This window comes from Zea mays, chromosome 7 (genome assembly GCF_902167145.1).
Source record: "Zea mays cultivar B73 chromosome 7, Zm-B73-REFERENCE-NAM-5.0, whole genome shotgun sequence".
Classification (NCBI taxonomy): Eukaryota; Viridiplantae; Streptophyta; class Magnoliopsida; order Poales; family Poaceae; genus Zea; species Zea mays.
Genome location: NC_050102.1, coordinates 131,639,299 through 131,711,387, shown reverse-complemented (window position 1 = coordinate 131,711,387; position 72,089 = coordinate 131,639,299). Strand labels below are relative to the sequence as shown.

Here is a 72,089-nt window from a genome sequence, read left to right as displayed (position 1 = left end):
CTGACTGGCTAGGCCGCCCCACCAGCGCATGGGACGTCACTATGGACCAAACAGAATGGCCTAAAAGGCCTATTTTACCATTATTAATTTCTGAATTTCAGTCCATGACTATGTTTTATGTAAATAATTCAGTTCTAACTTGTGTTAGTGCGTCTAAATTCGACATTTAGACTGCAAATTGGTCCATGTATTATACATACTTGTCTGTTTTATTATCAATATAGCAAACTTTGATCCGTGAATTATTTTGTTTTACATTTATAATTCACATATCTATACTTGCTATTGTTTTCACATTCTTTTATGTTTGCATACAAATATAGAAATTATTAAGTTCAAACTTAATAATTCCCATGCAAAATAAAATTACATTATTTTGGATAAGAGCACAGGATGATAGAGTCCTAAGCACTGGCTGTGTTAAATTCTTTTATAAAGTTTAGTAGCCCAGAGACTGTGCTTCAGGCAGAGCATTTCGAATGTCTATCAATACGAGGTCTACATCTTTTGGGTGATTACCTATATGTGCTACCCAAAATAACAGTATATGGAGTTATTGAATATTATTTTGATAATTAGTCAAGCATGGGTAGTGGAGACCTAAGCATTGACTACGGTTTGTTCATTCATTAACTTATCAGCCCAGAGACCGTGCTTTTAGGTAGATCAACCTCATTAATTTAAGGACTATTTATAAATTGCTCACTAATATTCAAAATATTTATTCAATTGGAAGGTTTGAAACCTTCATGCAACTCATATCAAATATAATTTTAATATTTTTGCATTTGAGTTTACAACATCACCATTGCGACTCTTAATTTACACATAAATTAATGGAAGTTCATGGTCATGACTGTAGGTACATGTCAACTAAAGAGTTCGAGGAACTCGCTCTTGATGAGCATAATTACCCAGCTTGGGCTTCAGACATTGAAATAACTTTTGCTTATCGTGTGATTGTTGATGCTATTGCAGCACCAATCACTAGTACTGATCTGGTTAATGATGTTAAAAAGAACACTGCTCTTTTCCTTTTGAGGCTCTACATCCATAAAGATCTCAAGCAAGAGTACCTTATGGAAAGATGCCCTCATAACTTATGGAAAGCTTTTAAAGAGCGCTATGAACAGCAAAAGGAACTCATATGGCCTCTGGCCAATCATGAGTGGAATCACCTTCACCTACAAGATTTTAAATCTGTTGTAGAATACAATCATGATCTTCATAGTATTTGCTCTAAATTGAAGTTTTGTGAGAAAGAGCCTTAGAAGGAGACAAGATAGAGAAGACTCTATCTTCCATGGTTCTAGAGGATATGATATTGCATCAGCAATATCGCTCTAATAATTTCCAGAATTATTCTCAGCTTATGCATACATTGACTCAGGCAGAAAAACATCATGGGCTTCTTTTAAAGAATGCTCAACAGCGCCCTCTAGGGCCTGCTCCACTACTTGAGGCGCATTTCAATGTTCATAAGCCTGATAATAATATGGGATTCAAGAAAAAATCAAGAATCCCACTGGACCTCGCAAATTCAATAAGCACAAATTCCATAAGAAAGGAAAAGGAAAGGACAAAGGCAAGCCTCCACCATCTAAGGGCGATAAAGTTTGTCACAAATGTGGTAGTGAGGGCCACTTTGCTAGGGACTACACTTGCCCTAATCATCTTGTTCTTTTATATCAACAATCCTTCAAGAAGGAAAAGTCTGACAAGCCTAATTTTGAGGCTCATTTCAATTTTGTTGAAGCAACAACTGAGGTTGGAAGTTCTTCGTTGGCTTCTACTGAACCGAAGAACACTCTTGCTGAAGAGAACCTCACTGCTGTTGACAACAACCCTATCCTTCTACAAGATGATGAAACAGATGACATGATCATTGAGTATATGTCAAAGGATCCATATGGAGATTTGGCATAATCTCTCATGCTTGAAGATTTGATCTATAATCAATCTGGCTTGTGTGATTGTCCTATATTGTCATTATAATGTTGTTGTAATAAAGTAGAGATATACAAACTCATATTATGAGATGTAAGATACTCTCTAGACCAGTGTTGGGTCATGTGAGTTGTGTGAACTCATAAAATTGAGTCGCCATATCATTATTGTAAAGTTGTTTCAATAATGTGATGATTAAAATAATGTTTGTATAGTAACAAATTGCATCACAAATTCTTATTCGTAATTTTTCTTTATTTATAGATGCATCATGATGTCAACTCGACGGAAGAAGAATTATGCCTTGTGGACAGTTGTACCACAAACCCTATACTTAGGGAGATCAAATATTTTCACTCTTAAAAAGAGAGATGGAAAAGTTTTGACCATCGCTGGACGCGATGCGGTGATAGTTGGCTCTGGACGAGCAACTATTACCCTCCCCATGGGTACTGAAATTGTTATCGAGGATGCATTATTGTATCCTGATTCCACTTGTATCCTCCTAAGTTTTAGAGATATCCGGTAGAATGAGATTCATATTGAAACCCATGATGAAAATCAAGAATAGTTTCTCTTTTTGACCAAGCCAAACAAATTTGGCGAACATATATGCGAGAAAATTCCATCACTCACGTCTGGGTTGTACTATACATACATTAAGTCCATTGCACATGTTGCATATAAGGTGATTTTCCTAAATGTTTATCCATTCCAGATTTGACATGATCGACTTGGTCGTCCAAGCATAGGGATGATGAGGAAAATCATAGGCAATTCTATTGGTCATAATTTGCCCACAACAAATTTTTCCAAATCGAAAGATTTTATTTGCACTGCATGTGCAACCGGAAAAATGATTTTGAGACCATCACATCTCAAAATTAAAGTTGAACCGCTTAAATTCCTTAAAAGAATTCAAGGAGATATTTGTGAGCCAATTACACCAACTTCTGGGTCGTTTAGGTACTTCATGGTATTGATTGACACATCTAAACGATGGTCACGTGTGTGTTTAGTATCAACACGCAACCATGCATTTGCCAAGATAATGTCACAAATTATCAACTTAAAGGCAAATTTTCCTGAACATCGGATTAATACAATCCGGATGGACAATGCTGCTGAATTTACATATCAAGCATTCAATGATTATTGTATGGCGTTGGGTATTCAAGTACAACACTTGATACCATATGTCCACATCCATAATGGTTTGGTTGAGTCACTAATTAAGAGGATTAAACTCATTGCAAGGCCATTATTATTGAATTGCAAATTGCCTTCATCGTGTTGGGTCATGCAGTTCTGCACGCTGTCGACCTTATACAACTACAACCTACTGCATATCATTCTACTTCCCCAATACAAATGATACGTGGAAATCCTCCAAGTATTTCCCATTTGTGTAAATTTGGATGTTGTGTATACATCCCAATCTCACCACCTCACAGAACAGTCATGGGCCCACACAGGAAAGTGGGGACCTATGTGGGATTTAATCTTCGTCAATCATTAAGTGTAAGTGCAATCAACCCCAAGTGAGGGTTTTGGTGATTTAATGACAAAACAAATAAGGGTTATAACAGCTTTTGTTCACAGTGTATGATTAGAAAGAAACAGGAACTTAAGGAAGCATCAAGGACTTCATGCAACGAACGTATAAAATTTTATGTAAATCTTGAGTTGCATGATGTAATTCTTTCTTATTCTTTTTCGCACAGGTAATGGTGTTTGCTATAGCTCAAGTCCCCAAAATTCAAAAGCTATTTTTGAAAACCAAAAATCACTTTAACATTTTATGGTTGACTGTGGTTAGGTTTGAGAAACCTAGAGTGTTCTTGCTGAAAAGCAACTGAACTTCTTCAACTGCAGCTGAGCTTTCCAGCTGAACTTGACTTCAACTGAGTTGAGCTTCTTCAGCTGAAGCTGAGCTTTTTAGCTGAGCTGAGCTTTCTCAACTCCAGCTGAACTTCATCTTCAGCTGTGGACCTCTTTGACCATACACCAGCTGAACTTGTCTCCAGGCAGTTGAGCTGGGGTTTTCTCTCCTAAACTCTCTGGTCTAGACCAGCTGAACTGGTCCTGAGGGGCAGTTCAACTGGTCTCTGACCCCTCTGACTTCTGACCTGCAGTCTGCTAGTCAGACTGGCAATCAGGTCAGCTGAGTTGTCAGGGGGCGGTTCAACTGGTCCTGTCAAGCCTGACCAGCCTGCAGGTCAGTCTGCCAGTCAGACTGGCAGACAGTCTACTGACCTGCTAGGGGGCGGTTCAACCGCCCTAGGGGGCAGTTCAACCGGTTTTCAGCGGGGTTCCAGGTCAAACGGCTAGTTTTTGAGCCGTGGCTATAAATAGGACCCTCCACCCCCTTCTTCAATGCAGTTGTACACTTACACATTTATTGCTCACCTAACTTGAGACTGAAAGGGAAATGTGCCCTTGGGCAATTTCTAGTATGTTTTGGTGATTAAGTGCTCAACACATTTAATTAAGTTCCTTTGTGCTAAATAAAGAGAGAAGTGCAAAACAAAGAGAAGGTATGTTTCTAGACTTAGTACATTCGTTTTTGTGTACAAACATATATGGTCTAAGTGCTGGAAACAGAGAAAAGAAGAGAAGAAAAGAAATGCAAAAGAGTTGGCTGAGTACAACCAAAGTTCAGCTCGGTCTGGCACACCGGACAGTGTCCGGTGCGCCAGGCTGAAACTCCGGTGAACAGGTCGCTCTCGGGAAAGTTTGGCGGCGTACGGCTATAATTCACCAGACTGTCCGGTGGTGCACCGGACTGTCCGGTGAGCCAACGACCGCCAGCGCAACGGTCGGTCGCGCAATCCGTGGGCGACGCGTGGCCCGCACCAACGGTCGGCAGGGAGCACCGGACTGTCAGGTGTACACCGGACAGTATCCGATGCACCAACGGCCACAAATCTGCAACGGTCGGCTGCGCCAGAATTGGAAGGAGATCGCGCACCGGACATGAACAATGGTTGTCCGGTGGTGCACCGGACTGTCCAGTGCGCCACCCGACAGAAGGCAAGAATTGCCTTCCTTGTTGGCCTCCAACGGCTCCTAGCTGCCTTGGGACTATAAAAGGGACCCCTAGGCGCATGGAGGAGTCACCCAAGCACACTCTAAGCATTCCAAGACTTCTAGTCCTCACTTTCACGCAATCGTTCATCGTTCTTGAGATTGGAGCACTTTTCGAGTTGTAAACTCCCCGCGCGTGTTTTGTGTGCTCATCTTCTCACTTGTGTGCGTGTTTGCGGTGTGGATTTAATTTGTGTGTGTTGCTCCTTGACCTTACTCCGTGCTTTCTTTGTGATCAATCTTGTAAGGGCGAGAGGCTCCAACTTGTGGAGATTCCTCGCAAACGGGAAAAGATATAAGGAAGAATACCGTGGTATTCAAGTTGATCATTGGATCACTTGAAAGGGGTTGAGTGTAACCCTCGTCCATTGGGACGCCACAACGTGGAAGTAGGCAAGTGTTACTTGGCCGAACCACGGGATAAAATCGCGTGTCTCTTGTGTTGATCTCTTTGTGATTGTCTTGGCCACAAGAACTCGCTTTGCAACTACTTAGTCTCACTAACATTTGTATAACCAAGATTTGTGGCTATTAGTTGTTGAATTTTACAGGATCACCTATTCACCCCCCCCTCTAGGTGCTCTCAATCGGTATCTGAGCCGTTCTCTTCACGTAAGGGACTAATCGCCCGAAGAGATGGATCCTAAGGGAAAGGGGATGGTGGTCAACGACAAGGAAAAGGAGTCCTTCCTCAACGAGCCTAGAGACGACAAGCTCACTGACTCTGGCTCGAGTCATAAGAAGAAGGATGGAAAGAAAAAGAGGCGCATCAAGAAGATCGTCTACTACGACAGCGATGAATCTTCTTCTTCACCAAGAGACGACGACGACGAGAAAAAGAAATCGGTTAATTCAAATTATTCATTTGATTATTCTCGTATTTCTTTTAATTCCAATGCTCATTTGCTTTCAATTCCTCTTGGTAAACCTCCACACTTTGATGGAGAGGACTACGCTTTTTGGAGTCACAAAATGCGTAGTCGCTTATTTTCTCTCCATCCTAGTATATGGGAGATATTTGAAAATGGAATGCATTTCGACAGTACCGATAACCCTGTGTTTATCAATGAGTAAATTCATAAGAATGCACAAGCTACCATTGTTTTGCTAGCATCCTTGTGCAGGGACGAGTACAACAAGGTGAGCGGCTTGGACAACACCAAGCAAATCTGGGACACACTCAAAATATCACATGAGGGAAACGACGCCACCATGATCACCAAAATGGAGTTGGTGGAAGGCGAGCTGGGAAGGTTCGCAATGATCAGGGGAGAGGAGCCAACACAGACGTACAACAGGTTCAAGACCCTGGTCAACAAGATTAGGAGCTATGGGAGCACGAGATGGACGGACCACGACGTCGTCCGACTTATGCTCAGGTCTTTTATTGTTATTGACCCTCATCTTGTGAACCTCATCCGTGAAAATTCCAGGTACACAAAGATGACGCTCGAGGAGATACTCAGAAAATTTGTGAGCGGACGCATGATGGTGAAAGAAGCCTAATATGTAGACGATGCACTTAATGGTCCATTACCCGTCTACGAGCCTCAACCCGTTGCTCTCAAAGCAACAAGCAGTAGGAAGGCGCTACCAAGCAAGGTGGCACAGGTTGAGGCGGCCGGGCTAAACGAAGATGAGATGGCTCTCATCATCAAGCGCTTCAAGACCACATTAAAAGGACGCAAGGAGTACCCCAACAAGAATAAAGCAAGGGGAAAGCGCTCCTGCTTCAAATGTGGTAAGACATGTCATTTTATTGCTCAATGTCCCGATAATGAAAATGATCAGGGGGAAGAAAGACATGGGAAGGAGAAGAAGAAAAGCTATAGGAAGGCTAAAGGCGAAGCGCATCTTGGCACGGAATGGGACTCGGACTGCTCGTCATCCGACTCCGATCATGAAGGACTGGCAGCCTCGGCCTTCAACAAATCTTCTCTCTTCCCCAATGAACGCCACACTTGCCTCATGGCAAAGGAGAAAAAGGTAAGCGTTCGAGAAACCCCTAAGTATACTACTTCAAGCGATGATGATTCTAGTGATGATGAAGTAGATTATTTTAGCTTATTCAAAGGTTTATATAGAGCAAAGGTAGAAAAGATCAATGACTTGATTGATGCTTTAAATGAAAAAGATAGATTGCTAGAGAGGCAAGAGGACATCTTGTATGAGGAACATGACAAATTTGTTAGTGTTCAAAAGTCTCTTGCCTTAGAGATTAAAAGGAATGAATTACTATCTTCTGAGTTATCTACTTGCAATGAATCTATCTCTAGCTTAAAGACCTTGAATGATGAATTAAATGCTAAGCTAGAGGTAGCAAATAAATCAAGTTCATGTGTAGAACATGTTGTAATTTGCAATAGATGCAAGGATTTTGATATCAATGCTTGTGATGAACATCTTGCGTCCATTGCTAAATTAAATGATGAGGTGGCAAGTCTTAATGCTCAACTTAAGACTTGCAAGGTTGATTTTGATAAGCTAAAATTTGCTAGGGATGCCTACACAATTGGTAGACACCCCTCTATTAAGGATGGATTTGGCTTTCGAAAGGAAGCCAAGAACTTAACAAGCCAAAGGGCTCCCATTCCCAACAAGGAGAAAGGGAAGGCCCCTATGGCTAGTAGCATTCAAAAGAATCATGCTTTCAAGTATAATAGGAAAATTGCTAATCATAATAGGAGATATGATTATGATGCTTGTGATTCATATGCTATGTTTGCTTCATGTTCTAATTTTAATGATAGGCCTAGGAGAAATTTTGTGTCTCATGCTCCTAAGAAAATGTGTAATAAACCTACCACTGTCTTTCATGCTTGCAACACTACGTTTGTACTTTCATGTAAAAAATGAAAAAGTGGTTGCTAGAAAATTGGAATCCAAATGCAAAGGAGACAAGACTTACATTTGGGTCCCAAAAGCTATTGTGACTAACCTTGTAGGACCCAACAAGAGTTGGGTACCTAAAACCCAAGTATAAATTGCCTTGCAGGTTTATGCATCCGGGGGCTCAAGCTGGATTATCGACATCGGATGCACAAACCACATGACGGGGGAGAAGAAGATGTTCACCTCCTACGTCAAGAACAAGGATTCCCAGGATGCAATCATATTTGGAGATGGGAATCAAGGCAAGGTCAAAGGTTTGGGAAAAATAGCCATCACAAGCGAGCACTCTATTTCCAATGTATTTTTAGTAGAGTCGCTAGGCTATAATCTCCTGTCTGTAAGTCAATTGTGTCATATGGGCTACAATTGTTTGTTTACAAATATTGATGTATCTGTCTTTAGAAGGAGTGATGGTTCATTAGCGTTTAAGGGTGTACTAGATGGCAAACTCTACTTAGTTGATTTTTCGAAAGAGGAGGTCGATTTAGATGCATGCTTAATCGCTAAGACTAGTATGGGCTGGTTGTGGCATCGTCGTCTAACACATGTTGGGATGAATAACCTTCACAAACTTCTAAAGGGAGAGCATGTGTTAGGACTAACCGATGTATGCTTCGAAAAGGATAGACCTTGTGCAGCTTGTCAGGCAGGAAAACAGGTGGGAAGCACTCATCACAACAAGAATGTGATGACAACATCAAGACCACTGGAGCTACTACATATGGACCTCTTCGGACCCGTCGCCTACCTAAGCATCGGGGGAAGTAAGTATGGTCTTGTTATTGTTGATGATTTTTCCCGCTTCACTTGGGTGTTCTTTTTGCAGGATAAATCAGAAACCCAAGGGACTCTTAAGCGCTTTCTAAGGCGGGCTCAAAACGAATTTGAGCTCAAGGTGAAAAAGATAAGAAGCGACAACGGGTCCAAGTTCAAGAATCTGCAAGTGGAGGAGTACCTTGAGGAGGAAGGCATCAAGCACGAGTTCTCCGCTCCCTACACACCACAGCAAAATGGTGTGGTAGAGAGAAAGAACATGACGCTTATCGACATAGCGAGGACGATGCTTGGAGAGTTCAAGACGCCTGAGCGTTTTTGGTCGGAAGCTGTGAACACAGCTTGCCACGCTATAAACCGGCTCTACCTTCATCGCCTCCTCAAGAAGACCTCATATGAACTACTTACCGGTAACAAACCCAACGTCTCATACTTTCGTGTATTTGGGAGCAAATGCTACATTTTGGTGAAGAAAGGTAGGCATTCCAAATTTGCTCCCAAAGCTGTAGAAGGGTTTTTACTAGGTTATGACTCAAATACAAAGGCGTATAGAGTCTTCAACAAATCATCGGGTTTGGTTGAAGTTTCTAGTGACGTTATATTTGATGAGACTAATGGCTCTCCAAGAGAGCAAGTTGATCTTGATGATATAGATGAAGATGATGTTCCGACGGCCGCAATACGCACCATGGCGATTAGGGATGTGCGACCACAGGAACAACAAGAGCAAGATCAACCTTCTTCCTCAATGATGGTTCACCCCCAACTCAAGATGATGAACATGTTCATCAAGAAGAGGCGTGTGATCAAGGGGGAGCACAAGAAAAACAAGTTATGGAGGAAGAAGCACCACCGGCCCCTCCAACTCAAGTCCGAGCGACGATCCAACAGAATCACCTTGGTGACCAGATTCTGGGTGACATAAGCAAGGGAGTAACTACTCGCTCAAGACTAGCTAACTTTTGTGAGCATTACTCGTTTGTCTCTTCTATTGAGCCTTTCAGGGTAGAAGAGGCCTTGCAAGATCCGGACTGGGTGTTGGCCATGCAGGAAGAGCTCAACAACTTCAAGCGAAATGAAGTGTGGAGCCTGGTGCCACATCCAAAGCAAAACATTGTGGGAACCAAGTGGGTGTTCCACAACAAGCAAGACGAGCACGAGGTGGTGACAAGAAACAAAACTCGACTTGTGGCAAAAGGTTATGCCCAAGTCGTAGGTTTGGATTTTGAGGAGACTTTTGCTCCTGTGGCTAGGCTAGAGTCTATTCGCATTTTGTTAGCCTATGCCGCTCACCATTATTTCAGGTTGTTTCAAATGGACGTGAAGAGCGCTTTCCTCAACAGGCCAATCAAGGAGGAGGTGTACGTGGAACAACCCCCTGGCTTTGAGAATGACAGGTATCCTGACCACGTGTTTAAGCTCTCTTAAGCGCTCTATGGACTTAAGCAAGCCCCAAGAGCATGGTATGAATGCCTTAGAGATTTCTTAATTGCTAATGCTTTCAAGGTTGGGAAGCCGATCCCACTCTTTTCACTAAGACTTGTGACAGTGACCTTTTTGTGTGCCAAATTTATGTCGATGACATAATATTTGGTTCTACTAATCAAAAGTCTTGTGAGGAGTTTAGCAGGGTGATGACATAGAAATTTGAGATGTCGATGATGGGCGAGTTGACGTACTTCCATGGGTTCCAAGTGAAGCAACTCAAGGATGGCACCTTCCTCTCCCAAACGAAGTACACACAAGATCTTCTGAAGCGGTTTGGGATGAAGGACGCCAAGCCCGTGAAGACACCAATGGGAACCGACGGGCATGTCGACCTCAACAAAGGAGGTAAGTCCGTTGATCAAAGGCATACCGGTCTATGATAGGATCCTTGCTTTATTTATGTGCTAGTAGACCGGATATTATGCTTAGCGTATGCATGTGTGCTAGATTTCAATCCGATCCAAGGGAGTGTCACCTTGTGGCCGTTAAGCGAATTCTTAGATATTTAGTTGCTATTCCTTGCTTCGGGATCTGGTATCCAAAGGGGTCTACCTTTGACTTGATTGGATATTCGGACTCCGACTATGCTGGATGCAAGGTTGATAGGAAGAGTACATCAGGGACGTGCCAATTCCTAGGAAGGTCCCTGGTATCTTGGAGTTCTAAGAAACAAACCTCCGTTGCCCTATCCACCGCTGAGGCCGAGTATGTTGCCGCAGGACAGTGTTGCGCGCAACTACTTTGGATGAGGCAAACCCTCCGGGACTTTGGCTACAATCTGAGCAATGTCCCACTCCTATGTGACAATGAGAGTGCAATCCGCATGGCGGATAATCCTGTTGAACACAGCCGCACTAAGCAGATAGACATACAACATCACTTTTTGAGAGACCACCAGCAAAAGGGAGATATAAAGTGTTCTATATTAGCACCGAGAACTAGCTAGCTGATATCTTTACCAAGCCTTTAGATGAGAAAACCTTTTGTAGGCTGCGTAGTGAGCTAACTGTCTTAGATTCGCGTAACTTGGATTGATCTATAGCATACATGTGTTTTATGCCTTTGATCAAGTTACTTTATGCATTTATGAGATTTGTTGTTTATTTATGGTGCTCAAGTTGTGCAAGGGATCCCCGGACCTCACAAAGTCCATGTGCGCGTGATGCACATAGTTAGGGGGAGAAGTGCTACAACTTGACCCTTTGAGGCTAACATTTGTGTTTAAGTTTACTTTATGTAGTCTCAAAGGTGAATTGAAAGGGAAAGGTGAACTTGGACCATGCAAAGACTTCCACTGCACTCCGGTATTAGTGTACTCACCTGCAAGTTCATTCTTATGATCTTATTGCCTTTTGCTCTTATTTAACGATTTTGGTGAGGCAATGGGGTTAAAGGGCCAATAATGATCCCGTTTTGGTGCTTCATGCCAAAGGGGGAGAAATTAAGGCCAAAGCAAATGGATCAGCTACCACTTGAGAATTTTGAAAACAGTAGAGTTACAACTTTTGATTTGTCAAAATACTCAAAATTTGGTCTCTTGTGGGGAGAATTTATGATTATGGGAAAAGGGGGAGTTTTTGGATCTTGATCATTTTCACTCTTGGATTATCTCTCTTTATGCCCAAACAAGTGAGTTTGAATTAGAGATAGGAAAATGAATTTGATTTGCAAAAACAAACCAAGTGGTGGCAAAGGATGATCCAAATATGCCAAATTTGAGTCAAAAACAATTTGGTCTTCAATTTGAATCAATGTTGCATGTTTTGCATTGCTTTTGGATGTGTTGGCATAAATCACCAAAAAGGGGGAGATTGAAAGGGAAATGTGCCCTTGGGCAATTTCTAGTATGTTTTGGTGATTAAGTGCTCAACACATTTAATTAAATTCCTTTGTGCTAAATGAAGAGAGAAGTGCAAAACAAAGAGAAGGTATGTTTCTAGACTTAGTACATTGGTTTTGTGTACTAACATATATGGTCTAAGTGCTGGAAACAGAGAAAAGAAGAGAAGAAAAGAAATGCAAAAGAGTTGGCTGAGTATAGCCAAAGTTCAGCTCGGTCTGGCACACCGGACTGTCCGGTGGTGCACCGGACAGTGTCCGGTGCGCCAGGCTGAAACTCCGGTGAACAGGTCGTTCTCAGGAAAGTTTGGCGGCGTACGACTATAATTCACCAGACTGTCAGGTGGTGCACCAGACTGTCCAGTAAGCCAACGGCCGCCAACGCAACGGTCGGTCGTGCAATCCGCGGGCGACGCGTGGCCCGCACCAACGGTCGGCAGGGGGCACCGGACTGTCCGGTGCGCCAACTGCCACAAATATGCAACGGTCGGCTGCGCCAGAAACAGAAGGAGATCGCGCACCGGACATGAACAGTGGCTGTCCGGTGCGCCACCCGACAGAAGGCAAGAATTGCCTTCCTTGTTGGCCTCCAACGGCTCCTAGCTGCCTTGGGACTATAAAAGGGACCCCTAGGCGCATGGAGGAGTCACCCAAGCACACTCTAAGCATTCCAAGACTTCTAGTCCTCACTTTCACGCAATCGTTCATCGTTCTTGAGATTGGAGCACTTTTCGAGTTGTAAACTCCCTGCGCGTGTTTTGTGTGCTCATCTTCTCACTTGTGTGCGTGTTTGCGGTGTGGATTTAATTTGTGTGTGTTGCTCCCTAACCTTACTCTGTGCTTTCTTTGTGATCAATCTTGTAAGGGCGAGAGGCTCCAACTTGTGGAGATTCCTCGCAAACGGGAAAAGATACAAGGAAGAATACCGTGGTATTCAAGTTGATCATTGGATCACTTGAAAGGGGTTGAGTGCAACCCTCGTCCATTGGGACGCCACCACGTGGAAGTAGGCAATTGTTACTTGGCCGAACCACGGGATAAAATCGTGTGTCTCTTGTGTTGATCTCTTTGTGATTGTCTTGGCCACAAGAACTTGCTTTGCAACTACTTAGTCTCACTAACATTTGTATAACCAAGATTTGTGTCTATTAGTTGTTGAATTTTACAGGATCACCTATTCACCCCCCTCTAGGTGCTCTCAGAGACAAAGCACTCCTCTTCCCCCTCTCTCTCACACTTAAAATCTTCCTCAAGATTCAACCTTGTTGGAGGAGCTCTTGGGTGTGAGGTTTGTGCTTGTGCTCACAATTTGGTTTTCTTCTCCCATCTCTTTTAAAATCTTCAGCTTGTGCAAACACCTCTTGTGCGTTCTTGGTGTTCTTGAAACCCTAGGTTTCAAGACCGTTTGAGGTTGCTTGGGAGTTTCCAAATTTGTGGACGACTCCAAGAAGTTTGTATTACCCGCTCTTTGAGCTAAGATAAGAAGAGATTGCCTTGAACTTTGTGGTCGGCTTTTGGAGGATTAGGGTTGAAAAAGACCCGTCCCTTTGTGGGCTCCTCAACAGGGAGTAGGACACCTTTGTGGTGTGGTCGAACCTCGGGTTAAATCTTGTGTCTTGTGTTCTTGCTTGTCTTTAACTTAAGATATTCTTACTTGCAAGATTGACATATAGATTTTCTCGTAGTGTGGATCTAGAAGTGAAATAGCTCTTATATATTCATCTTCACATTTTAACTTATTTATACTTCACTTCTCAAAAGGACTCATGAAATACTTTTTGAGTAGATTATAGTCTAAAGTTTATAAAACAGTTGGATTGGTTCAGAGTGGTTCAACTTGCCCACGTAGTTGTTGAACCGGCCTGCACCAGTTGAACTGTGTATTTAACAATCTTTCGAAGTTTGTTGTGAAAAATTTCAGATTAGCCTATTCACCCCCCCTCTAGGCTACTTTCATTAAGTACTTAGAACCCTTAACAGGGGATCTATTTACAACCCGTTTTGCTGATTCTATTTTTGATGAGGAACATTTCCCAGCATTAGGGGGAGACTTTAAGTACCAAAAGGAATGCAGGGAAATAAATTGGAATACTCAAAGTGTTCCAGGTACTGATCCACGTACTATAGAAACTGAACTGCAACTTCAGAAGATTATACATTTGAAGAGGCTTGCAAATGAACTACCAGATGCATTCACTAATTATAAATGTGTCACTAAATCTTTCATTCCTGCTAGGAATGCACCAGAAAGAGTGGAAGTACCGAATAAAACCACTCAACTCATAGAGAGGAGAAGTATGATGAATAAATGTTATTATGTTGCTAAGAAGCAAAGAACAATAACGAACGCAAACATACACCAAGATGATACAATGTATCAAGTGGATTGTGATGATCTGCGACCTAGCTCAGATGTGCACATTGCAGAGGCTGGGACATTGGAAAACCCTAGACACATCAATTTGGGAAATTTTGATGAGTCCCTAAAGGGTGATGAAATTGCCACCAACTATGTTGAGACCGGTGAAACCTATGATAGAAAAGCTACCAATGTCAACATATATTTCTCTGAGAAAATTGCTAAGAACCTTCAAAATGATTTAGATCCTAAGACCATGACAGAGTGCACAAAGCGCTCGGATTGGATCAAGTGGAAGGCAACAATTGAAGCGGAGTTAGCCTCGCTTTACAAAAGAGAATTTTTCTAGGTTGTAATGCCTACACCACATGGTATCTTCCCTGTGGGATACAAGTGGGTTTTCATTCGGAAACGAAATCAAAATGGTGAGGTAGTGAGATATAAATCAAGGCTAGTAGCACAAGGGTTTACGCAAAGACCCCACATTAATTTCAACAAAACTTATTCACTAGTATGAGTGCAATAACATTTCGATATTTAATATCTTTGGCAGTACAGAATCGTTTATCTATGTAGTTGATAGACGTAGTGACCGCATATCTCTATGGGTCACTGGATTTTGATATATACATGAAAGTTCTAGATGGAATAGATGTACCAGATCCAAAGGCAAAAACAATATGTATTGCGTAAAGTTGCAGAAGTCATTATATGGCTTAAAACAATCGGGCAGAATGTGGTACAACCGATTGAGTGAATTTCTTTTATGTAAGGGATACACGAAAAATGATGATTGTCCATGGGTCTTCATCAAAAGATCCAAAATGGGATTTTGTGTCATATCAGTTTATGTTGATGACCTCAACATCATAGGAAATAAACTTGATATTGATGAAGCACGTCATCATTTAACGACGAAATTTAAGATGAAGGATTTGGGTAAAACCAAATTTTGCTTAGGTCTTCAACTTGAGCATTTACCTTTTGGAATCCTTGTACATCAAAGTACATATACCCAAAAGGTATTGGAAAAATTCAATATGAATATGTCTTATCCTTCGAAGACTCCTATGGTGGTCAGATCTTTGGACTTAGAGAAAGATCCATTCAAACTAAGGGATGATGAAGAACAAATATTAGGACCAGAGTTCACATATCTCAGTGTTGTTGATGCATTAATGTACCTTGCTAACAATACCCGGCTGCATATTGCTTTTGTAGTAAATTTGCTAGCAAGACACAGCTCTGCTCCAACAAAACGACACTGGGTTGGCATTAAGGATATTTTTCGATATCTAAATGACACAAAGGATTTATGACTCTTTTACAAAAGAAATAATGATCGTAGTTTAATTGGGTATACTGATGTTGGCTATTTATCTAATCCACACAATGGCAGATCACAAATAGGATTCATATTTTTACAAGGTGGAACTATCATCTTGTGGAAATCTTCTAAATAGACTTTGGTGACCACGTCCACCAACCATTCTGAAATAATTGCATTATTTGAAGCATTACGTGAATGTGTATGACTTCGTAGAATGGTGAATCATATACTCACAACTTGTGGTATTGGTTCTATTGAATCACCAACTATTATCTATGAGGATAATTCAGCTTGTGTTGTTCAGATGGAAACATGTTATATCAAGAGCAATATCAATAAGCATATTGCTCCTAAACTGTTTTATCCCTATGAGCTTCAGGAAAATGGAGATATAAACATCTTGCAAACAAAATCTTGTGATAATCTTGCTGATTTATTCACAAAATCTCTATCATACTCCACATTCCAAAAATGTGTTGAAGGGATTGGTATGAGAAGATTTAAGTGTTTGCAATGATCAGGGGGAGTAATTTTACATGATATTTGACCTGTTTTTGAACTATCATATTACACTATTTTCTTTGTATGAGTTTTACCTTGCTAAGTGAAAGTCGCCTAGAGGTGGGTGAATAGGTGGAAACTGAAATTTATAACTTTTAAACACAACTACAAGCCGGGGTTAGCGTTAGAAATAAAATCGAGTCCGAAAGAGAGGGCGAAAACAAATCAATCAAAAAATAAGGCGAGTGATATGATGATTTGTTTTACCGAGGTTCGGTTCTTGCAAACCAACTCCCCTTTGAGGTGGTCACAAAGACCGGGTCTCTTTCAACTATTTCTCTCTCTCAAACGGTCACTTAGACCGAGTGAGCTTTCTTCTCAATCAAACGGGTCACTTAGACCCCACAAGGACCACCACACAATTGGTGCCACTTGCTTTGATTACAAGTGCTTTGAAGAACAAGAATGGGGAAGAAGAAAGCGATCCAAGAACAAGAGCTCAAAGAACACGAGTAAAACAATCTCTCTAGTCACTATTTGTTTGGAGTGGATTTGGGACTTGGAGAGGCTATGATTCTATTGAATTGTGTCTTGTATTGATTGCACTAGCTCTTGTATTGAATGAGATGTCTGAAAAACTTGGATTCTTTGAATAGTGGTGGTTGGGGGGTATTTATAGCCTCAACCACCAAAACAGTCGTTGGGGAGGGCTGCTGTCGATGGGCGCACCGGACAGTCCGGTGCGCTAGCCACGTCACCCAACCGTTAGGGTTCTGACGGTTTCGACCATTGGAGCTCTGACTTCTTGGTGCACCGGACAGTCCGGTGCCGCACCGGACAGGCACTGTTCACTGTCCAGTGCGCCTTCTGGCGCTACTCTGACTCCGCGCGAACTGTCCGCGCACTGTTCACGTTGCAGGCGACCGTTGGAGTCGACCATTGCGCTTCTTAGCCGTTGCTCCGCTGGCACACCGGACAGTCCGGTGGTGCACCGGACAGTCCGGTGAATTATAGCGGAGTGGTTCTCCAGAAACCCGAAGGTGAAGAGTTCAGCCTGTAGGGTCCCTGGTACACCGGACAGTCCGGTGCGCCAGACCAGGGTTCTCTTCTGTTTCTTTTGCTCCTTTCCTTTGAACCATAACTTTGATCTTTTTATTGGTTTGTGTTAAACCTTTAGCACCTGTAGAACATATAATCTAGAGCAAACTAGTTAGTCCAATTATTTGTGTTGGGCATTTCAACCACCAAAATCATTTAGGAAAATGTTTGACCCTATTTCCCTTTCACTAAGGTTTTCTCATAAAAAGTTTTTAACGAGGTAATATCAACTAAACTATATGCTTCATCATTGACTTTTACCCACAAAGGTTTTTACGAATGATGATTACAAGCATATTTTATTTTGGAGTTCAAAGTGAGATTTACTCATAATCCAAAAGACATTGTGTACTCCTTATTTTTCCCACAGGGTTTTTGAGAAGATGATATATATTGGAAGACAGCTGACAGATGATCAAATGGACTTGGATTGATCAAGGGGGAGTGTTACAATATTTGTGATTAATTCCCTCCAAGGGGTGCGACTTTTTCTCCCCAAGGGACACACCCCTTGGGATGCACTGATTCGCTTGTATATAAACAAAATCTTTCCTGCAATAAAGAACACAATTGTCATTCTCTCAAACTCGTTACCACTGATTGCAACAGTTTAGTCTTCACGTTGGTGCTCCTTAGTCCTTTTAGTGATATATGACATAAACGTGGATGCTCATATTTTCCTAAATAATATTTATAAGATTTAAATGGCTCTAATCTTTTTATGGTAGACGATATACACGTATTCTCTACTTTAATTGAATTTATATTTCTGTTTATTAAAAGCTGCTAGCGATTGAGACGCTCTCCGCGTTTGTCGCGTATTCAGCCGATCACGTGGTGACGTGTGCCCCACAACTCCAACCCGAGATTTTCATTCCTTGCGCGAATTGAGCTTCGTCATGTCCGCCTCTCCCTATTCCACTTCGGACTGGCTCTGGGCATTTCGTGTCCCTTTCTTCTCCCACACGTCTTTGTGTCTGTTGTCTGTGTCCCTCTCCTCCTCTCGACCTCGCTGCCTCCCTCCCGCCACGTCTTGCCTCATCCTGCCGAGCCCCACGACGAGGAGGGTGTTGTGGCGCCCCCATGAAGGAGGAGGAAGTTGAGGGCGAGGGCCAGGAGAAGGATGTCGACGATGAAGAGATTGAAGTCATCACTACCGGTGTTGGAGCTGAGGACGAGGAGGACGTCAGTGTCGTTACTGCCGCTGAAGGTGACGACGGGTCCCAGTCCACCGACCATTTTTTTGTATTTTGGTCCCTTTTCCGATTTTTTTACCTTTAGACTCCTGAACGACTTAATTCTGTTTTTGGACCCATATGGCGCCGAGCTATGCACCCCTCTAGCGTCGAGGGCTGACACAACGCCATTGTGGCACCTAGCTCGGCGCCACAGATCTTGACATCGAGCTAGAAAGGCCTATAAATCGGTTGTTTCCTGGCCGAGAGCTGCGCCCAGCCATTTGAAACCTTCGTTTCAATCTTCTTCCATACCGCCCAGAGGTGCTCGTATCTTCATATTCAAGTTGGAAAACTTTAAATACCAAGGTATAATGTCTCACTGATTCGTTTGTTACGTATATTGCATTGTATGGTTTCGATCAATTAGAATTAGTTTGTTACGTATATTGCATTGTATGGTTTCGATTAATTAGTTTTGATTGTTGCTCATATTACTATTAGTTATAATTCATATGATATATGGTTCATATGATGACTACAAATTGTTAGATAGTTTGTGAAAGACATGTATTTATAAGTTAAAATCATTTCTGCTATTTGTATATATTTGTGTTAATATAAAACCATTTGTTAGATGAAAGACTTATATCGGGAGTCGTTGTGGCAGAAGAGGGGTCGTGCTCGGGAGTTATATCCGGTTGTATCTAGTAAGGATGCTCTTGTTCCTCCTGATCTTCCTGTTCCTAATTGTGACTATAGCAGACCGGCTTGGGTATGTCAATCCAAACATCCATACACGACTGCTCGCGGCTTCTACACTTGTGGCGGTTTTAATGTATGTAGCTTATGACTTGTGTGTTATTGATATTTTCTACATGTGTACTAATGCTTCATTCCATTTCTGTAGGATCACTTTGAGGTGATTTTTTAGTGTATTGACGGCCCTGATAAATTTGACCCTCGATATCTCCTTTTCGCTGATTGGTTGTGCATAAGGAATACACATGAGCGTTTTAAGCGTTGGGTGCCTCCTCCCCCGAACCCGCCACCAATGACGGATGAGGAGAAGAACTTAGCCACAGAAAGATGACTGTCGCCTCGGTGCGATTGTGGAGATCGTGATGTCTTATGTGAGGACAATGTGAAGTACTTTGTGTGTCCTAACAGTAATTATGTGAGTGCATAACAAATGTCCAAAATTTTGTTATTTTTTGCACAAATTTACTAAGTTATTCTCATGTAGCCATACAGTGGGCATATGTGTAATTTTAGAGAGTGGTTGTATGGTCCTAGGTTGAAGCGTCCCAATCCTCTAGGACTCAAATATGATTCAAATACTAGTCGCGGAAGGCTAGTATACACATTTATACAACAGATGGTTCTGGGTCTACTTAAACGAGACAAACCTATAAAAGTGGCAATCGACTTTAAGAGTTGGTTCACAACTCGGGACATATCATTAGAGTGGGGCTGAAGCAGCCCGATATACGCCGCAAAGCAAATCAGCGGTTCAACAACCACATGCATGGTTGGGAGCATGCGTAACTCTTACCCGATCAGTGGTCACCTTCTCTGAAAAACAACAAATAAGCAAGAGTGAGTACTTATGTACCCAGCAGCCCACCTTCACCCACGGAATGTGGAAATCAGATATAATGCATGGAGTATGTGGAGCCCAAAATATTTTAGCAGAAAAGACATTTTTTTATGCAGGGCTATTTTGTAAAACATTTTATCTTTTTCAAAGCGCATCCTATCCCAAAGGAGTAGGAAGTTTTTCAATATAGAACAAAATCCTTTGGACTAAACCATCGAGGAATCTTGGTAGTTTCCCACCGGTTTTCATTTTCAAAAATAGCTACTGGACTTCCCGTTCACCATAGCTCACAGCTCAACCGCCGGATGTTTCAAAACCACTTTTCAAAAGCATTTTTGGAAAACAAAACATTAATTATCAAATCCAAGCCATAACTCATCCATATCCGTGGACACGGACTATTCGAATAGGTTTTTGACTCTACGCAGAGGTGTACACTTTACCCACTAGTCCGGCTCTGCGATCTCATGGCCAATGATACCCGAATCCGAAACTCTCCCTTCCCTTCCACGACTTTACCTTGGCGGTTATACCAAAAGGAACAAGACCACCTCCATGCCCAAACCAGGACAAAACATTCCGCCTCCTTGTCCTCTCTGTGCTCCCCAGCCACCATAACCCTAGGGCACAGACCGTGCAAGAAGATTATTGCAATCACAAATTCATGGAAAGCAGAACAAGTGAAGATGACTGAGATAAGTTGTTGCTGATACATTTACTTTCTTATTCCTTTCTGGTTACAAATAATTACAGTTGTACCTTCAGAAGCTGAAACCAAGGTCCGAAGATGGGAAGGATGTATGACATTGGAGGTTGAGTGACATTACTCGAGATGTTGTCCCACCTTTATGCATGGCACTATGCCTCTATTTATAGTGATGGTATGTTATACAACTTTGTATGAAATTACAAGCATGCCCTCAATCCCTATATATATAAAAACTACAAAGACTCCCGAAGGTATCGTCGTCTTTCTCCTTATAGACGTGTTGAAAAAGCAATCGAGATCTCTCTTCATCTGAGCAACCATGAGCTTCCTTCGTCTACCCGGTTAGAAACTTCATGCTCAGACCATAATGTCGAAGCTTTCAGCTTCATCTTCGTGCATGTTCCTCCTTCGAAATACCTGAAATAAACCCAGATACAATTACATCTTGGTGTTTCGAGGACCTTCGGCAAGAGTGGGCTCCTAACATCCAACAATGAGGATGACAACGGTGTAGATTTGGAGAAACTTAGTGGATTGATGGTGACATCATACTTCTCTTGTAGGCCAAAGCAAAAAATTTATAGCCATGTCGCCTGTTGTACCATTATGGTGAGAGCCATACAACCAACGATGAATGGATGAACCATGTGCGCAACATGGCCTATAGGTGGCATTCGAACGAGAGGGTGTGACTACTCGCTAACTCTCTCATCACGGTAGGGACCACACACATCCTTGGGACTATTAGCTGCTAGAGTTGATGGTGCGATGCACAAGGTTGAAGCTGAGGAGGCGGAACCCTGCCCCATGACTCCAAAACCTAGGATATGACCCTAGTGACTAAGCCTAGAGAGGCCAATGTTATCACATGGGAACACACCGTTAGCATGTCATGGCTAGCTACAACCTTATTAAAGCGAGGCTACACAAGCTAAGAGGGTCAAGGTTAACCCTAATAGTAGCTATGAACCTAGAAAAAATCTTATCGTTATTTCTTAGTATTCGTTCTCCAACATCAAGAACTAGAGGATTGCAGAGAAGTGCTTTCATGATGTCAAGAGGACCGATAATGTCATCAACATTGAAGAGGCATCAATGAGATCAATGAAATGACCATTGCTAGGAGGAACCTTTATACCTGGAGGTTGACTCACTATTATTCAAAAATGAAGGTGGGGGTAGTGGCATGCATTGAAAGGTCACACTCCTCCCATCGCCTGTGGAGGCATGTAGTGTGATGCCCTCGTGGCATGGCATACTCCAAAAGGAGTGTAGAACGATATGGGGTCTATGGGAACAATACCACGTGACCAACTAGGGCATGTCCTCCTTCGAGAGACAGTGAAGGACAAGAGTAAGATGGGTTATGATTATAGATGGCCAAATGGCACTAACACGGTGGGCCGGCCCGGGCACGACACTAAAAAGCACGGCCCAGGCATGGCACGACACGTTCCTTTTAGTGCCAGTGCCGGGCACGGCCTGTACACAGTGTCGTGCCTGGGCCACCAACTCGGCCCGTAGTGTCGGCCCAGGCACGGCACGGCTAAATGGGCTGGCACGACCTAGGCACGGCTCAGGCGCCAGCGCGCATGGCCCAGCCCAGCCAGCCACTGCGCGTGTAAACCAAGCGGGCGAGCGGCTGCGGCGCTGCGCTTGCGTCAAACCCTAACTCGCTCACTGCCTCACTCGCTCTTAGGCTCTCTGCTCTCAGCTGCGGGCGATTGGGCGGCAAACTCTCCTCTCCCTCGTTCCCTCTGCCTCCGCTCAACGCTCCGGTCTGCGGTCTCCATCTCCGCCTCTCCGTCTCCGGTCTCCGGCTCTCCGCCTCCGCTCGGATCGATCGTCGCTCGTCGGAGATCCTCTCCCCCGCTCCATCCTCAAGCACCGCAACGGATCTGCGCATTTGTGAACCGGGTAACTCAGATCCATAACCCTAGCTTCGTTCTCCCTCATCTGTCTCCTCTCTCCTGTCTTCTTCTCCCCCTCCGGTGTGATGTGCGGAGATCCCGGTGCTCTGGCTTATTAGGGTTTATACGCGCATCATCGTCCGGCACTGGCACTGGTACTGTCCGATCTCCCTCTCTTCTCTCCTATCTTCTTCTCCCCCTCCGGTACTGTCCGGCACTGGCACACCGCTCCGGTCTCCCTCTCCTCTCTCCTAGCTTCGGTATCCCTCTCCTATCTTCTTCTCCCCCTCCGGTACTGTCCGACACTGGCACACAGCTCCAGTCTCCCTCTCCTCTCTCCTATCTTCTTCTCCCCCTCTGGTACTGTCCGACACTGGCACACAGCTCGGTTGCTACGGTGCTCCGGATTCAAATCCATGGAGGAACCGGTTGGCCGGACCGGTCGTCATCGACTACGGAGATCCTGGTGCTCCGGCTTATTAGGTAACCCTAACTTTACTTCGTTGAGGAACCGGGACTCCGAGGTGGGTCGATGGCCGTCTCCGACGATGAAATTGTTGAGATCGACTGCAACGAGGAGCGACGGTTGTGCGGGTTGGCCGGAGATGACGATGACCTCCGGGAGGATGCTGCAGCGCTCTTTGGCCATAGAAGTTGAAAGTCGCCTAGAGGGGGGGTGAATAGGCAAATCTAAAATTTATAAAGTTTAAGCACAACTACAAGCCGGGGTTAGCGTTAGAAATAGAAACGAGTCCGAAAGAGAGGGAAAAAACAAATCACAAGCGAATAAGAGCGAATGACACGGTGATTTGTTTTACCGAGGTTCGGTTCTTGCAAACCTACTCCCCGTTGAGGTGGTCACAAAGACCGAGTCTCTTTCAACCCTTTCCCTCTCTCAAACGGTCACTTAGACCGAGTGAGTTTCTCTTCTCAATCAAACAGGACTCTAAGTCCCCACAAGGACCACCACACAATTGGTGTCTCTTGCCTTGATTACAATTGAGTTAGAAACAAGAATAGAAGGAAGAAGAAAAACGATCCAAGCGCAAGAGCTCAAAAGAACACAAAAGTCTCTCTCTCTAGTCACTAATTTGTTTGGAGTGATTCCGGACTGGGGAGAGGATTTGATCTCTTTGTTTGTGTCTTGGAATGAAGTCTAGAGCTCTTGTATGAGGTTTGATGGTTGAAAACTTGGATGCCATGAAGTGTGGGTGGTTGGGGTATTTATAGCCCCAACCACCAAAATGACCGTTGGTGAGGGCTTCTGTTGCATGGCGCACCGGACACTGTCCGGTGCGCCAGCCACGTCACCAGGCCGTTGGGTTCCGACCATTGGAGCTTCTGATAGGTGGGCCACCGGACAGTCTGGTGGTGCACCGGACAGGTCCTGTTCACTGTCCGGTGCGCCTTCTGCGCGCGCAGTCGCGCACTGTAGCGTTTCACTGTTCCTTTGCAGACGACCGTTGGCGCAGGGAGTCATTGCTCCGCTGGCACATCGGACAGTCCGGTGGTGCACCGGATAGTCCGGTGAATTATAGCGGAGTGGCTCCCAGAATTCCCGAAGGTGGCAAGTTTAGAGTTGGGTTCCCTGGTGCATCGGACACTGTCCGGTGTGCCAGACCAGGGCTGCCTTCGGTTGCTTTGCTCCTTTCTTTTTGAACCCTTTATTTGAACTTTGTATTGGTTTTTTGTGAACCTTTGGCACTTGTTAGAACTTATAATCTAGAGCAAACTAGTTAGTCCAATTATTTGTGTTGGGCAATTCAACCACCAAAATCATTTAGGAAAAGGTGTAAGCCTATTTCCCTTTCAGCAGTGAGCATCCCGTCCATGTCGATGATGAACAACAAGTCGGTGGTCAGGAAGGTGAAGGGGACAAACACAGTGCCAAGCGTTGTCGTCCTTCTACTTCTGCAGTCTGGTTAGATTTCGAGAAACTTTTCAAAATCGTGAACTGTAAGAAGGTAAGGTTTGCAGCTAAGTGCATACATTGCTCTAAGCAATATTCTGCTCTCTCTAGTGGTGGCACTGGCCACCTCACCCGACATAGAGATAGATGTCCCAGAAGGCATGAAAAAACCCGCATGTCTCGGTCTCAGATATCTTTTAATCCTGATGGTAGTATGCGTAACTGGGAGTACTGTCCTATGGTTGCACGTAATGAATTGGTTCGATTGATTGCTAGGCTAGAAATTCCTATTAGTTTGGGTGAAAATTCTGCATTTGAACACTATATTAGAACTGCTCATAATCCTAAATTTGTGCCTGTCTCTAGGCAAACCACCACCAGAGACATGGTTAAATACTTCACTGACAAAAAGGCTAAGCTTGTTGAGACTCTTACTTCTTCTGATGCTAATTGTGTGTGTTTGACCTCTGACATTTGGTCTGGTAATGCCAAAGAGGACTACCTTAGTGTTGTTGCCCATTACATAAACCCTGATTGGCAACTAGAGAAAAGGGTGCTTGATTTAGTGCTTATTGATGTGTCACACAATGGACAAAACATTGCTGATCGTGTTGCTGGTGTGCTTGCTGATTATGGCTTGACTAATAAGGTGTTTGCTTTTACCCTAGACAATACATCATCTAATGCTGTTGCCATGAGGTTGCTTAGACCTATAATGTCACCATATCTGGGTATTGATAATGGGGCAGAATCTGAAATGTTCTTGCATCAGCGTTGTGCATGTCATATAATCAATTTGATAGTTAAAGAGGCCCTAGATGCTCTTAAGAATTTGACTGAAACATTTAGAACTGCAATATCTTTTTAAACTCCTCTAATCAGAGAATTGCTGCATATAAAAGTTATTGCATTGCTACTAATATTAGGCCTAAAAAATTCCAGTTGGACATGGAGGTTAGGTGGAACTCTACATATCTGATGCTTAAGCATTTGTTTCCTCACAGGATACCTTTCACTACTTTCATTCATGCAAACTATCCTAGGGCTGAAGGTGATCAATTTATTTTAAGTGATGACCATTGGGTTATTGGAGATAAAGTACTTAAATTTCTTGAGCTATTTTATGATTCTACAGTTGCATTGTCTGGTGTTTATTATCCTACATCTCCACTTATGCTTCATTTTCTTGTTAAGATTGCTATACATCTAAAGAAATATGCTAATGACACTCACATCAGAGGTGTCATTCAACATATGATAGATAAATATAATAAATATTGGAGGAACATCCCTTTACTTTACTCTTTTGCATTCATCTTGGACCCTAGAGCTAAAATGAAAGGTTTTATTAGTGTGCTTAGAAGATTAATGAACCTGACAAGTACAGATTATGCTGCTTATCAGGTTACCACTAGAGCTAAGCTTACTGATGTTTATAATAAATATGAATAGAAATATGGATCTGTTAGATTGAACAGGGTTGTCCCTCCTAACTTGTCTGGTAAGAAACGGTCTGCTTGGGATGAAATTTATGATGATGCTGATGATGTGGGTACTTCTATTGGTATGCATTCTTTTGCTTCTACTCTAAACATTTCTAGAGATACCTCTGCAACTGCTCTGCTACATGGTGCAAACTCTTCAGCTTCTAATGCTTCTGAACTCATTTCTTACTTAGATTGTGACACTGTTAACCAGTTAACTGATGATTTCAACATCTTGCACTAGTGGCATCAGCACAAACTCACTTATCCAGTACTGTCAATTATGGCTAAAGATATTTTAATTGTTCCTGTGTCTACCATCTCTTCAGAATCCACTTTTAGTTTAACTGACAGGATCATCGACGAGCGGAGGAGGAGGTTGAAGTCTGATGTGGTTGAGATGTTGACATGCATTAAAGATTGGGAGGATGCTGAAGCAAGGATGCAACACATGGTGGATGACAAAGAGCTTGAAGAAACATTTGAAAATCTTTATCTTGATTAGTCTCTTACTCTCTTTGTGACCATTTGTGTAATGGGACTGTAATATTATGCACCTGGACTTTGTTGTAAGGACAATGAACTTTTTAATGAGCTGGGTTGTACTCTTTTTTTCTGTCTAGGGTTTCTCACAAGGGTGAGTTTTACCTAGACATGTTTTTAACGAGGCAGCCATTGCACTACAGCTCATAATAAAATTGTTTTCATAAACATAGCAGTTTGAATTTTTATGTTGTTTGATGCTAGAAAGTCATAATAAAATCATCTTATATCTGTTTGATTGCTAAAGAATGTATTTTATACATAGTGCCCGTGCTGGCACTAGCACTGACGTGCCGCCGTGCCTGGTGGCACGACACGACATGCCTGGGCACTGATAGTGTCGTGCCTGGGCCGATGTCCCAGCATGGTGGCACTAACAGGCACGACACGGATCTTTTACCATGCCTAGCCGTGTCGTGCCCTGTCGTGCCGTGCCTGGTCGTGCTAGTGCCAGTGTCGTGTCGTGCGGCCCGGTTGGCCATCTATAGTTATGATGTCGTTTGTGTTAAGGCTCATGATCAAAATTGATGGAGCAAGGTTGGAGACGACGCCTATATTGACCGGATGTGTTGGCAACTCCATGGATCCACAACATATCAAAGCACATTGAACTAAAGAATGAAGTGATCCCCTACCTGGCACACCAAATGTCACCGTGGTACGACATCGAGGTACTGTACGTAGCCAAAGAGAGAAAAAAGTCTACAAATACAGCGAGTGGTAGAGTCTTTGATGTATGCTAATCTTAGGTGCAACCTGGCTACCGGCTCATGGGCATTTTATAGAGGTTCGAACTATGCTACACATAATACCCTACGTCTTCTTGCATATGATGAATTGATGAACACAAAAGTGAAGAACATTACAAGCTTAGATTTCAACTGAGCACCATAATCTCCTAGCTCTCTATCTTTCCATTTGGTTCTATTGAGACTTCTAGAATACCAATATCTATTTCACCTACATGTATGGCCTTTATAAGTTTGTTGGATTTAATATCATCTAGACTGCTCTACTCCTCTCTCTTTTATGCCAAAGGGAGGTGAGAGTTACAAGTTGGTCGATGGTGGGCCCTATCTGACAGAGCTCAATAGCTCTTATCTTTTCCTAGTCATGAGATCGTACATAGTGGCACACCCTCGCAGCCATATTCTTGGGTCAGTAGGTGCTCTCATACCTAGCCAAATCAGAGGCCCTATTTTACTCATGAAGGGTCCTAGATCTCGAGGCCCTCGAGTCTCGACCATCAGTAAAAAATCATAGGACGGAGGGCTCAAAGATCTAGGGGCCCACAGGGTGGCCCTAGGTGATCGAGAGAACTCTAAGTTTGAGAGCGCCCCATAGACTAGAGTGTCTAGAGCCCTGGTGCCCCTAGGTTTCGGTCGTCCCCATGGACAGTGATAGCTAGGACAACCTTAGAGGATAGGGGATTTTTAGATCTAGTTCCCTGGCACACGATGAGTCTCTACCTTAGCTAGGGTTAATGAGTGCAACAATAGCTAGAGCTCTAGTAATTTCTTTTATCAAGATCTTTGGAATGTGTCTCAGCGTTCAGAGGTATAACGACCTTTTCTCGGATGTTGGTGATACTATTGTCATATTTTTTTAGTAACATACTCAAACTTATACAAAGCCGGGCAAAAAGTTATTTATCCACATGCAAACCTGTGTATGCTCAATTGCTCACCGTGACTTCATGAGGACCTATGTACGCTCATCATGCGGACCAAACAAGAAGGGTATTTAATTTACTTGATCACCTTAGTGCAAACAAGGAAGGCGGAGAAGAAAATATTTACTACTGTGTGAGTGATGTTGAGACTTTAGGAGTTTCTTAAGGCTGTGTTGAAAGTATTAGCCAGCGAAAATTTAGTTAGCAATGAGGTGTTAGTTAATATACTAGCTAATACAAACAAAAAGATATGAGTACCTTTTGATTTGGCGCCATTAGTGGAAAAATCATGGGTAGAGAAGATAATAAGATAATGAACTATGGATTCTAACTATCTAGCCCATTAGCCGTGCTGTTTAGTTATTTATTAGTTGTTTCATCTTATCTAAAAATCAAGACCTACGGTTATTTTAGAATACTACCTTATAGAAAGTAGAGCATTTGATGATTGGATTCCACATAACTTGTGGTCCTATTGCAGTTTGATGTACGGCAAAAGTAACCCATGTACTTCAACGTAATGAACCTCCGCAGGCTTTGCCTAATCAGGCTTTTACTCTTGCTCATCATCAATCGGTCAACAACCTTACAATCCGGAAGCTCATCCACGATTGGTTTGGCAAAAAAAAAAATGCCTATCATGCAACATCGAGCGTTACGAAATTGGACTAGAAGTCGTGTCGTTAGCCAAATCATGGACGTCTTACTCAATTTTTTTTTAAAAAAAAGAAAACACGACCAACGTACACGGTACACGACGCGGGTCGCGGGCTGGCGGCAGATCCGGCGGCTGGCGCGCTGGACGGCAATGGGCATGGCCGCCGTTCATGGACTTTCTCAGCACGGAGACGGGGGGACCTATTGCATTTTTAACGCCTGAATGCACACCAGCATATACCCACCTGGGATCAAATGTTCGAATTGGTCGCGTTTGGAACGTGCTGCTCCGCATCGGGCGCAAGACCACCTGCTACGCCCGCGTACGCCTGACTGACCCCGTCAAACACGACCTGGCCGTACAGCCGCCCTCACATCGCAACCATGAACAAAGCCGGCCTTCTCGGGTTCTCAGACGCAGCCAACAACAGCCCCAGCCCAGCTCATCCGAGGAGCATCGGGTTCCATTGGAAATTTACCCGGCGCGAGTTGACGGTGTAGGGGGAGGGGGCGGACGCACCGAGCGCGCGAGAGAAAACGGAGTCTGAATTGTTCTGAAGGCTGAAGCGAGCACGCAAACGAGCCGTTCGAATCTGAACTGCATTGCGTGGCCGTGCCGATAAAATCGGAACCGATCGATCTCTCCTTTTTTTTTTGCCCTCCAACCAAAGTCCACAAAAACACCCTGACCTCGTCTCTCCTCCCGATCAAGCTGGTTTGGGTTGTGCTCACGCACGAACCGCCATAACAACCCGCGAACTTTTTTCTCGCTGCGTGATTCTATTCTTCAGGGTTTGCTTGCGTACGCCGCGGCGAGTCGCTAGCCGTCTCAAAAAGCAGAAGGAGTCCTCCTCCCTGGTCACATCTGACTGAGGAGGGCCGAGGGTTTTTAGAGGAAGGAACCCGTCCGCGACCGATGGCGATGGCGTTGTCGCCGGGGACGGTGCCTTTGGGAGTGCTGCTGCGGCGGGAGGTCACCAAGGAGCGGATGGAGCGGCCGGACGTGCTGTGCGGCGAGGCCAACCTCAGCCGCAAGGGCGAGGACTTCACGCTGCTCCGCGCCGACGCAGGCCAGCGCATCCCCGGCGACCCGTCCACCTCCTTCTCCGTCTTCGCGGTAAGTCGGTAACCCACATTGCCCTCTGTCCAGCAGATTCTAGGAAGTAGACATCGCGTTCGCCTACTGGAGTTGTGTCTGGGATCATGGACATGCGGGACTTTCATCCTTTTACGTGGCTGCCACCACGCGCTTGCTTTTCGCCTTTTCCGGTTGCCAGAGTTATCTCATCTCTCTCTCTCTCTCTCTCTCTCTCTCTCTCTCTCTCTCTCTCTCTCTCTCTCTCTCTCAATTTTCTGAAGAGAAGACAAATAGCTGTTGCGTTTCTTCGTTTGCGCATAGGCCAGTGCATGCATGGTGGGAGTGGAAGCATGACGACCGAGAAAACATCTTGTACCTTTGATCCTAAGCATCTTATCTTAACTATGTGGTGTTATGAAAAAAAGCACATCAGATTTCATATCATGCTGTGTTTTGGCGGTAGATTGAATTGAACATGGTACACCGTTGACGACTGATTCTTTTTTTCTTTCTGATAGCCATCTTACGGCTGCCATTGTGCTTTGTTGATTGCTAGATTTTTGATGGGCACAACGGATCAGGAGCTGCCATATACGCAAGGGAGAATCTGTTGAAAAACGTCTTGCGTGCCATTCCTACATGTTTCTGCAGGGAGGAGTGGCTTGCCGTGCTCCCACGTGCGCTTGTTGCAGCGTTCGTCAAGACTGATAAAGATTTTCAGGCAGTGGGTAAGTAAGTCCCTGTTATTGTCCAGCTTAGTATATTTGACAATACTGATGTCACGTTTCATAGAATCACGTAGTCCTTAAACAGGCATATATTGCTTAGGCACACACACATTTTCTTTCTTTCTTCTTAAATCCAATGCAGTGCACAAGTGTACTATTAATTTGATAGTTTCTCTTTTCCTGTGGGATTAGAACATATGAGAACTTCATTTATGGTCCAAAATTTCCTTTGTTAACTGCCTTTTCATGTTTCAAATATTTATGGGGCGTTTTCTTCACTTTTTCAGATGAAACTTCTGGCACAACTGTGACATTTGTGATAATAGACGAGTGGGTTGTGACTGTAGCATCTGTCGGTGATTCACGTTGCATACTAGAATCTGCCGATGGCTCAATCTACTTTTTATCAGCTGATCATCGCTTTGACTCCAACCCAGATGAGTAGGTTTTGCTCCTAATATTACATATTTATTATCAAGAATCGTTCGCCGTTTATGATCTTCCTGTTTTTCAGGGTCAAGCGCGTGACAGCATGTGGGAGCAAAGTTGGGAAAATGGATATTGTCGGTGGACCAGAGGTTCGTGTCTGTCTCACCCTTAACCCTGTGCGCTCATGAATGGATTTTGTGTGTGTTTGGCGTATAACCTCCCATTGTGTGTGTTTGGCGTATAACCTCCTGGTATAGTTTGGTCTCCTTGTTTTGTTTGTTCTATTATATAACGTACATTGGAGTAAACAGGTTTACCTTTTTACATTTCAGGTTGGTCCTCTAAGATGTTGGCCAGGTGGTTTGTGTCTATCTAGATCCATAGGGGATCTTGATGTTGGTGAATGCATCATTGCTGTTCCTCATGTTAAGCAAGTGAAGGTTTGTTCACCTGAAAAATTCTGCACTACACTTAAGTTCCTAACATTGCACGTGCCATTACATATGTCCATTCACGGTTAGATACCAACTTAATTAAGTCCCCTCTTCAAGATGGTGTCATCATGTCAATTAAACAACAATTTTTGTTCTAAAGTTTCGTTAATTTAATCATGACCGCTATTGTTCATGACCCTGTGATGCTGTTCTTTGTTTCAGCTTTCTAATGCTGGAGGCAGAATTATCATTGCAAGCGATGGTGTGTGGGATGATTTGACTTGTGAAATGGCTCTTGATTGTTCCCGTGGGTTCTCATCAGATGTAGCTGCCAATCGAATTGTTAATGTAATTAACTCACATGCATTTTCTTAAAATTCATATTATTTCGTTGATTAACCTCAACAATCTGTGATACTTGGTTCATTTTTTTTTTCATCAGGAAGCAACCCGGCCTCGTGGAATCAGGGATGATACTACTTGCATCGTAATCGACATTCTACCACCAGAAAATATAGTCCCGAGTCCTCGTAAGAGACCCCGCAGGATTACATTCAATAATGTGTTTCGCAAAAGACATCTAGACGTCCCCCCCGAAACAAATAGATCAGAATATGCTGAACCGGATGTGGTGGAAGAAATATTTGAAGATGGCTCTCCGATGCTTTCTAAAAGGTGACATATAACGAGCTTAACAATTATATGTTTCACCTTTTTCACCTGTATTATAGTTTGACTTCATCACACACACATATGTGTAGCTATAAAAGTAACAACATTACGTAAAAACGTAGTAGAGTTATCCTTGTTTTTGAAAGGCTGGATAAGTAGAAATATCAACTTGAAATCACTGGAGTGCTAGTATCATATAAGACCCCGTTTGGTTGGTTTCAGGGACTAAAGATTAGTCCCACTATTTGTCCTATTTAGTCCCTAAATTGTCAAACGGTGGGACTAAAACAGGGACTAAACTGTTTTAGTCTCTAGTCCCTCAAGAGGTGAACTAAACCATATAAATTCCATTTTTTGTCCCTACTTTGTTTCAATTGCGCTAATAGCGGAAGAATTCTAAGGGTATTTTAGTCATCTTATGATTCATTTAATGCATTTTGAATACTTTTAGTCCCTAGAACCAAACATAGTAGTGACTAAACTTTAAGGAGTGTTTGGTTTCTAAGGACTAATGTTTATTCCCATCATTTTATTCTATTTTAGTTTATAAATTGCCAAATATAGAAACTAAAATAGAGTTTTAGTTTCTATATTTAGTAATTTTGGAACTAAAATGGAATAAAATTAAGGGACTAAAAATTAGTCCCTAGAACCAAACATCCCTTTAGTCTCCTAACTAAACTTTAGTCCCTGTACTAAAGGAACCAAACGGGCCCTAAATTGTGATGGAGATGTCCTTTGTGTACCACCGCACCAATGTCGAGTAGATCTGGTTACTATGATTGCGTCCTTATGTTTATGGCAATGAAAGAGACATATTTGGCTTATGCACACTCGCTGGTACAATTACTATGGTACTCCATTAGATTGTCAGATCTTGCTGTCTGCTAAAGGATCGTAGGACTTCTTGTAGTAGTAAGGGGGTGTTTGGTTAGAGGGACTAAAGATTAGTCTCTATTTTTTAGTCCCATTTAGTCCTTTTTTTGCCAAACACTAGGACTAAAATATGGACTAAAATGATTTAGTCTTTAGTCCTTCACATATATACTAAAAGAGACTAAACCATATTAATTCCACATTTACCCCTCATTTAGTTCAATTGTACTAATAGCAGGAGAATGTTAAAGGCCATTTTAGTTTTCTTATGAGTTATTTAGTATATTCTTACTATTTTTAGCCCCTAGAACCAAACATGTTAGGGACTAAACTTTAGTCCCCTAACTAAACTTTAGTCCCTAGACTAAAGAAAACAAACATGACCTAATTATTGGATACAGAAAATGAGTTGGCACTGCTGCTTGACGGTATCAGGCGCAGCCCCATTTTTGTTTCCATATATGGTCAGGATTGTTTGCTCATCTGCTGAATCCTTTCCTGACACCTACAACCTTGGATCCTCTTCTTTCTTCTGGCGCTGTCCCCAAACCATCCTGATCTGGTCGACACATGATAATTCTCAGATAATGCATAAAATTATTTACCACTTATACGAAAAAAAACAAATAAGTTGAAATCTCGATGTTTCCAGCTTTGCTTTCACTGTTTCAGTATATAGCACTGAAGCTAAAATGTTGAATAGTTGAATAAAAATGTTGCCTGCATGCTTCTTGTTCCACTGGTCTCCGTTCATTGCAGCAATTATTTTCTGATATGGACAGAATCATAAACAACCTGCAACCTTTTGATTAATTTGATTCTTGTATGAGTTTGAAGTAATATGTTAAGTAGTTTCAGGATAGTCACCATATATTTTGCAACCTTAGAAGTTGCACTGAACATGAGAAGCTAGCAAATACCTGGTTATTACCTTCAAGGTTTTTTCTTACTACTTGTTTTATTATTGCATAATGCTTCTGATTTCTAGCACCCATTCACTACCTGCAGGCTAACTACCGGATATACACTTGAGAAAACTTTTGCACCCTCCAGTTGTGCAGTTTGTCTGGTACGGTTGAAATCTGGACAGGGAATTTCAGTGCATGATAACCCATTGCAATATGAGAAACTACAAGGTTGGCAGGGTCCTTTCCTGTGCCCGAGCTGTCATGAAAAGAAAGAAGCAATGGAAGGGAAACGCCGGCCAAAAGGTATCATTAAATAGTATTTACCTGAACTACATTCTTTAGTTAACCCTCAGACTGCTCATTCGTTTCTGGGTTCCTATTTGTCTTTCCAGGATCTTCATCAAACGTCTTTGGTCACATGTGCTAGGCCTGCCTACCACTAAAGATTCTTTTATTGATTGTTAGCTGGAAATAATAGTCAGCCCATAACAATTCATTGGCTAGAATTGACCGTTTCAGTTGAGTAAGACGGAATATTCTTGACAAACAGCCTGGAGATTTATTCATCAGTTTGAGTAGAGCATAGGAAAACCCATCTTATTTTTTCGAAGGACTACGGCTGTGTCCGCATCTAGGCATTTCACTGTACAGACTCTTGCTTGTATAGAGATCTTCTAAATGATCATTAGTCTTCCTGTAATTTGTTGAGGCTCCAGTTCACCGACGACGGCCGAGAAAAACGTTTATCTCAACAAAATCTATATCACTATATATAATTCATCAGTTTAAATTTTATAAAACTCTTCCAACCAAATCACCTCTTCATTTATAACCTCCACTAAATCCACTAAATAAATTTTACTCTAACTCAAATTTAATAGACAAATATTATTTGCCGTCATCTTTCCCCTTTCCCTTCATTCACGCCGCCGTGGACCCCTTCTCGGGATCGGGAGTCGGGATTGTAGCCTTAGGACAGGCTCTATGCTAGTTCTTATTGGAGATTCGCTGGTGATAGTGTTGGTGCTCTGAAAGGTCGATCGATGACAGTTGAATTGCCGTGCCCGTCGTTGCTACACTGTCAATCACTGTGATGTTCAATATAATTTCTGCACCTACGACCCATTCCAGCGTACATATAGTATGGAAGATAATAAACAACTAATCTCTATCTTGTGTGCTGCTCATCATGTAACTATCAATCCACCCTAGTAAGTCAAACTTTTTCTTATTTTTTTAATCTCATCCAATCTATGTGTAATAAAAATAACTGAAACAAGAAGTTATTATCCCTATGCGTCCATGCTGACGCTTGCGCCAAACGGCCAGCCAAAGCCATTTATGTGCTGCACTGTGGCTCAATAGCGTTCACCCTGCACATTTTGTAAATCCAGTGACAAAAATCAGGGAAGGAAATCTCTGGCTGTTGCGGGGATCGCCCTCCCCATGCACTGTCATCTGGCACATCCGTCTCTGGGCCGGTTTGTCTCCTCCGGAGCGGAGGAACATGCCGATGACGGGAGAGCGACGACGCGAGGACTGCTCATCGCACCTGCACGGCTGCATCATGCCAGCGCCCGACTACAGCGCACCTACTGGGAGGATGTGTAGGGATCTCTGCACGCGCCACCTGACGGCTATGCTTAACCGACTATTTACGCGCGGCGACCAAACCAGCCCTGCGCGGATCGCTTCTGAACTCTGAACGCGACGCGGGACGCATAGGGATGGCGATCGATTGGTGACGAGTCATGTCTCCTGCCTGTAGCCACTCCCGCGACCCCCGCGCTCGGCCACGTGCCGATCGCTCCGCTCGTTTGGAAGGGACGCCGAGGGGGCCAAGAGCTTTGCCGCTGCCGTCCGCCCGTCGTCCGACGTGAGGTTTGGTTTGGATTCTAGACTTGTTACCATCCATGGAGACTTTTTGCGTACGGCCAAGGCCCAACCGAACCTCAGACGGATGACACTGGACTGTTGTGTTTGGAACTTTGATGTGGCGAACCACATGGTTCCATTGTCGTGGTACTAGCTTAGATATTAGGGGAACAGAACTAGAACAACCTTCCGGATGTGTTTGGTTCGCTGTTCAATTTATCATAGTTTGTCTAACTTTTTTTATCTAAGGTTAGTTCTTACTAACTAAACTTAGACAAGTTATATCAGAGTTAGCCGTAAACAGGTGTAACAATATTATTAAGATGTTGACTAGCCAAGAGTTTGACAAGGTGTACATGTAGGAGCAAGAGAGTGATGCTCAGATACAGTGGATTCAAGTTCACACTTTTTAAGGTCTAGTCGGGACTGCTATAGAGTTTAGAGTTTTGAAAGCATCTAGATCTCTAGTTACGATTTAGTGATTAATGGCAATATTATATTACTTTGACTAACGTGTGGTTTGTAAAGAAAATTTGAGTTGGATCATGATAATGGAGATCAATTGGCATAGTATGCTTTTTATGCCCCTACTAATAGATATCAATTATCGGTTTTCAAAGGATGATAAGAAAAGTTAAGGGTTGGCTGGTTCTAAGTGGTGAAGAGTTGATGGACACATAGATTAGCGATATGAATTTTATATTGCTTTTAGTCTTACTATAAAGGGGACATGAATGGATGGCTTGATCTAGGTAAGTCTAATGGTGAGCGGTGACACACTTATGAAATTTAACGCTAGGTAACTGAAAGGGAAATAGGGTCAAACCTTTTCCTAAATGATTTTGGTGATTGAATTGCCCAACACAAATAATTGGACTAACTAGTTTGCTCTAGATTATATGTTCTACAGATGTCAAAGGTTCATCTACAACTATTCTAAATCGACTGTCCGGAATACCGTAGATTATTCCGGACAGGAGAAGCTTTTTGGAAAAACCGACTATGCGCGGACCGTCCGGGCCCTTGCGGCGGACCGTCCGCGACACCAGGATGATCCTCGGACAGAACCAATGCAAAAACACATATCTCTACTACGGACCGTCCGATGAAAAAGCAAGCTCCGTCTGAGGCAAAGCGCGGACCGTCCGGCCTCAGGCGCGGACCGTCCGGTCGGTGCAGAACCAAAAAGCCCGAAGGTGACAAGTTGAGCAAAAGGAATTATATAGCTGGCGCGGACCGTCCGGGACCAAGGGCGGACCGTCCGCGTGGTGTCACCGAGGCATATAGCCGTTGATCTAACCGTTGATCTGTCAGAAGTATCCGTTGAAGATGTCAGAATCGACCGATGGAGGGTCGCGGACCGTCCGGGCCCTAGCCGCGGACCGTCCGCCAGTGCAATTTCTGGCAGATGCGCCCCAACGGCTATATGGGTGGTTGAGGGCTATAAATACCACCCCAACTGGCCACTTCAAGGTGTGGGAGCCCAAGCAACATTCCAAGTCATCTAGTTGACATACTCAAGCCCTCCCAACCACATATATTCATTGATCCATCCTATACACAAGATTTAGACCACTACAACTAACACAAGTGCCACAAAATAGAGAGCAAGCAAAAGAGAGCTACTCATTTGAGTTTAGCACTAGTGCCTTGTGAGTTTCATCGAGAGATAGTGTGTGCTTCATCTTTGTGTTCATTTGCGCGTGGAGTTTTGACTCCCATTGAACTTCCTCCAAAGTTTTGGAGGCTTGTAAAAGCTAGCAAGAGACACCAAAGTGTGTGGTGGTCCTTGCGGGATCGAGAGTGTCCCTTGAGAAGAAGAAGAGCTCGCCGATCCTTGTGTGATCGGGGGAGAGAGGGAAAGGGTTGAAAAGACCCGTCCTTAAGTGGACTCCTCAACGGGGACTAGGCCTTCGAGGGCCGAACCTCGGTAAAACAAATCACCCGTGTCCATTGTGTTTATTGCTTGTGATTTGTTTGTTTTTCCCTTGCTCTAAGTTTTCTTGCACCATTATTTGCTAATATCATTTGGTGTTGCTTCAAGTTTAATTCCATTTAGTGAAGCAACATTTCGCAAGAAAGAACTTGGCTTGGTGCTCTTCTCATCTAAGACTTCTTGCTTTGTTATTGTATAACTTATTAATTGTATTGATTTATCACTCCCGCATTATTTAGCAACATTCTTTTCAAGCAAGAACTTAGTTTCTATTCTCCGATATTTGTATATCTTGTTCTAACCAATAATCAAGGGATCTAGTTGGGGGATAAAGTTTTAATTTTCAGGTTCCGCCTATTCACCCCCCTCTAGGCGACTTTCAGTAACCTTGTGAAATCTCAAGCGAAATTTGAGATCAAACCCAACTCAAAAGCTTTTTAAACAAGAAAGTTGGCGATGCACCAAAGATACAAGTCGTGTCTGGTGTGCATCGGATATGTGCCACCGGATAGGGGATTGCCCTGTTGAGAATAGAGTTAACACAAGTGTGTTTGGTGTGCATTGCACCGCATAGGCCTAGAGAGCTATATATATGAGTGTGAAAGTCCCTTCACTCACTAGGTGTGTCTGGTGTAGCACCAAGTAGGGTATCCAGAGAGGTTGCAAAACGAGTGAGCAACAAGACGTGTTTGGTGTGGCACCAGACATGACACTAAAAGAGGTCTGCAACTGTGCAACTTGAATGGTATACTCACAGGATGTGTCCAATGAGTCACTTGTTATGGCACCAGATACCAATACAATAACGACTAGTTTCTGAAACTAGTTGATGGAGCTGCACCGAATGTGTCTGGTGTAGGGAGTAGGTGTAACCGTGAAAGCTAAGTGGATCGACAATGGCTAATTTTATGCCTTGGGGCTATATATGCCCCTCCAGATCATTTGGTCTCTTGCCCCATTTATTCAGCTGAAGGAACCATTTAGAGAGAATGGGAGAGCCTTTGTCTAGTGAGATAATTAATATTTGATAATTGCAAGATTAGTGCCTCCTTAGTGCATTGATAGAAGCAAGTGTGCATCCACCCGTTCTCATTAGCCTTGGATAGGTCAAATAAGAGTTTGTAGTTATTACTCTTGGTAATTGGTATCACCTAGATGGCTCAGTGGTGATCAAGAGTTTGGTGAACATCTAACAGATATTATGGGTGGCCCGATTCAAGGTGTGAACGTTTGTGGGTGATTCACATGGGTGCTCCAATAAAGACTAGTGGGTAGTGCTAACTCTCTAATACATCATCAAAACATCGTTATCTCTCTAACCCTTGTTTGCATTACACATTTAAATTTGAGCAATTCAATTCTTATATTTACATTACTAGAAGTTACATGCTAGAGTGGAGTTAGAGCATATGATACAAAACCTTTGTTTAGATAACACTCTTAGGCACAAGGGGTGAAGTGGGATATCTCACAAGATTTAATTTATGCAAGAAATCTATATTAGTCCAATTCATTCCCCTCTTGGGTACCTTAATCATTTCAATTGGTATCAGAGCCATAGTCATAGGAAACATGGTCGATGTCGCGTTCCATGACCTAGGGTCGATGTCCCAAATCATGGGCCAGGGTCACCATGGGTCATCGTCTCGAATGCTAGGGAGTTGTTGTACAAGTGCAGATGGGAATGATGATCGGTGCTCGTTCGAGACAGAGGAGGATCAAGTAGGTTGGGCAGCGCAGCGCGGGTTGGGACAAGGCGACGCAGATGATTGCAGGGCGACATGTATGGTGGTGAGGATGGGGGATCCACCCGTGGCTAGCAAGAGGTGGTGCTCTAGTTTCCTGCGGCAACCCTCCTCTTATAGGTTGCAGCAGTCCTAGGCTAAGCAGCGACACTTTTGTCTTTTGAGCTCTATGGGTTTTATGCACGTCTAGGGCAGAAGTATATGGTTTCATTGCTACAATGGACTAATATTGGGATGGTGTTAGGTTGTGTTAAGTTGGTATTAGGCTAGGGCGTCGTGGCATAACACATAGGGTCCTTGGGATTTTGGAACATGACCCTCAACCCATTGAATCGACTCTAGATCATCGACCCATTATACTCGGGTTCATGTACCAAACTCATGATTCACGACCATAGAGGTATATCCCCTTGCACCATATTTTTTCAAGTGATGACCCATGACCCTGTTCCTCGACCCAATCGACTCGAGAACTTTGTGACTATGATTAGAGCCTATTTGTTTGGGGGGGGGGGGGAGGTTTTGTCGAAGGTCCTCATGCAACGATATCTGTTGTTTTAGGTTTGTTTCAAGATGCAGTTCCTAAAGGCTTCATACATCTACTTCGGGTTATGAAGGATGAGACAAAACTCCATCGCTAAATTGACGTCTGCTTCGAGAAGTGAAGGGTTAGGCGAAGTTTCGTCTACTTCGTGTCTTGAGGAGACGAAGGGAGCAAGAGAAGGATGTTTCAACAAAAAGACGAAAATACCCTCCAACTATTGTATAGATCTTGTATGTAGGTACTGAGGTATTTGTGTAATTTCATACGAAGGTGCATATCGTCGTGCCCTTACAAATAGGTGAACACTAACCATACACATAACATGGCATTATTTCGATCCTCGAGTTTGTGTTACCTTCGAAGAGTGATCGATGTCTATACCTCTTCGAACACCCATTTGAGACCGTCGAAGGTTGCCTTGTAATAAATCTTTTCGTAAAAGAATAGTTGTTTAGCCGAACAACTTTTAGACTTCTCAAGACCTGTAATTAATTTACAATTATAATAGCTTTTCCAATAACCCACGACAGTTTTTCCCACGGATAATAGTAACATTTCTAGAATCAACGACTCAACCAAAGCGGCGTATTCTATTTGCGAAATGAACCGTGCCATTGATATATGAACTTCAGAAACGACACTAGTACGGCACACTGGTTTTTCTTGGTGATATGCCTGTCTATGTCTGCGAGCGAAATGTCTGTAATTGGGATTACTGCTCTCGGGGTTAGAGAAATCAAGAGAGACATGATACAGCTTGCGAACGATACGACGGTAGAGCACAAGAGGGTGAAGGGTCCATTATTATTCATCAATTGGACGTAGCCCCTGCATGCGTCATCAGGTCCTTCTCAGATCTAAATGAGTTCTCGCTCTCGCTCTCAATGTGCATTTTTTCCAGTAATGTACGCAACCAGACGAAACGTCTCTTCGTCTGGATGGCGTAATCGCGCGCCTTCTTCGGCTCGACCAGAGCGGATTACGCAGCAATTAACAGTGGGCGCAACCACAAGATGCATGTTGCATGTTTCCTTGGGATCGTTCCTGGACCAGCTGTCCTGTACATACACGTATACACGTCCGAGTCACCAGGGGCGTATGCCAGGTTGGTCCATGTGTCATTGTGTCCTGAGCTCGACCGTACCGGAACCGGCAGCTGCAAGCTGTGTGTGCAAATGACGACGGAGGAGTCGCTGCTGATTAGGTGACGTACAGCGACGTCCCCGCGCCTCTAATGGCGGGCGCGCAAGCAATGGCCCGGCCCGGCTTCGTGTGTGCGAGGCGTGAGGGCTCGCGCCGCTGCATGCCGCCCGTCACCGTCAGTTCAAACAGTAGTAGTAGTAGTGTGTCTCGAGTCTGAAATGCATGCACTAGGGAGAGCTGCTGTGGGGACACGCGCGGCCGGCATCATATTCATATCATGCTCATGCATGGTCGTCGGTAGGGAGATACGGATACACGTACACGTCGGTCGATGATCGAGCTATATCACAATTAGTGTGCGGTCCGTTTGCATTGGGGTGGTTATCGCGACATAATTACGTGGCATCCACCAGGTTGACTGTAGTACTAGTGGCCAGTTCAGGGCTGAAAGTCCAATTCTGCTGCTAACTCTTATGATGGGGTGGAATGGGGGTACCATACTGCGTACTGTATAAGCTCAGGCCGGCTACATGCATGTCGCCAATGGAAAGCTTGGGACAACAACTGCTGAACCATTTGTACTTCGACATGTTATGATCTCAGGTTCAAATCAATCTAGTAAAGCTAAAAGTTATCTTCTCTGTAAAACTACGTACAGTTGTTTGAGTGTGAATCACTGAATGGTACTAAACTATGCTTTTAATTCGTTGGGACACCCCAACCCAGATAACACAAAGTTTCTATATCATGCTAACTAAGCAAAAAAAAAAGATGATGTGACACTATTAATCAAATAAAAGGAATTGAGAAATAGATTTTTTTTATTAGAAAACTATGTATACACGCAAACCACAACATTAAAATATGTAATTTGTAAACGAGGGAACACATGTGTGATTGGATTGGATTGGATTATATATCCTGTATGTAGAAACTAACTAAGTTGCGCATATATATAGTTTCTATGTTTTATATTGTGTGAACGTAAATTAATAGACAAAGAAACTTATGTTTAGTTTCTAGCACTGTGCCTGCCCCCTTATCCACATATATATCAAACGTACGTGTTAGATCAACCCCACGCTTCGCTTCTCTAATTTATCTCTCTCTGGCGACATCACCCCGAGTTCTTCGCGGCGTGCTTTAATTTATCTTCAATTCTACCCCGTGACCCCGTCTCAATTTCAATTTTCACATAGGTTGCAAAGAGCGGGTTAAACCCTCTCCGTGTCGCGTCCTTGCTAATCACCCCCATCGTCCTCTCCTCTCCCTCTGCTCCGGACTCCGGTAGATGTAGCTCTCGCCATGCATCCCCCCTCCCCCACACCAGCTGTCCACCTAACATTGTCACCCACACGTACGCCCGGGCGCGGAAGCTAACCCTACCGCGCCGCTCAAAGCCATAGCCATGGACACACCGCAGTCACGCGCACGTCCACCTCAACAGTCCAAGCCAAGCCCACCTTCGGCTCCCCCACCGCTGCCCTTCTCCGCCACCACCTCCCCCTCCCACGGCTTCTCATCCCCCTCTCCCTTCGGCGGCCACCTGCGCCCGCTCTCCATGTCCCGCACCCCCGTCGGCCGCGTCGGCAGCGACCTCAGCCACGCCAGAGCGAACCATCATCACGCCACTACGAGCGACGGCACCAGCAGCAAGGACAGGGACAGTAGGGCCAAGAGCAAGGCCTCGCCTTTCTTCTCTGGCCTCGGCGGCGCGTGGAGGAAGCAGGCCGAGGAGAAGAGGAAGGGAAGGCCCAAGCCCAGGAGAGCGGCGCTGGACGTGGGCCAGTGGGTGAAGCGACACATGGCATCCATGGTGGAGCAGCTGCGTGCCTCCTTCTCCCGGCACTCGGAGCGGGAGCAGCGGCGCCGTCCGCACTCGTTCTCGGGCCACGGCCCGGGCGCCGCCAGGGAGATGAGGGAGCGGGAGCACTGGAGGCGGCGGCGCGGGCAGCTGTCGTCCGCGCCGGCGTCGCTGCGCGTGTCGCCTGCGAACAGCGGGCACCTCTCCGTTGGCGGCTCGGTCAAGGTGTCCACGTCGTCGGAGGAGAGCACCATGGAGGAGCTGCAGAGCGCCATCGAGGCCGCCATCGCGCACTGCAAGAATTCCATCTCCGTGGCCAAGCAGACGGCGCCGACCGGGGACGACGGCACCAAGCTTCAGTAAACCAGAGTAGTTGGTAGGGGTGCTGGCTGCACTTATGGATTCTTAATTTGATCGAAATTTCAGAAGCCCAGTCGTTTGGTTCGATCTCACACAGGCGCATGTAAATTAAGATGCATGTAAGAAGAGATATATAAGAGCGATATATATACATATTTTTTTTCGGTTTTTCCTCGTCAAAATCTCTTGATTTATTGTCAGAATTGGCATCGTGCTTGTATTTTGACATGCTATATAGATGGTTTTAGTTTGTAGTCGCGTCTGCTAAGATAAGGAGCAGAGTTGAGTTTGGCATCCAAATTCTGAAGAAGACAGCTAAGTTGGCGAGCGAAGCGGAGACCCGTTGCCGGGAGGCTTGGGCCAGAGCGCCTGGGGTGCGGGGGCGGAGCCCCCGCGGTACGGATCGTTTCCTACTCACCTTAGGGTTTCCCCTCTATAAATACACTTATAATCCGCAGAAGATCGTCACCTTATTGTAAATCTCCTGCGATCTGTAACCACCCGAAAAATAGTGATATTGTTGCTGGCTGATGCCCGTGGTTTTTCTCCTTCGATTTGGAGAGGTTTTCCACGTTAAATTTGTGTTGTTGGGGACTTGTTCTCAAATACTAGGAATTAAGAACAAGGCAACATAAAATATTAAATGTTAACCCTTCGTCCTTCGAAGCATTATTCTCCTTAGGATATAATGAACTTCAGACGAAGGTCATGAAGGACATACCTTCATGGTTGCAGTATATAATAATAAAAGAAGAAGCATATGAAATATAAGAGACAACATAAACAATTATATAACATTGCTAATTCATTCTTATTATATTATCATGGAAAGACAGAAACAATATTGAATTACAAAAATACCTTCGGCTTGACAGAAGACAAAAAGTATAGGCGTGACGCAAAAGCAAGTACAAGTCAGCGTGAACAGTACGGGGGCACTGTTCATCTATTTATAGGCACAGGACACAGCCTATGAGAAATTACAATTATGCCCTTTACATTACTATTGACTTATAGAAAAATCTATGAGGACTGAACAACCTTTTCCCTTTGAAGTCGGTTCCCCTTTCTGCGATTTAGCCGAAGCTCCTTTCCGCACAGCTTCGGAGCGACGACAACCTTCGTCACGATCAAGCTCCTCATCATGTATGCTTTTAACATGAATCCGAAGATAACTGTCCATAAACCATACTTGGAAGACATTGTTAAATTATGTTTTTGAGGACCTTCGGAGGACGAAGGCCCCCAACAGTAGCCCCTCGCAGTATTAATTTGTTTAAGATAACGAATTCAGACTGCGATATGGACGAAGGCCTTAAGCCGAAGGTCCGAAAAAACACATTCCCTTTGCTAGAATAGCAACAGTCAATGACAAACGGGACCCTCCAATTTGGAGCGCGACGATCGTATAAATACGAACTCACCCCGAGCACATTTGGTACGCTACTTGCCGCTTGCTTTGTTTGCTCAATTTTTTAGCTCTTGCTTACCAACGCTTGCTTAGTTTCTCAGACTTCGTAAGCTTCGGTTTTAAGGACGCATTTTCACCATTTCCGAAGAAAAGATGTCTCAGGACAAAAAAGTTGCTGCTGAGACGAAGCTGAGCGAAGAGGAGAAGCTCCTTAAGGAGAAGACTGCTGGATTTGTTGAGTCAATAGCAAAAACAAATACAGAGAGGATTACAAAAGAGATACTAGAAGGCTTGTCTGAAGATACTGATGATAGCGATAGCTATGATGTGGAAAGTGGAGGCGAAGACTCTGAAGATCGGCCCTGGCGTCCAAGTCATGCAGTCTTCGGGAAATCAACTATCAAACAGAGTCATCTTGATAATATGAGAGGAAGGTATTTTCGAGATATGTCTATTGTGAGGGATAACGTAGACAGAGTCGTTCCTGCTCCCGAAGAAAACGAAGTTGTGATCTTCCGAAGACCTTGATTATGTTATTTGACATGCTTCGGGAAAAAGATTATCTGAGGAAGAAATTTTTGAAGCTAAACACTATGCCCAAGAACTGAAGTACCCGAAATTGGCCTTAGTGTTTAATGGTACAAATAAAGATGATTTCTTGTATTGCCTCCCAGACAGCAAAGAATTATCTGTCTGCCGGAAGATGGCCAGAAGTATGGGTTTTCCGAAGCTCGAAGCTGGCCTCTGTGCCATGACGAAGGACGATCTTGCAGATAGCCTTGCATACAACAGTCTGAAAGTACAAAAGTTGTGAATTTTGAAGTTTATGGATTCTGTAATAGAGTCTTTTGTTCTCATGTTAATCCATTCATTCTTTCTTGTAGGGCTTAATACTTAGCAACGCCTTAAGGGCGCAAAAGAATGCTAAAGACGAGAGATGCACTATTGCTCTCAACAACCTTCGGATAGAGGTTATCAAGCTGAGAAACGAAGCCACGGAAAAAGACAAAATTCTACTTACATTGGTGGACAAATTAAAGGGGGATGAAGCTAACTTCAAGGCTCAATCTGAAATTCAAAAGAATGAGATTGAAGACCATCGAAAACAACTGGCTGAGGCCAAATTAAAAAGTGCTATTGTCGAAGCTGACCGAGATGCCAGTGAGTACTAGAAAAATTATTTTGAAAAAACAGTTGCAGAGCTTCACGCATCAAAAGAAAGATGTTTTGAAAATCTGTAGAATGTGTAAAAAAGATAAAGACTAGCTTTGCCAATGTGGGCGCCTACTCAAATGAAGACAACTTCATACTGGGCGACCCTGAGGGCGTCATCGAGTGGATCAGTAATGAAGCCGAAGCTTTTGAGGAGATTTTGAGTGACCGCGGGGACGTCTGTTGAAGCGTCCCGATCCTTTGGGACTCAAATGTGAAACAATTACTAGTCCCAGGAGGCTAGTAAACACATTCCTTACTTCAAATAGTACAGAGTTTAGATAAAATTATTACAATACTGGGGTACAAGCTCGAGAGAGCCAAATTAGAAAACGCAGTAGGAAAATACACTAGCCCAAGCCACAGGCAGAACTGGGTGCAGACACAGCCCTCTTAATCAAGCATAGCAGAAAAGAAGTCCTCGGCGGTTGAAAAACATAAATAAATCTGGGTGAATACACTAGGTATTCCGCAAGCCCACCCCGCTCCCGTAGAGAGAAAGAGACCTATGATATACATGCTCAATTTGGTGGAGTTGTGGTCACTCAACATTTTTCTTAGAGAAAGGCAGATACTTGAAGGTTTTTCCCATAGTCTTATACTAACCAAAAACTCAACCGCCACTGAGCTTCCCGCTCCCGTGGCCTTAGTTTCTTTCCTAACACCTTCTTATTCACACATTCCCCTTTTCTTGAAACTCATAGAGAAAGTTCTAATTGCCATACCATACCGGACTCATCCATACCAGTGGACACGGACTATTCGAATAGGTTTCAAACTCTGCGCAGAGGTGTACACTTTACCCACTAGCCCGGTTTCTGCGATCTCACCGTCGCGAGACCCGAATGCCGGATCTCTTTCCTTACCCGTACGTCCTAACCTTAATGGTTATCCAGAAGGAGTCAGGCCACCACCATGTCCAAACCGGACAAATCTTTCCTCCTCCTTATCCTCCCGGTGCTCCCCAGCCTTCTTAACCCTGGGGTTGGACCGCACGAGTTCGGATTGAGTGACTGCCCACACAGTCTCGAGTGGTTGTACGATAAAGGAGTACAGGTAGTGAAAATGACAAGCCGGTCCTTATATGAGGGGATAATCCTTGTGCTCACGCCTAAACCAGCTGAGCCAACACCTTAGGCCCTCCCCTAAACCAGGGAGTCCCTGATCATCCCACTCCCAGGGTGATGAGGGTGAGTACCCTTCATCGCAAAACTTTTCAAGAGGAGACTTTATTTGAAGAAATCACATTTCCTTTCTTCCCAAACCACATTTCGTATCCAGAATGAATATGTTAATGCGGGCCATCTCTCACTCACAATGCAATATTCCCCCATAGTTCCCGGCCTAGGCAGTGGTAGAGAGAATGGGTAATTTATGCATCAAGGGAAGGATGGACTTGCCTTCATTGAAGCTCTCTTGGCACAGAAGATCTACTTCCGGAAGTTCGGGCTCCGACCCTTCTTCCGGAGCTGCGGGATCCGAATCTGTGGTCCCCGCTTCTTCTAGGAAACAGGCAGTAAAACAATACATCAATAGTGATTTATCAATCATAGTGTGTCATTTTCTAACAACATTATTGTATGTAACCTTGGAAATCCTTTTTGATAATTTTTGGTGCATAAAATATTGAGAAAACTATTTAAGTGGGAAAAAGGGTGGAAAAAGAAAAAGAAAAGCGAAATCCTCATCCTGGGCTGGGGGCACGGCTTTTGGCCCACCCCGGGCGCGAGCGCGCGCGCTGAAGCGCTTTCGGCCCAGGGGCGGCCCAAGAGCGAGGGGGAGACGACGCGGCTGCGAGGGTGACGACGCTTCTGTGGGCCCACTTGCCAGCGAGAGGGGGGGAGGAAACGGCGTCGCGGCCAGACGGCGGGGCGAACCGGCCGAGCGAGGGAGAAAAGGCCGGCCGCCGGGGAAGCTTGACGGCGGCTTGCCACCGGTGGCCCGGTTCTTCGACCAAGGGAGGGTGGTTTGGCACGGGCGGAGGCTGGCGATTCCAACGGTAGGCTCAATTTGGCCGGAGAGGGTTGGGAGGGGGCTGCCCACGGGGAGGGGGCGGAGTTCCGCGGCGGGGATCGCCGCTGGTGGGCTCTGGGTAGGGGACGGGGGTTGGAAGGTGGTGCTTCGGGTTCGTGGCTACGTGAGGGAGCTGCTCGGCCCACTTAATTTCTTGCCGGACCAACGGAGAAGGAGAGGGAGGAGGAGAAAGGGACTCACCGGAGAGGAGAACGACGCTGACGCTTCACGAATTGTGCTCGGGGGAGGGGAGGAGAGGGATGGCCAAAGCTGGTGCGAGGAAGGAGGGGCTCGGGGCGAGCCTTTTATAGGCGCGCGAGGGAAGGGGGGGGCGGTGGAGCTTCTGGGCTCCGGCGAGCTTCACAGTGCCGCCATTAATGCCGCACAACGCCGCCGAGGGGACACTACGGCGGGGCGGTACCCGCGAGGACGCTGGTCAAGGGGGGGGGGGGACAAAGCGATGCCAAACTTCCCTGTGCGGCGAGATGGCAGAGGGGAGGACGGAGGCGACGGCCGGAGGTGACTTCGGTGAGGGGACGGCGGAAGGACGACGAAGCAACTGACCAGCGGGGCCATTCTACAAGAGGGAGCGAGCGCGCGAGAGAGAGGGCGGCTGACGGGTGGGGATGCCTTGCCAGCGAGAGGGATGCGGGGTGTGGAGCGGGCTGGCGCGCGCGCGTGGAGGCAGGCCGAAGATGGGCCGAGAGAGGAGGAGCGCGGGCGCGTGGGAAGGGGGAGGTCGCGGGTTTGGGCCGGGATTCGGTCCAGCAGGGAGAGGAGAAAGCTTTTCTCTTTTTCTTTTTACTTTCTAATTCCTATTTCCCATTTTGCCCCTTTTCTTTTGAACAAATTATTTTGTGGATACTCTAAGTATTTAGAAAATAGAACCTAAGTGAGGTGCTTTGTGATCAAACAAAATGCATGCATATGAAGAAGGAAAAACTAGTGGAGGTCTTGGAATTAGAGGATGAAAGGAGGGGAAAAGGGTAGATTAGGGTTTCAAACCTGGGTTAGGATTTTTGGGATGTTACAAACCTACCCCACTTAAAGGAATCTCGCCCTCGAGATTCAGACGGGGCTCGAGAAAAGGTAAGGGTATTCCTTCCTCAGAGAGTCCTCACTTTCCCAGGTGGCTTCTTCTTCTCCATCTCTGCTCCACTGAACCTTACAGAGTTTCACTTCTGAATTGCGGGTCCTTCTGACTGCTGAGTCGAGAATCTTCACTGGCTTTTCCCGGTACTGGAGATCCTTTTGAATCTGAATTGCCTCTGCCTCGATGTGGGTTTCTGGTACTTTTAGGCATTTGCGGAGTTGAGACACATGGAACACATTGTGAATATCTGACATGGATTCTGGTAGCTCAAGACGGTATGCCACGGGTCCTATTCGGGAAATGACAGGGTAGGGACCGACGAAACGGGGTGCTAGTTTTCCTTTCATCTGGAACCTTTTGACACCACGCATCGGGGAAACCTTGAGATAAACAAAATCTCCTTCCTCAAATCTGAGTTCCCTTCGCCTATTGTCTGCGTAACTCTTCTGTCGACTCTGAGCTTCAAGTAACCTCCTGCGGATTAAAGCGACTTTTTCTTCGGCTTCTTTAACAAAGTCGGGTCCTTCTAGTGTCCTTTCCCCCACATTGGACCACATTAGGGGAGTCTGGCATTTTCTTCCATACAGTGCTTCGAATGGTGACATTTTGATGCTGGCCTGATGGCTGTTGTTGTACGAGAATTCGGCGTACGGCAAACTGGACTCCCAATCTCTGTCGAAGGCTAACACGCAAGCTCTGAGTAAATCTTCAAGGACCTTGTTGACTCTTTCGGTTTGACCATCTGACTGGGGATGATAAGCAGTGCTGAAATCTAGCTTGATGCCCATTGCTTGCTGAAGGCCCTTCCAAAATTTTGAAGTGAACTGTGTTCCTCTATCTGATACTATCTTCCGTGGAATGCCATGTAGCCTGACTATCTCTTTAAGGTATATTCGGGCAAGGGCTGCTCCTCCAAAAGTGGTCTTTACTGGAACGAAGTGGGCCACCTTGGTGAGACGGTCGATTATCACCCATATGGAATCATTTCCTCTGTGATCTGGGCAGTCCGGTTACGAAATCCATGCCTATTTCTTCCCACTTCCATTCGGGTATTGGGAGGGGTTGAAGTAGGCCTGCAGGCTTCTGATGTTCGGCCTTTGCTCGCTGACAGGTGTCACATCGGGCCACATACTGTGCTATTTCCTTCTTCATCCCTTTCCACCAATATCTGGCCTTAAGGTCTAGGTACATCTTGGTGGTCCCTGGGTGGATAGAGTAAGCCGAGTTGTGGGCTTCATCGAGCAGGGTTTCTCGTGCCTCTCCCACTGGCATGCACAGGCGGTTCTTGAACCAGAGGACTCCTTGCTTATCTGTCCTAAGGTCCGGAAGTTGCTCCTTGCGTGTTCTTTCCATAAGCCTGGTTGTCTCTGCGTCCAGGCGTTGGGCCTTGCATATGAGATCTTCTAGATTTGGCTTGACTTCCAGGCCACCGTTGTCTCCCAGACATGCATTTAGCTGAGCTGATTCTTTCTTCCACTCTTCCAGAAAGTTTGTTCCTTTAACCCCGAAAGGTTTTCGGCTGAGGGCGTCTGCTACTATGTTGGCCTTTCCGGGGTGGTAGTGGATTTTGAGGTCGTAATCCTTGATCAATTCGAGCCACCTTCTTTGACGGAGGTTGAGGTCCGGTTGCGTGAAGATGTACTTTAGACTCTTGTGATCAGTGAAGATGTGGCATTTGTTCCCAATCAGATAATGCCTCCATATTTTTAGGGCGTGCACTATGGCTGCCAATTCCAGATCGTGGGTGGGGTAGTTCTGTTCGTGCGGCTTGAGTAAGCGAGATGCATAAGCAATGACTTTCTCATTTTGCATTAAGACACACCCTAAGCCTTGCTTGGAAGCATCACAGAAGATGACAAAATCCTGGTGTATGTCTGGCAGAGTCAGGACTGGTGCGGTTGTAAGCTTCTCCTTGATGATTTGGAAACTTCCTTCACATTTGGGAGTCCACACAAACTTATTGTCCTTTTTGAGAAGTTCGGTCATGGGCTTTGCTATGCTGGAGAATCCTTTGATAAAGCGGCGATAATACCCTGCCATTCCCAGAAAGCTTCGTACTTCACTGACGTTGGATGGTTGCTTCCAATTTGAAACAGCTTCTACCTTAGATGGGTCCACTTCTATCCCTTCTGCAGTCAAGATATGCCCCAGGAAAGCTATCTTCTCTAACCAGAACTCACACTTGCTGAGTTTAGCATAAAGTTGATGTGCTCTGAGTCTTCCGAGGACGATTCGAAGGTGATGCTCATGGTCCTTGCGACTCTTGGAATATATGAGGATGTCGTCGATAAAGACCACGACAAACTTATCTAACTCTTCCATAAATACCTTATTCATGAGGTTCATGAAAAAGGCGGGTGCGTTCGTTAGCCCAAATGGCATCACTGTGAATTCATATTGCCCATATCTGGTGACGAATGCAGTTTTCTAAATGTCTGCTTCCTTAATCCTTAGTTGGTGATACCCTGACCTGAGGTCTATCTTGGAGAAGTATTTGGCTCCTTGTAGTTGGTCGAAGAGGTCATCGATTCGAGTGAGAGGGTACTTATTCTTGATTGTAACTTCGTTCAAGGATCGATAATCAATACACATCCTCATACTTCCATCCTTTTTGGTAACGAAAAGAACGGGTGCTCCCCAGGGAGACGAACTGGGACGGATGTACCCTTTTTGTTGTAGTTCTGAAATCTGAAGTTTCAATTCTGCCAATTCAGTGGGGGCCATGCGGTATGGTCTCTTTGCGATGGGCGCAGTGCCAGGAATGAGATCTATATAGAACTCCACTCCTCTTTCTGGTGGCATTCCGGGCAACTCTTCCAGAAATACATCTTCAAACTCCTTGATTACAGACATGCTCTCTGCTGTTAGATTAAACATCATTGGATCGTTTGCGGGCGGTTGGGCTTGACAGGAAACTGCCTTTCCTTGGTGATCGGTGAGGAGAACAGTCTTGCTTGCACAGCTGATGATACCCTTATGCTTAGCTAGCCAGTCCATCCCTAGGATTACATCAATTCCTTGGGATGGCAAGATGGTTAAGTCTGCCAGGAACACTACCCCACTTAAAAGAATTCTGACTTGGGAGCACCTGAGTTTGCACAGGAGGTCTGATCCCGGGGTTCGGGTGACCAAAGGGATAGCTTGGGGTGCAGAGGGGATGCCATGCTTTTCCACAAACTTAGCGGCTATAAAAGAATGGGATGCTCCCGAATCAAAAAGTACAGTAGCGGGAGTAAATTCAACAAGGAACTCACCGAGCACTACTCCTGGGGCTTGCTGAGCTTCTTGAGCGTCGACGTGGTGGACCCGGGCTCTGCCCTGATACTGAGTCCTGCTCTGCTGGCTGTTTGAAGGAAGTGCCTTGGAGGTAGGTGCCGATGGAATCTTGGGGCCATTCACTGAGTTGGAGTAAGTTGGTCCGGGTGCCTTCAACTGAGGGCAGTTGTTCTTGAAGTGACTGGGGTCTCCGTAGTGCCAACAGGCGTTTGCTGGCGGCTGGTTGCTTGCAACAGAGGGTGCCTGAAGGGAGCTCTGACTCTGCTGACTGTAGCGTGATGGAGTGGGTCCAGATTGTTTATTGAAGCTTGGACCCCTGGGTGGAAGCCCAAAGGGTCGAGCTCTCTGGTGACGTTCTTGCTGTTGCGCTCGGAGGACTTGGAATTTCCTCTTGATGTGCCCTTTTTCTTCCTCTTTTGCCCTTTCCACTTGAATAGCTTTGTTGGAGAGGTGAGAGAAGCTGTGGAAGTCTTGGCTGGCGAGGATGGTCTTAAGCTCGGGTCTTAACCCTTTCAGAAAACGGGCCATTTTTCTGGCCTCGGTGCTGACATCCTCGGGCGCGTAGCGGGCCAGTTCTGTGAACTTGTGCACATACTCACTGACTGACCTTCCGCCTTGAGTTAACTCCCGGAATTCATCCTCCTTGAGTTGAACTATCCCTTGGGGTACGTGGTGCTCACGGAAAGCTGCTTCGAATTCTGCCCATGTAGCATCTCTGACGGCTTCACTGAAAGTGTCCCACCAAGCTAAGGCCATTCCTGAAAGCTGATGAGCTGCCAGCTGAACACGCTGATTCTCGGGACAAGCGATGGCTTCCAACTTCCTCTTGATCGTGCGAAGCCAGTCATCTGCATCGAGGGGATTGCTGGACCCCGCGAACGTGGGAGGCTTGAGTCTTAAAAATTCTCCCATCCTGTCTTGTGGCCTTCCACCGCCTGGGCGCTGGTTTTCCAGACTTCGAGTGAGGACTTCAATGAGTCGGGTTTGATTGGCCAGAACTTGGGCTAGGTCTAATGGTAGTTCCGGAGGTGCGGGGAGGTGGGTCTCACCCCCTTCTCTGCCAGCCTCTCCTTTAGCTCCTAGAGGAAGTCTTGCTCCAATCCCGGAGGCGGTAGGCGTGGTTCTATCCGAAGCCATCTGCCATGGGAAGAGAGTCACTATTATGCACATGCCATTTTTTTAACTAGTTATTTTATTCATTACATCAAGCCATTACATAACACAACACCCTGCTACTACAAGCCCATCACACACGAGTGCTATCTAGGGTACTCCCGAACTCCTTCTCTAAAGTGTCCCCAAATTCCTTGAGAAGGTCATCAAGGCTGGCCAGGGACATCTCTTCGGTGTCGGATGGGTTCCTTGGAGGGTTTTCTTCCTTCTGCTCAGTCTGACATCCTTGGCTTTTGGTCTTCTTGCGAATTTTTCTTGCGGGGGCGAGCTTCTTCAGTCTCTTGTCGTAATCCATTTTTAGGGTGCGGTAAGCTTCGCGGGTATTGGTCTCTTCCCCTTCGGCCATTGAGAGGCTCTCTTGAAGGGACACCTTTTCTTCTGAAAGTTCCCTGACTTTTTGCTTCAGGCTTTCCACCCGAGAGGTTAGGGAGGTGCAGTGGAGGGCGAGATCATCATATTGGTTGTCAAGGGTGTGAAGGTATCCGGCCATGTAGACAATGGTGGGATCATTCTCAATAGGATCTCCTCCTGATAGGGCCTGGAGTCTTTTCCTCCAGGTGGGGGTATTCTTGTTGCTGGGTGGAAAGTAGCGAAGGGGGGTTTCGAAGATCACTTTGTTGTAGTTCTGACACAGTTGTCGGAGGGCTTTTCGGGCAACATTTTGGCAAGTATCGGGGAAACGGTATCCGGTAACAGTGACTTGGAAGGAAGGATGGTTTGGATAGTTTCGGCTTTCTCCCAGGTAGACTGCCATAGAGCATTTCTCTATTCTGCCTTCGATATGCTCCGTCCAGACGTATTCCGGCTTCTTGCGGATTCCCATGCAAAGCGCACAGCGTCGCAGGAGATGCGGGAACCCTTCCACCTCTGAGCAGTAGGATGCCCTAATGGCCAGAGAGTCTTCCATCTGGAATAGGAAAAGAAGGGCCTTGTTAAAATCGGGGAGGAGAAGAGAAAACTTTTCTTGGGGTAAGAGGTATTTTCTTTTTAGGGCAAGTTTTTAAGGTCAGGGCTGCGTCCTACGACCAGTCCTATGGTTCTGATACCACCTGAAGCGTCCCGATCCTTTGGGACTCAAATGTGAAACAATTACTAGTACCAAGAGGCTAGTAAACACATTCCTTACTTCAAATAGTACAGAGTTTAGATAAAATTATTACAATACCGGGGTACAAGCTCGAGAGAGCCAAATTAGGAAACGCAGTAGGAAAATACACTAGCCCAAGCCACAGGCAGAACTGGGTGCAGACACAGCCCTCTTAATCAAGCATAACAGAAAAGAAGTCCTCGGCGGCTGAAAAACATAAATAAATCTGGGTGAATACACTAGGTATTCCGCAAGCCCACCCCGCTCCCGTAGAGAGAAAGAGACCTATGATATACATGCTCAATTTGGTGGAGTTGTGGTCACTCAACATTTTTCTTAGAGAAAGGCAGATACTTGAAGGTTTTTCCCATAGTCTTATACTAACCAAAAACTCAACCGCCACTGAGCTTCCCGCTCCCGTGGCCTTAGTTTCTTTCCTAACACCTTCTTATTCACACATTCCCCTTTTCTTGAAACTCATAGAGAAAGTTCTAATTGCCATACCATACCGGACTCATCCATACCAGTGGACACGGACTATTCGAATAGGTTTCAAACTCTGCGCAGAGGTGTACACTTTACCCACTAGCCCGGTTTCTGCGATCTCACCGTCGCGAGACCCGAATGCCGGATCTCTTTCCTTACCCGTACGTCCTAACCTTAATGGTTATCCGGAAAGAGTCAGGCCACCACCATGTCCAAACCGGACAAATCTTTCCCCCTCCTTATCCTCCCGGTGCTCCCCAGCCTTCTTAACCCTGGGGTTGGACCGCACGAGTTCGGATTGAGTGACTGCCCACACAGTCTCGAGTGGTTGTACGATAAAGGAGTACAGGTAGTGAAAATGACAAGACGGTCCTTATATGAGGGGATAATCCTTCTGCTCACGCCTAAACCAGCTGAGCCAACACCTTAGGCCCTCCCCTAAACCAGGGAGTCCCTGATCATCCCACTCCCAGGGTGATGAGGGTGAGTACCCTTCATCACAAAACTTTTCAAGAGGAGACTTTATTTGAAGAAATCACATTTCCTTTCTTCCCAAACCACATTTCGTATCCAGAATGAATATGTTAATGCGGGCCATCTCTCACTCACAATGCAATATTCCCCCATAGTTCCCGGCCTAGGAAGTGGTAGAGAGAATGGGTAATTTATGCATCAAGGGAAGGATGGACTTGCCTTCGTTGAAGCTCTCTTGGCACAGAAGATCTACTTCCGGAAGTTCGGGCTCCGACCCTTCTTCCGGAGCTGCGGGATCCGGATCTGCGGTCCCCGCTTCTTCTAGGAAACAGGCAGTAAAACAATACATCAATAGTGATTTATCAATCATAGTGTGTCATTTTCTAACAACATTATTGTATGTAACCTTGGAAATCCTTTTTGATAATTTTTGGTGCATAAAATATTGAGAAAACTATTTAAGTGGGAAAAAGGGTGGAAAAAGAAAAAGAAAAGCGAAATCCTCATCCTGGGCTGGGGGCACGACTTTTGGCCCACCCCGGGCGCGAGCGCGCGCGCTGAAGCGCTTTCGGCCCAGGGGCGGCCCAAGAGCGAGGGGGAGACGGCGCGGCTGCGAGGGTGACGGCGCTTCTGTGGGCCCACTTGCCAGCGAGAGGGGGGGAGGAAACGGCGTCGCGGCCAGACGGCGGGGCGAACCGGCCGAGCGAGGGAGAAAAGGCCGGCCGCCGGGGAAGCTTGACGGCGGCTTGCCGCCGGTGGCCCGGTTCTTCGACCAAGGGAGGGTGGTTTGGCACGGGCGGAGGCTGGCGATTCCAACGGTAGGCTCAATTTGGCTGGAGAGGGTTGGGAGGGGGCTGCCCACGGGGAGGGGGCGGAGTTCCGCGGTGGGGATCGCCGCCGGTGGGCTCTGGGTGGGGGACGGGGGTTGGAAGGTGGTGCTTCGGGTTCGTGGCTACGTGAGGGAGCTGCTCGGCCCACTTAATTTCTTGCCGGACCAACGGAGAAGGAGAGGGAGGAGGAGAAAGGGACTCACCAGAGAGGAGAACGACGCTGGCGCTTCGCGAATTGTGCTCGGGGGAGGGGAGGAGAGGGATGGCCGAAGCTGGTGCGAGGAAGGAGGGGCTCGGGGCGAGCCTTTTATAGGCGCACGAGGGAAGGGGGGCGGTGGAGCTTCTGGGCTCCGGCGAGCATCACAATGCCGCCATTAATGCCGCACAGCGCCGCCGAGGGGACACTACGGCGGGGCGGTACCGGCGAGGACGCTGGTCAAGGGGGGGGGGGGACGGAGCGGTGCCAAACTTCCCTGTGCGGCGAGATGGCAGAGGGGAGGACGGAGGCGACGGCCGGAGGTGACTTCGGTGAGGGGACGGCGGAAGGACGACGAAGCAACTGACCAGCGGGGCCATTCTGCCAGAGGGAGCGAGCGCGCGAGAGAGAGGGCGGCTGACGGGTGGGGACGCCTTGCCAGCGAGAGGGATTCGGGGTGTGGAGCGGGCTGGCGCGCGCGCGCGGAGGCAGGCCGAAGATGGGCCGAGAGAGGAGGAGCGCAGGCGCGTGGGAAGGGGGAGGTCGCGGGTTTGGGCCGGGATTCGGTCCAGCAGGGAGAGGAGAAAGCTTTTCTCTTTTTCTTTTTACTTTCTAATTCCTATTTCCCATTTTGCCCCTTTTCTTTTGAACAAATTATTTTGTGGATACTCTAAGTGTTTAGAAAATAGAATCTAAGTGAGGTGCTTTGTGATCAAACAAAATGTATGCATATGAAGAAGGAAAAACTAGTGGAGGTCTTGGAATTAGAGGATGAAAGGAGGGGAAAAGGGTAGATTAGGGTTTCAAACCTGGGTTAGGATTTTTGGGATGTTACATCTGTGCATTCTCTGGTGCGAGGGGGGTTGCAGCCATTTTGGAGAGGGCAAGTTGTGAACATGTTAAAAACTTGGCCCAGGCCGAAGCCGCCTTCTCCATCGACGATATGAAGGACCCCTCGGCCGAAGCAAGCTCAATAGGCGGAAAAATTTTCACTGATATCTAGGAAAATGGTGGCCGAGGGATGACCCATGAAATAATGAAGAAAAGCGAAAAAGATATTCATGACGCTCGAGAAGCAACAAAAGAAGCTGAAAGAGCTGCGAAACTCGAAAGACGAATAGGTATCACTTAATGGCTTTTAGCTTTGTTGTTTATTTTTGTGACTTCGAACTAATTTATGTCTTCTACCGCAGTTGAACTATCTCCTCCCCAGAGCCATTCGACCCACTGGCCGACCCAGAGACAAAGAAAACAATAGAAATTATTAATATGGCTGAAGCTATTGTAGATGAAGTTGTTACCAAGCTGCAGAAAAAGTTCTGAAGGAAGAGGAGTAGCTATTGTAAAAACATTTTCTAAAATATTAATGTAACATTTGCTGAACTATATTTGTAATATTCAGTGCTTATAGATTTGAATGTAATATATGAGTGGTTTGTAATTCAGTTCTTTGCGATGCATGAAACTTTTTATGCATACCGTTTTTGAGCCTGCGGCGAAAAAACACCTTCCCTTCTTTTCATGCTTCGTAAAGAAGAGCTTTTTATGCTTCGTAAAAATCATCCATACTTTGTAAAACATCAATGCTTTGTAAACAATAAATCCCTTTCTCCGCATCAGAACTGATGAAACTGTGATTCTCAGCTTACTTTGTGCCTTGGCATCTTTTCATTTTTTGTAAAGCATTGCCCGAAGACCGGCCTCATTTTCAATTGATGCCATTGATGTGATATGATGTATGATGTGATGCTATGCGATATGATGCGAAGAATGATGCTAATGTATCCTTTTGTTTTTGGATGGTGATTTGACACGTTCTTGTATTGTGACCCTTGTATTCACCACAAAATAAGCAGTAGATCTTCCTGGGCTGGTCCCCATATCTTCCTCTGAAGCCCCTGGCGCCTCTGCCTCTTGGAGCTGGTGGCCGGAAAGAGCTTTGTTGTTGCCCCGAAGCTTGCGAAGAATACTGCAGCCTCTGCTGTTGACTTCCTCTGTCATCACTCTGGGTTGAGTTGTGAATTGACCTGACATGCCTCGGATGGATTCTTCCTCCGAAGCCCCTGGTCATTTCAGAGAACCTGTATGCTTCCTCCCTTCTTTGGCGGAAGTCATTGTCAGCCGGATGTATTCATCCATCTTCTGAAGCAGCTTCTCCAGAGTCTGTGGGGGCTTTATAGCGAAATACTGAGCAGTAGGTCCTGGACGAAGCCCCTTAATCATGGCCTCAATGACAATTTCATTGGGCACTGTAGACGCTTGTGCTCTAAGACGCAAGAACCTTCGGACATATGCCTGGAGGTACTCCTCATGATCTTGCGTGCATTGAAACAAGGCCTGAGCTGTGTCTGGCTTCGTTTGGAAGCCTTGGAAACTTGTCACCAGCATATACTTGAGCTTCTGCCACAAAGTAATGGTCCCTGGCCGAAGAGAAGAATACCATGTTTGGGCCACATTCTGAACTGCCATGACGAAGGACTTGGCCATGACAGCTACATTGCCTCCATATGAGGATATAGTTGCTTCATAACTCATCAAAAACTACTTCGGGTCTGAATGCCCATCATACATGGGAAGCTGAGGTGGCTTGTATGATGGGGGCCATGGGATAGCCTGCAGTTCTGCTGCCAAGGGAGAAGCATTGTCAAAAGTAAAGGTATCATGATTAAAATCATCATACCATCCTTCGTCGTTGAACAAGCCTTCTTGATGAAGCTCCCTGTGTTGAGGCCTTCGACCTTGTTCGTCTTGAACAAGATGGCGTACTTCTTCAGTGGCTTCGTCGATCTGCCTTTGAAGATCAGCTAGTCTGGCCATCTTCTCCTTCTTCCTTTGCACTTGCTGATGGATTATCTCCATGTTTATGATTTCTTGGTCCAACTCCTCCTCCTGGAGTGTTGGACTAGTGGCCTTCCTCTTCTGGCTTCGGGCCTCTCGAAGAGAAATGGTCTCCTGGTTCGGGTCCAGTGGCTGCAGTGCGGTAGCCCCTGGCGTTGAAGCTTTCTTCGGTGGCATGATGAAGATCAGTGCTTGCCGAAGGTGGTCGAGAAAAGGTTCACCGGAGGTGGGCGCCAATGTTGGGGACTTATTCTCAAATACTAGGAATTAAGAACAAGGCAACACAAGATATTAAATGTTAATGCCCTTCGTCCTTCAAAGCATTATTCCCCTTAGGATATAATGAACTTCAGACGAAGGTCATGAAGGACATACCTTCATGGTTGCAGTATATAATAATAAAAGAAGAAGCATATGAAATATAAGAGACAACATAAACAATTATATAACATTGCTAATTCATTCTTATTATATTATCATGGAAAGACAGAAACAATATTGAATTACAAAAGTACCTTCGGCTTGACAGAAGGCAAAAAGTATAGGCGTGACGCAAAAGCAAGTACAAGTCAGCGTGATCTATTTATAGGCACAAGACATAGCCTATGAGAAATTACAATTATGCCCTTTACATTTACTATTGACTTATAGAAAAATCTATGAGGACTGAACAACCTTTTCCCTTTTAAGTCGGTTCCCCTTTCTGCGATTTAGCCGAAGCTCCTTTCCGCACAGCTTCGGAGCGACGACAACCTTCGTCACGATCAAGCTCCTCATCGTGTATGCTTTTAACATGAATCCGAAGATACCTGTCCATAAACCATACTTGGAAGACATTGTTAAATTATGTTTTTGAGGACCTTCGGAGGACGAAGGCCCCCAACATGTGTATTTTCTGTGTTTGATCTACTTTGTGTCGTATTGATTCATAACAAGTGGTATCAGAGGTCGTGTTCTTGTGATCCGTGTGCTAGGGTTTCCTGCCAGCGCACGTATGTCGACGACAATGAAGTATGATCTTTCGCTGCTGGATCTCGACACGCGTTTCTCGCTGTGGCAGGTGAAGATGCGGGCAATTCTCTCACAGTCTAATCGCGATCTGGATGGTGCCCTAGATGGGTTTGGCAGAAAGGACATCAGGACTTGGACTGATGAGCAGAGGCGCAAGGATTGTAAGGCTCTCGCACATATTCACCTTCATCTGTCTAACAATATCCTGTAGGAGGTTTTGGAGGAGAAAACCGCTGCTGCACTCTAGTTGAAGTTGGAGTCGATCTGTATGTCGAAGGATCTAACCAACAAGATGCATGTCAAGATGAAGTTGTTCTCCCACAAGTTGCAAGAAGGAGGCTCTATTCTGACACACATATTGTTGTTTAAGGAGATCGTGGCCGATCTGACGTCTATGGAGGTAAACTTTGATGATGAAGACCTAGCTCTTCTTCTCCAGTATTCTCTCCCTGCATCGTTTAGCAATTTTCGAGACACCATCCTATACAGTCGTGATACACTAACTGTGGCTGAAGTGTATGAAGCTTTGACTGCGAAAGAAAAAGATGAGACAGATGGTTAACTCGGAAGATGCTGTCGGCTTGAGTGGAGAAGCTTTATATGTCTTTGGCCGTAGTGAGCAGAAGAAGTCCTACTCAGGTGGCAAAGGAAAGGGAAATAACCAGAGGGGTCGCTCCAAGTCAAGGGGGCCATCCGATGAATTGTTTTGCAAATACTGCAAGAAGACGAACCTTGTAATTGAGAACTATTACAAATTACAGAACAAGGAGAAGAGGAACAAGGATAAGGGTAAGACCGTTGATACTATCTCTGTTGCCTCCGAAAATAGTTCTGATAATGGTGATGTTCTTATTGCCTTTGTTGTATGTGCTGCTGATGATGCCCAATGTATCCTCGATTCTGCTTGCTCGTATCATGTTTGCACTAACAAATCTTTATTTAGTACGTATGAAGCTGTGCAGAACGGAGGCACTGTTCGGATGGGCGATAATTCCCCTTGCACTATTGTTGGCATGGGCACCGTGCAGATCAAGATGTTTGATGGGGTTGTGCGAACATTGACATAAGTGTGGCATGTTCCATCCGTGTCTAGGAATCTCATCTCTTTAAGTACTCTGGACACGAAAGGTTACAAGTATAACGCCGGTGACGGTGTCATTAAAAGTGCATTCATCCCTTTTGTGAGTTTTGGTGATTTGGATAACAACACATTTAAAGGTCTAACGAGTTTGCTAAGTGTTGAACAGGAAATTCAGTATGATGAACATACTTGAATAGTGTATAATGATCAATGAACAAAGGTTCAACACGAGGTTAAATAATCAATGAGACAATGCAAATGGATATAATATGGTCTCTGTATTGGTTTGAATATATATGGACAAGACCTGAGAAATCACTACATAGATATGATCAGAATAGAGGTTGAAGTGATTAAGAGGATTGGTCAAGCCAAAGTGAATAATATATGAGGAATCGTGAATTGGCTTGACCATATTACTATCAGTCCATATATGCTCCTATGAGAATCAAACTAGAGCTTGATTGATCTTAATAGCTATATCTAGAAGACATTCAAGCAAGGTTCACAATATTGAAGAAATGATTCTCTCAATGGATGCTCAATATGATGTCACTCAAGAATGGCTTGATAGGGTGAAGATAGCAAGGAAAGGGCTTCGAGGAACTAAGCGAAGGTGAAGGCCAAGCGTCGGCTTGTAGACCGAGGTACCATGGCTAAGGTGAAGAAGAGAGTACTTGCACTAAGTCGATGAAGTATTCAGCTATGAAGAGTTATAACATGTTGATGCATCAGTAAGGTAACTTGAAGCCATGATTTTAACTCATATATGGTGATATGGTACAAGTCACATGGTTTGATTTGTGTTTGCTTCAAAAGGTGAGACAAAGATGTTTGTGATCCTTATGAAGCAACGTCATAGAGAAATCGCACATGAGACGCCAATTACTCAAGGAGTTTACTTAATTATATTTTATTTAACTTGAGTATAGGAATCGTCGTACTATAAAGGGGGATCCAAAAAGAAGGTTGGTGTTTGCCAAAGCTCAAGCCTCTATATTCAAAAGCTATTTTTTGAAAACCAAAAATCTCTTTAAAATTCTATGGTTGACCGTGGTTAGGTTTGAGAAACCTAGAGTGTTCTTGTTGAAAAGCAGCTGAACTTCTTAAACTGCAGCTGAGCTTTTCCGCTGAGCTGAACTTCAGCTGAGCTGAGCTTCTTCAGCTTCAGCTGAGCTGAACTTCAGCTGAGTTGAGCTTTCTCAACTCCAGCTGAACTTCAACTTCAACCGAGGTCCAGGGCAAGTTCAACCGGGGTCCAGAGAGGTTCAACCGGTGTCCAGGGAAAGTTCAGCCGGGGTATTTTCCCCGGACCTCACTGGTCAAAACCGGTTGAACCGGTCCTAGGGGAGGTTCAACCGGTGTTAGGGTCACCTGACCGGTCTGACCTCCTGACTGGCAGACTGACTGCCAGTCTGACCCCCAGGTGGTTGAACCGGCCCTAGGGGCGGTTCAACCGGTGTCAGGACTTGTTTTTGCAGTCTGACCTGCAGTCTGCCAGTCTGACTGGCAGACTGTCTGTCAGCCTGCCCCAGGCGGTTGAACCGGTCTTAGGGGCGGTTCAACAGGTCTTGGTCAACTTGACTAGTCTGCAGGTCAGTCTGACAGTCAGACTGGCAGACAGTCTGCCTGACCTGCCAGGGGCGGTTCAACCGCCCTCAGACAGAAAAATCTGCCCAACGGCTAGTTTTGAGCTCCACCTATATATACTCACTCCTACCTCTCTCCCCACACACAAGAGCACGACCCAAACTCCATTTCTAACTTGAAGAACACCTCCCACTCTCTCTCACACATCTCTTGCCTCTCCCATTTCAAATCTTTGGAGAGAAATCTTTGAGTGAGTTTGAGAGCTGTGGTTTTTGTGCTTCATCTCCAAATCTCTCTTGCTCTTCTTCATTCGAGCTTTGGCACTACATCGAGTTCTTTGTGGATTCATTACTCTTGGAGCTTCTAGCTCCTAGACGACTAGGTGTCTCTTGTAAGTCTCCAAATCTTGTGGAAGACCACAAGAAAGTTTGTATTGCCCGCTCATTTGAGCAAAGATTAGTGTGTGAGCTTGGCCTTTGTGGTTGGCAAAGGGAGGATTAGGGTTGAAAAAGACTCGGCTCTTTGTGGGCGCCTCAACGAGGAAGTAGGGCACCTTGGTGGTCTGACCGAACCTCAGGATAAATCTTGTGTCTCTTGTGTTCTTCTTCATTGTGTTTATTCGTGTTCTCCATTCTCTCACCATTCTGTGAAAGATTTGTTTATATCTTTTTGGTGTGTAGATTTTGAGAAGTGCCCTTCTCAGATCTACTACTTTGAACCCTATGGATCATTTAGAACATCTCATTTCCAAAGTTAACTGGGTGAATTTCGAGATCAATTCAGTTTTACCCGGTTTGCTTCTAGTTTTTGTTGAAAAAGTTTTAACTTGCCTATTCACCCCCCTCTAGGCAACTTTCAGTCATGAAGGTAACAAAGGCTCTCTTGTGGTCATTAAAGGTGATTTGAAAGCTGAAAACTTATATGTTCTACGAGGTATTTCTGGCTCTGCTAATGCTGTTGCTACTTCTGATACTGAGACTACTAAAATTTGGCATATGCGTCTTGGCCATATGAGTGCACTTGGTTTAGCAGAATTAAGCAAGAGAGGTCTTCTTGATGGTTGCCATGTTGATACCCTTGATTTCTGTGAGCACTGTGTTTTCGGTAAGCATAAAAGGGTAAAGTTTAGTTATATTGTTCATAATACCGAAAACATTCTTGATTATGTTCATGATGATTTGTGGGGGTCGTCACGTATAACTTTTCATGGTGGTGCTCGTTACATGAAGCGTCCCCAATCCTCTGGGACTCAAATGTGATACAATTACTAGTCCCAGGAGGCTAGTAAACACATTTATACATCAGATGATACCAAATCTGCTTAAACGAGACAAACCTACAAAGGTGGCGAACAACTTTAAGAGTTGGTCCACAACTCGGGACATATCATCAGAGTGGGGCTGAAGCAGCCCGATATACGCAGCGAAGCAAATCAGCGGTCCAACAGCCACAGGCAAGATTGGGAACAATTGTAACTCTTACCCGATCTCCTTTTTCTGAAAAACAACAAATAAGCAAGGGTGAGTACAAACGTACTCAGCAGCCCACCTTCACCCGCGGAATGGGGAAATCAGATATAATGCATGGAATATGTGGAGCTCAGGATATTTTGCAGAAACATTAATATTTTATGCAAGGTTGTTTTGTAAAACATTTTGTATTTTTCAAAGCGCATCCTCTCCAAAGGAGTAGGAAGTTTTTCAATATAGAATAAAATCCCCTGGACTAAACCCTCCAGGTATCTCAGCAGTTTCCCACTGGTTTTCATTTTCAAAAACAGCTATTGGACTTCCCGTCCACCATAGCTCACGGCTCAACCGCCGGTCCTTTTTAAAAACCACTTTTCTCAAACACACCCTTTTTTTGGAAAACCAAACACTAATTGCCATACCACACCAGACTCGTCCATTCCTGTGGACACAGACTATTCAAATAGGTTCTCAAACTCTGCGCAGAGGTGTACACTTTACCCACTAGTCCGGCTCTGCGATCTCATGATCAATGAGATCCGAATCCGAATCTCTTTCTTTCCTCGCACGTCCTAACCTTAATGGTTATACCGGAAGGAGTCAGGCCACCGCCATGTCCAAACCGGACAAAACATTCCCCCTCCTTATCCTCCCAGTGCTCCCCAGCCTTCATAACCTTGGGGTTGGACCGTACGAGTTCAGATTGAGTGACTGCCCACACAGTCTCGAGTTGTTGTACTTATCATGAGTACAGGTAGTGAAAGATGACAAACCAGTCCTTATAAGAGGGGACAATCCTTCTGCTCACGCCTAAACCAGCTGAGCCATCACCTTAGGCCCTCCCCTAAACCAGGGAGTCCTTGATCATCCCTACTCAAAGGTGATAAGGGTGAAAACCCTTCATCAAACACATTTTGAAAAGCATTTTCTTTTGAAAACTCACACCTTTCCTCAAATCATTTGTAACAATTATATCAGGGATTGATTGCGGCAAGCGGCTGGGTGGCCATAATAACTTGTCTCAAAATCATATTATGCATAAAATAACAAGCTGATGGTTGTGGTTGTAAAACATAGGTAATTTATGCATCAAAGGGATCCAGTGAGCTTGCCGTGCTTATTCGGCGAAGGGGGAAGGGGAGCTCGCGGAAATGGCTTCTAGCTCCACTGCATGGCATAGACTTGCAGATCTGGCCTCCACGAGATGACACGAACGCTCCGATAACTATGCAACATGAACAAGCAAACATACAAACCAGCAAGTATACCAACAAATATTTAGTATAATGGTCAGAATAGCGATATATGGATGGGTAGAGTCTTGAGTAGAATCTGTGTCATGTGGTGTTGAGATACTACTAGTGGTGGAGCGGAGGTGCTTACCAGGAGGGTGGACTGGAGGCGAAGCGACACTATGCGTGTAGCCGGCAGAGCAGAGTAACTGAGTGGGTGGGGTGTTTGCCTTGGCTGAGGGTATTGAGTGTGTGTGGAGAGGGAGAGGGTAGCTGGGTGTATTTATAGCTAGGTGTATGTGGTGTAGCACAGTGAAGTTCACTGTTGGTGAGAATAGTGACGAATGAATCGTCTGACTTAGTATGAACAGGAGAGTTATAGGCAGAATATGGGACAAGAGTATTTTGGGAGTTTTCTGGAATATGGACCATGCTTAAGAGATGACATGGTTGGATAGGGAATAGTTTGATAAGAATTTAGAAACAAGAATTATTGGAATCTGAGTTTGGGAGCCTGGTTCGAAGGAATCTTAAAGTTAAGCGTGCTCAACTTGGAGAAAGCTGGGATGGGTGACCAGATGGGAAGTTCCCTACTGGAAGGAAAATCACAATCACCGGAGTTCGTATGACTGGAATATGGGTCTGGCTGATCTTAGGTGGACTGGACAGCATGATGTATGAGTAGTTGAAATTTGGGGTGATCGGCTAATCGATGAATAGTAACGATGAATAGTGACGACGAAAAAGTTACTAGATATCATCGATGAGTAGTAACAATGATGAATAGTAACGATGATGAATAGTAATACTGAATAGTAACGATGATGAATAGTGTCAGTGAATAGTAATGATGAATAGTAACGGTGAATAGTGAAGGTGAATAGTCGTATGAACGAACGATGAACGATGAACAGGAACTATGAACGAACGATGAACGATGAATAGGAACTATGAACGAACGGACGAACGATCGAATGATCGGACGAATGAACGATCGGAATTTTCGCAGCATAACGGCAAGACAAAGATTATCTGGAAGAACGATGAATAGGGACTATGAACGAACGATGAACGATGAATAGGAACCATGAACGAACGATGAACGATCGAATGATCGAACGAACGAACGATCGGAATTTCGGCAGCATAACGGCAGGACAAAGATTATCTGGATGAACGAACGGACGAACGATCGAATGATCGGACGAACGAACGATCGGAATTTCGGCAGCATAACGGCAGGACAAAGATTGTCTGGAAGAACGATGAATAGGGACTATGAACGAACGATGAACGATGAATAGGAACTATGAACGAACGATGAACGATCGAATGATCGAACGATCGGAATTACGGCAACATAACGGTAGGAAAAAGATTATTTGGACGAACGAACGGACGAACGATCGAACGAACGGACAAACGAACCATGAACGATCGGACGAATGATCGAACGATCGGACGAACGAACGAACAAACTAAGAACAGGGGACGAACGATCGAAGAACGATCGAACGATCCTTGTGCTAGTGTGTGCTTGTGTGGAACATGGAGTGGGTGTGTGTGTGGGGGGGGAGAGAGTTGCCATGAAATGGCTTGGGGTGGGATGAGAGGAGGCCCTTGCCCCTCTATTTATAGCCATGGTGGGGGGATTAGGGGGAGGGATGAGAGAATTAGTGGGAGGATGAGAGGATTAGTGGGAGATTAGCATGTATTTGTCTTGTATAAGTGAGATTTGCTTGTAGAGCTCACCGTATGACACTGGAGGCATACGTATACGTATGAGCATGAGGAAAGTTATGAAGAAATATTTGTAGGGACTTAAAAAATGATTCTGAAGGTATTTCTCAAGAGGAAAAATACCTGGAGATATATCGGTGGAATATTTGGGCAGTATTTCTGGAAAGAACTTGAAGAGGATCACTAGGGAAATATCTGGGCAGTATTTCTGTAAACAATTTGAGGGGGATCACTAGGGAAATATTTGTAGGATATTTTGAGGAGGATTTTAGAGAGAATATAGACCACTATACTTTATTTGTTGATATCAACTCGCAAACAAACATTTTGAAATGAAATTTGAAATTCATTTTGAATTTAGAGCGAGTTTGAGAAAATTTCAGGATTTGAATTTTTGGGATGCTACAAATCTACCCCACTTAAAAGGAATCTCGTCCTCGAGATTTGGCTTAGAAGGGTTATGGGTATAGCTTTACTTCAGCTACATATCTTCACTTTGCAGACTCTTCGAGGAGATAGAGCTTCAACAAAATCTAGCCTTTGAGGGGCATCTGGTTGCCGATTGCAAACGCTGATTCTGGCTACTCAAAGATCATCTTCAGGCTTCTAGCTTTCGCTTGGTAGCTAGCTCATTGAAGAAGCATCGATGCCAACACGCAAACCTTTCTCTTGCGACTTCCACATGGACTCCTTCCTTGATTGGTCTTCTGGTGCTTCATCAACAAAACTTGGGTGACCACTTCTCATCCAGAAACTTATATGCTTCGATGATCTGGTCCTCGACAAGCTTGCTACAGGCCTTCTTCTTTTTTTTTCTCCATAGCAGGAACCTTACTGGAACACTACCCCACTTAAAAAGAATGAGGGTAGAACTCTTGAATCTTGGGGATTTGAACTCCTTGAAGTACCACATAACAAGGGTGTTATGGGGCCTTCTTCTACTGTTGCTGCTTGAGCAGGCTGCGGAGGGATGACTGGCACAGGGTTGATTCTGGGAGAACCTTCTTCTTATCTTCTCTTCACTATCTTCTTTTCTCTTCTCACTTTTCACTTTTCACTGCCTCTTTCTTTCTCTTTGCTCTTCCCACTGGAGGATTCTATCGATGAGTATTACCATCATACAGAGGAGGAAACCAAAGACTATGAACCATGTGCAACAGTCTTCAACCCAAGAATCACCAAGCATTGTGATCTTAGGGGTGAGGGAGTGGAAAATGGAGTTGCTTGCGATTTGGCAGAGGGGATTTATCTGGAGTGTGCTTTGAGCGAGTTGGGAGTTGAGGGAGCTGGTGGGGGGGGGGGGGTTTATAGGCGAGTGGGGGTGCTCGGGTGAGGAGTGGTGGTGATGGAGCAGGTGACACGCGGTAGCAGACGCGACAAGGGGGAAGCGGGGCATGTTGCCGGCAATGATGGTGGCGGTGGGTGCGCTGCAAAGGGGGTGTGGGGCGGTGGTAGTGCGCTGCAAAGGGGGGGTGTGGGGCGGTGGTAGTGCGCAAGGAGGCAGGGCACGCATGCGGGGGGCACAGGTGAGTGGTGGGGTCAATGACCCTGATGTTTGTGGTCTCTGGTTCCAAGAATCTTTGCCTCTCTATATGGTAATAACTCCTTATGTCCTCTTTCCTGCTCACTTTGACTCAGGGGCAGTGCTTTGATTCTCACGGTTGGTCCCTTTGACTGAGCGGCTGGACTGGTTGCTTCTCTAGTTTATTCCAGGATTCAAGGGTAAGCTTCCGGTATCTTCTTGGGTAAGGCACTTTTCTCTTGAGATGGGTTAAGATGAGAATGGAAGCATAAGGTGAGGATTAGCTCTAATTTGTGATCTATGTTTTTAGAGAAAACCTTTTTAAGAAAAACGAAAAGAAAAAACACAAGCTCAGCAATGATAAGCACAAACAAATCAAATGTTTTGAATAAGGGTAGAATAGAGTTTTTCCAAAGCACGGGCTACTCAGATTCGGGGGCTAAGCATAACTACTATTTCTTGGCTCCTGAATTGAGAACTATGCTAAATGCAACTTATGAGCACTAACGTTAAAGCATCACATATGCACTCAAAAGGGGAGAAAACATCAAGCGAAATTCATTTTGAAATGCCCTAGGGGGCCACACAATTAGAGTTTTGCAAAACACGAGTCTACATGATTACCTATCATACATGCAGGGCTCTAGCCAAAGTGAAGAAAAACTTCACTACCCAATGCATGCAGAGGACTGGGCATAACTAACTTCAGACCAGGCAACTTCTCTTCTGGCAAGGCTGGCGCACAACTTCAATCTGAGATATCTCCTGGATGGGTCAACAGGGAGCTGATGTTGATGACTTCTTCTGGCGGCGACTGAGATGGCAGGACAGGGTCGAACTCTTCTTCAAGCAGGACTGGCTCTTGTAGCTCCTCTGAGGGCGGCGGTGCTGGCGGGGTGCTTACAGCTTCTTCCTTGACCTCAAGGGACGGTGCTGGAATCTTCTTCATGGTGAGGGGCTCACACAACTCCGGCGGGGGATCTTGGGAGGACTCGGGGTGCTCTTGCTTATCCATAGCCTTAGGGGAGACTGGAATTCCTTCCAAGACTATGGCTCCTTCCGGGAGTTCCCAAGCCTTCTTCTCTCCTCTGATAGAGACCGGGTGACCTTCAAGAATCTAGGGATCTTCAACTCTCCTGGGTTGAACTGGGTTGTATGAGGCGGGCTCTTGGATCCGTAGGGCTCTACGTTGGTTATGGGTTACCAAGTAGGCCTCCATCAGCTTTTGGACGTGCTCATCCTTGGCTTGCTTCAGGGCTTCCACAACAATGACTTCACGACTCTCCAAGGCAGTTGCACGGGCTTGAGCTGTGGTGAGATCCACATGCAGCTGACGGTTGCGCTTCTCTGCATCTTCTGCTCGGGCAATCATCTGACGGTGGTGCCGAGCCAAGAAATCATACTGTGTATCAAGGGTGAGCAGGTATGCAGTGAGGTACACGACTGTGGGGTCGTCCTCAAGCAGCTGCTGTTCCTCCAATGCACGCATCCTGGCCATCCAAGCGGGACGGTCTCTCTGAAAGGGCGGAAAGAATCTGAATGGGGTGTCGGCCACTTCTTCTTCATAGATCTGACACAGGGCCCTCAATGCCTTGCGAGCGACGACTTGGCAGGTGTCTTTGAATCTGTGCCCACCAGCAGTGACACTCCATTCCACATGGTGCGGACTGGATCCAATGTATAAAGTCACGACACACTTCTCTGTGCCATGCTCGACGAATTCACGACCATCATACTCTGGCTGGCTCCTGATTCCGAGGCGAACTGTGCATGCTCCCAGCAACTTGGGGAAACCATCTTCATTCTGGCAGAAGCTGGTTTGGCACTGAACCTCCATCTGACTTCTGAGAGAAGGAAAGGGGGAAAGCATTTTTGAAATGAAGGGATGAGAGCAAGAATTTTTTTAAGAAAATAGTTTGGACTCAAAAACTTTTGGATCAGGCTAAGGGTTACGTCCTGCGGCCAACCTAACAACTCTGATACCACCTGAAGCGTCCCCAATCCTCTGGGACTCAAATGTGATACAATTACTAGTCCCAAGAGGCTAGTAAACACATTTATACATCAGATGATACCAAATCTGCTTAAACGAGACAAACCTACAAAGGTGGCGAACAACTTTAAGAGTTGGTCCACAACTCGGGACATATCATCAGAGTGGGGCTGAAGTAGCCCGATATACGCAGCGAAGCAAATCAGCGGTCCAACAGCCACAGGCAAGATTGGGAACAGTCGTAACTCTTACCCGATCTCCTTTTTCTGAAAAACAACAAATAAGCAAGGGTGAGTACAAACGTACTCAGCAGCCCACCTTCACCCGCGGAATGGGGAAATCAGATATAATGCATGGAATATGTGGAGCTCAGGATATTTTGCAGAAACAGTAATATTTTATGCAAGGTTGTTTTGTAAAACATTTTGTATTTTTCAAAGCACATCCTCTCCAAAGGAGCAGGAAGTTTTTCAATATAGAATAAAATCCCCTGGACTAAACCCTCCAGGTATCTCAGCAGTTTCCCACTGGTTTTCATTTTCAAAAACAGCTATTGGACTTCCCGTCCACCATAGCTCACGGCTCAACCGCCGGTCCTTTTAAAAACCACTTTTCTCAAACACACCCTTTTTTGGAAAACCAAACACTAATTGCCATACCACACCAGACTCGTCCATTCCTGTGGACACAGACTATTCGAATAAGTTCTCAAACTCTGCGCAGAGGTGTACACTTTACCCACTAGTCCGGCTCTGCGATCTCATGATCAATGAGATCCGAATCCAAATCTCTTTCTTTCCTCGCACGTCCTAACCTTAACGGTTATACCGGAAGGAGTCAGGCCACCGCCATGTCC

At 45.2% G+C, this 72,089-nt stretch overlaps 2 protein-coding genes and 1 long non-coding RNA gene across 3 annotated transcripts; all 3 read left to right on the top strand.

Annotated features, from left to right (window-relative positions):
- The first annotated feature begins 18,236 nt into the window (after positions 1 to 18,236).
- Positions 18,237 to 19,865, top strand: LOC103632858 (uncharacterized). Its single transcript, XR_556184.3, has 3 exons — positions 18,237 to 18,859; positions 19,128 to 19,328; positions 19,401 to 19,865. It is a non-coding gene; the product is annotated as an uncharacterized lncRNA (long non-coding RNA).
- A 9,787-nt stretch (positions 19,866 to 29,652) lies between these two features.
- Positions 29,653 to 34,790, top strand: LOC100273605 (uncharacterized). The gene is made up of 9 exons (NM_001148021.1): positions 29,653 to 30,091; positions 30,609 to 30,780; positions 31,068 to 31,221; positions 31,295 to 31,358; positions 31,542 to 31,649; positions 31,866 to 31,991; positions 32,086 to 32,318; positions 34,200 to 34,402; positions 34,492 to 34,790. The coding sequence occupies exons 1-9, from the start codon at positions 29,891 to 29,893 to the stop codon at positions 34,524 to 34,526; spliced, it is 1,296 nt and encodes a 431-aa protein (NP_001141493.1). The 5' UTR covers positions 29,653 to 29,890; the 3' UTR covers positions 34,527 to 34,790.
- Positions 34,791 to 42,439: 7,649 nt separating this feature from the next.
- On the top strand, positions 42,440 to 43,680 carry LOC103632857 (probable BRI1 kinase inhibitor 1). The gene has a single exon (XM_008654578.4). It carries the CDS (start codon positions 42,751 to 42,753, stop codon positions 43,507 to 43,509), a length of 759 nt encoding a protein of 252 aa, XP_008652800.1. The 5' UTR covers positions 42,440 to 42,750; the 3' UTR covers positions 43,510 to 43,680.
- The last annotated feature ends 28,409 nt before the right edge of the window (positions 43,681 to 72,089 follow it).

Excerpts from the sequence above, each read along its gene's own strand:
- LOC100273605 (NM_001148021.1), top strand. The coding sequence starts at position 29,891 with ATGGCGATGGCGTTGTCGCCGGGGACGGTGCCTTTGGGAGTGCTGCTG. Across the intron at positions 31,222-31,294 it reads TTTGACTCCAACCCAGATGA|GGTCAAGCGCGTGACAGCAT; the intron begins GTAGGTTTTGCT and ends CCTGTTTTTCAG. Across the intron at positions 32,319-34,199 it reads TCTCCGATGCTTTCTAAAAG|GCTAACTACCGGATATACAC; the intron begins GTGACATATAAC and ends CACTACCTGCAG.
- LOC103632857 (XM_008654578.4), top strand. The coding sequence starts at position 42,751 with ATGGACACACCGCAGTCACGCGCACGTCCACCTCAACAGTCCAAGCCA.